The 60,948-nt window shown below is 37.8% G+C and overlaps 3 protein-coding genes across 5 annotated transcripts; all 3 read left to right on the top strand.

The window, feature by feature from the left end:
* Window positions 1-6,354: 6,354 nt before the first annotated feature.
* LOC145774493 (uncharacterized) lies at window positions 6,355-8,941 on the top strand. The gene is made up of 3 exons (XM_082585751.1): window positions 6,355-6,480; window positions 6,896-6,980; window positions 7,374-8,941. The coding sequence occupies exons 1-3, from the start codon at window positions 6,407-6,409 to the stop codon at window positions 8,658-8,660; spliced, it is 1,446 nt and encodes a 481-aa protein (XP_082441877.1). The 5' UTR covers window positions 6,355-6,406; the 3' UTR covers window positions 8,661-8,941.
* A 7,005-nt stretch (window positions 8,942-15,946) lies between these two features.
* Window positions 15,947-18,376, top strand: LOC145774819 (uncharacterized). 2 transcript variants are annotated; one of them, XM_082586135.1, is made up of 4 exons: window positions 15,947-16,083; window positions 16,312-16,364; window positions 16,780-16,864; window positions 17,256-18,376. In XM_082586135.1, the coding sequence occupies exons 3-4, from the start codon at window positions 16,853-16,855 to the stop codon at window positions 18,102-18,104; spliced, it is 861 nt and encodes a 286-aa protein (XP_082442261.1). In that variant the 5' UTR covers window positions 15,947-16,083; window positions 16,312-16,364; window positions 16,780-16,852; the 3' UTR covers window positions 18,105-18,376. The 2 variants fall into 2 exon arrangements, with proteins under 2 accessions (XP_082442261.1, XP_082442260.1); XM_082586134.1 differs by lacking the exon at window positions 15,947-16,083 and having other exon boundaries at window positions 16,230-16,364.
* A 15,291-nt stretch (window positions 18,377-33,667) lies between these two features.
* LOC145774008 (b(0,+)-type amino acid transporter 1-like) lies at window positions 33,668-57,998 on the top strand. 2 transcript variants are annotated; one of them, XM_082585136.1, is made up of 13 exons: window positions 33,668-33,766; window positions 41,971-42,033; window positions 45,484-45,631; window positions 46,176-46,325; window positions 46,722-46,817; window positions 49,040-49,165; window positions 50,211-50,352; window positions 50,922-51,045; window positions 51,480-51,583; window positions 52,220-52,316; window positions 53,439-53,588; window positions 55,351-55,519; window positions 56,292-57,998. In XM_082585136.1, exons 1-13 carry the CDS (start codon window positions 33,704-33,706, stop codon window positions 56,363-56,365), a joined length of 1,506 nt encoding a protein of 501 aa, XP_082441262.1. In that variant the 5' UTR covers window positions 33,668-33,703; the 3' UTR covers window positions 56,366-57,998. The 2 variants fall into 2 exon arrangements, with proteins under 2 accessions (XP_082441262.1, XP_082441263.1); XM_082585137.1 differs by lacking the exon at window positions 33,668-33,766 and adding an exon at window positions 39,163-39,359.
* Window positions 57,999-60,948: the final 2,950 nt, after the last annotated feature.

Raw genomic sequence — 60,948 nt, 5'->3', positions numbered from 1 at the left:
TTTGTATAGGTAAGATGTATATGGCAAACACACCAAGAATTAGTAGGCCTATATATGTTGTATCGAGGAGTTTAAACATTTGGATTAAGTGGACAGGAAGGCAAGGAAGCCAATCTCCGTGTCCACCTTCTGGAATATCATTAAGTGTCTTCCCAAAACACAGCCACATGATCTTGACCGGTGTCGAACCGGCGTCCTTTCGACTGTCGTATCAGGTCTCACCACAACTCAGCTATGCAGCCGACACACACTACCATTGCTAGGTCTTGGCGTTTATTTATTGGCAGTATGTGATGTTGGCTGCATAGTCAAGTGGTGAGGCCTTTCATAGCGCTCAAGACACAATAGTTCGATACCTCTCTGAAGCATGCGGCTCTGTTGTGACAAGACATTAATGGCATGCAAAAAGTTAAGATTGCTGATCTTTAATCTGCTTTTAGTCTGTAGTTGCACAGAAATTAACCAATTCAAAACAAAGGAATGCGATTATTTGATGTTAATGTGTTATTATTTATTCACTATAGGCCTTCTAAGCTATTAATCTGAACCTTAGATGGTGTGCAAACTGCTTGTTAAAATGCAAGATGCATTTTTCAATGTTTAGTTTTGTGCTTTTATATCTTTATATATGCAATGAAATATTTCATAGTTTTTAGATAAAATATCAAAAAATCGATTGTTAAAAAGATGATAAGTTTTGAAACTCACAGCAAGCGGCAGAGTAGATGCCGGTGGATGTCCAGGACTACTACAGTCGGTCTCCTCTTCATATTGCATTTTTGTTTCAGGTGAAAATAACTCTTTTTCTTTTGGGCTTTCAGAACTTGGACTTGAACAAATTACAATAACATCGTCAGGAGAAACATAATATGGATCCGGTGCATCTGCAAGCTTTTGCCACAATGATGACCGAGAAAAATTGCGCCCGAAAAACGTATCTTCTGTTTCTTCTGGAGTATTGGATTTTGAAGAAAATGGAGTAAGAGTTGAAATTTCACTTTCATAAAGAGCAGAAGAATGTCTTTGAGTTGTTTTAGTATTAAAGAAATTGTTTACATCTACAACATTGTAGGGCATTGTAGAAGAATTATCCTTGTCCTGGTGGTAAGTGGAATGGAATGTAGAGTTTGTGCTTGATGAATCGTCTTCTTCCCCTTTATGAGAGGTGCTAATTTCAACTTCTTCCATAAACTTTTCAGTGATGAAATCAGCGTCGTATATTTTTCTACGTTTTTGAGGTGTTTCGTCTGTAAAGGATTCCACCATAAAATTTGATGTGTTTAGATTGAAGTCTGATATTTGAAAACGTCGTCTGCGACTTCGCAAAGGATTCATAGAATGTGAATGTTCCTGATACGAATCAGATGTTTCAACTGTTGGTTCTTCCAAAGAAGATTCTCTTTCACTACTTTCTTCCTGCTTTGGTAAAAGACGGTGATCAGGAGAAAGGGAAGATGTTGCTGCTTGCTCAGAAGAGGTCTGTCTCTTTGGTGAACGATTTGATTGACTATCTCCTGAAGTGGAGTTGTCATCTTTGGAGGAACACTTCTGGTAAGGATCGGATTTCTGAAATTTGTTTTGCTGCAACAAGACATTTCTTTCGAGATCTTGCCTCGGACAAACTTCTTGTAATATTTCTTTAACTTGGCTATTGCAACCGGCATTAGAGCTTCCTGGAGCAGTTTGCTCTATAAACGGATAAATATCTTGGTCTGAGGAAGAACCTAAACTTTTGAAACCATATCCACAACTCTCCTCAAACGGTATTTCACCAAGGGCTTGTTTTGTTAAATCTAAATTCAAATTACAGTCCTCAATCACGCGTACAAAGTCCAGTAATGGAGAACAATTCTGATCCACATGTACATCTGAAGTAAATTCGTCTTGCTCTGATGTCAAATGCAAAGATGAAACTCCAAGATTCAAACCCAAGGCTTTTTTTAATGCCTCGCGAAAGATTCTTTTATGGCGTGTGTTGTCTACTCGACGTGAAGGCGCAGGGCTATGTTTTGAGTTAGAAACAAAAGAAGGCGAAACAATTGCTGCTTTTGTTTCACCAACTATTGGAAAACGACTGTTGTTAGTTTGAGAAGGATTAGAAGGAATGAGATGACTAGAAGTATCTTTGTTTTCTTCTCTTTGATAATCATTTTTAACTGTACCAAATGGTCTTCTTTTTACAAAAAAATCATTAATTCGTTTCCGAAAGATCCAAATAATAATCAGGAGAAAAACAGCAGAAAAAACTCCACCAAGTATTGGAAATACAAGTATTTGTGCTGAAGGCATGGTATCTTCATCCTGCAATTCAACTAAATGACTCATAATTTTTTACATGCAGAACAATTCTAATACTGGATGAAGATAATAAATCAAGATAATTCGAGTTTAACACAAATGAAACCAATCTAAAAAAGTACTTGAATATTATTTCACACAGACCTACTTTACTATTTTGCCTAACAGAAAATATCCACATGCTGTTATATAATAATAACTACATGGCTATAATCGCGCCATGTTAAAAACAATGCTTGGTGCCGATGCTGACACAACTGAAAGTAACACCGAGTGCGATTGGTTTATACAGTGCATGCATTGTTAATATAATATCGCAAAGATTTTTCTGCAACAGCGCAATCGTGTTTGGTCAGCTTAAAATTTGCTATCCATTGAGATGCCTTTCAATTTCGTGATATGTTCGATGTTGCCAAAATAAGAGTTAAACTGACTGGTAAAGCGGTGGTCGAATAAATTTGTGGCAGAATACGGTGCGATACTGATGAGCCCAGCCCTATGGGCGAAACACGTGTCTATCGCTGTCAATTCTTGCTACAAATCGGCTGCCGAGAAACATATTGTTATCCTTTTGTTGACATTTTCTATTGACAAAAATGTAAAAAAAAATGATTTCTGGCTGCTGCGAAAAAAATGTACGATAAATCAAAACACAATGTACAGTAAAACTGTTGAAAAGATTACAACGACCCACACTTCAATTTTTATTTTTTATTTGTGCATTGCACTGTACAATATGTACACGGGCAATCTTATCCGATGCAAATAAATGTTTCCAAATTATACCTTAGCATTTTGTTCGTCTGATTCCAATCCTTGCCCACTCTGGATACTTCCGACGGTGTGGTCGAGGTCAGTGGTGGTTCTGAAATTTTAAATCTTGTTATAAGACAATCCCAGAAAATTTATGAGATTAAGTGAAATATTTTTAAATGTTAGTATTTTTCAATATTAAGCAATTATGCTAAAAATACTATTTGGAGTGAAAATGACTAGCGGGCCTGACAAATATCTCAGGCGGGCCGCAAGGCGGCCAGCGGGCCCCAAGTTGGACATCCCTGATTTAGACCAACATACTATAAAATTTGGAATTATTTCGTTATTCATTTTTTTAAAACCAGTCATTCTTTTTGACATATTTAAGTCAGGGTATCACTAATACAGTACATTTACCGAGAATAAGTTAACGTTACCATGGGTTTATACTCAACAACTGATTTCCTTATATGGCAAGTGCACAATTAGCTAATAAGCTTGCTGGGTGACCTGCAAGTTCACCACAGTAAATTGATAACCACAAAAAGAGTCGTAAAACTTAAAATAAAGTTTACATGAAAAAAGGTGATTAACGCTTACGTGGAATTGAGGGTGTTCCAACTTTCAATGCACAAAAACCACACAAAGAAACAAAGATACCCATGGCACTTGAAGAGATGTAAAAACATGGCAGCACTGATAAAAACAATCCATAAAATCTAAAAATCTGTAAATACTTAACATATAGCAATTCTTTTAAACCTTTCACCAATGGACGTGTTTGCTGTTTGGACTAGTATAGGTAAAGTATAGGTTTTATAGTATAGGTATAGTATAGGATATAAGTATAAGTATAGTATAGGTTTTTCTGTTTGAACTGTGGGTACACAGTAAAACAGTGACAAGAGAGCTGTTTTCTTTCCCTTAAAAACAAAAACAACAATTCGTGTAAAACGGAAAACAGTTCTGTTAAAAAAGAATGCCTGCAAATCACTGAAACTGGTCGCGCAGTTCACTATCACGCTCTTCAAATAATTCCTACGGCAAAAGTGACTGGTTCACAAAAGGCAGAGTCTGCGAGTTTTGACTACCGTCTTGTTTCACTTATCTTTCTGCCGACATTTGAAAGACTGAGTTATATTTACCAGCTAATTTAAAAACCTAAATTTAATGCAATAAAAATTTTTGAGGATTTGAATAAACGTAGGCTATTCCTAGATAGGGATAACTTGTCTCCCCGAGGATCAATTTACAGCTTGCCTGATACCCCTTTGCGTTAGTCGACACTTTTCTCCTTAATCTGAGAAAGAGATATTCATAATTAAACACGACATTAATCACACCAAGAAACAACATACAGGACCCTACTTGTCATATATTGTAACCACAATACGTTTTGTAAATAGGCTACAGTAGAAAGCTTTTTTTTTATCACTATTCTGATGAACTGGAATAACTTTGTCCGCACAAAAAGAAACTATAAACTGTCTGCAACCTGCAAGGTAACCAAGACTCTGTCAAATACTGTATAACATTTAGATTTGAGGAAAATACTCGTCTTTGTAATCAGGATATCTGTGAAAGCCAGAAGCATAATCGTAGCTGCATTGAAGCAGTGAATTGAGCAGCAAGAAAATACAACTGTGGAAGTCGAGCAGTTGTCAAGCAATTATTGAACCCAGCTCAGTGGCCGAGGGGTTTCGTCTTTGACTCTTGTACCAATAGATCGAGGATCGATCCCAGGTCAAGTTATACCAAAGACTTTGTTAACGGTACCGATCGCGTTAATTTTTGCATGACGCAGTGAGGATAATTCGAGTAATAATGTGGTGACATGTTAAATCTGATTGTAATCAGTATCCTTGCACATGTCAGTACGCTCAGTAACAATTCGACGAAACGAAGCTCCCAGAAGGGGATCTGGGGGGCCTCCACCAGAAGTTTTTTTAAACTAAAATTGTTCATTTTAAGAGTTCTTTCAGACATATCCATAACAAAACTCTGTCAAATGATGTTGCAACAAAAGGTAAAATGTTTATTCAAAATATTTCGGGGGAGGGGGGGGGGTAATTGCCCCCTGATTACGCTTCTGCTTGTAACAACGTTGTTTGCTTAAATTGGTAAACATGAGTCGGAATAACAATGCTATCAGATGATAAATGTTACACAAAATTTTAATAGCTGCAGTTAGTTTGAAGCCTTGGTTGAGACCACAGAATTATCCAAATTACCAATTAAGTTCAGTTTGTCGTTCGTGGTTAACCAATTGAGGTGATCCTATCATCACAAAACTATTGTGACAATATCATCACAAAACACTTAAATATTGATCTGGACTGTAGGGAAATACGCTTGAGATGTATTGTTTAAAGCCAAAATATTTTGAAATTTCGAAGTTCGTTTCGTTTCGTTTCGACGAAAAATTCCTGGTGCTAGATTAATTTTTAAATTTCGTCTAGACTCTGAGGCAATCTAAACAGCCAATGTTTTGTACAAGTGACCATAAAAAGTTCAAAAGCACAGATCGGGTTTTAACTTCAATGGAAGCATAAAACAAATGTGACCTGACATTTTAACATCCGGTAACGTTGATTTATTGAAAACAGCTTGCGTTTATTTGTATTTGGTTTGCATGCCATTTAAAGCTTTCTGCATTGTTAAAGGCGTTTGCAGCGCAGGACTGATTATGATTTCACAAATTTGTTGATTGTGTGTTCCTCAAGCAAGGTAAAGGATTTCAGCATATAAGGTGGTAGGTTGAACGATGGAATTTGAAGTTAAGAGCGAAGGTGACAAAAGGAGTAATCCACGTAGCCTTTGAGAACATTCGAGTGTAGATTTCATAGTTGAAATGTAGCGGAAGCCTTTAGTTACTGACAGATGTTGCTTTTCAAAAGTTGATATTTTGTCAGGTTGTAGTTTTTTTAAACCGATGAATGTCTGAAAGATTTTGAGTTTAATTGCGCTAGACTAAAGCTTAACCGCCCAAAGAAAAAAGCATGGTGCACCGTTTTGCATTTCGTTCAAAGTAAACTCACCAAATTATCTCGGATCCCACAATCAATTGAACTTGAGATGTACTGAATAGAAACGTATTAACCATTACGGCTTTTGGTAGGTTTATGACTGGTGCACTGGCAATAGTTAGCAGTAGCTAAGGAAAGAACTGGTGAAATTGCCTTGAGTAGCAGCTACCTTGACGTTTCTCATTCATTTTTTTCATCACCTGCTAACGATAAAAGTGTTCAGATCGCCTTAAATCATGAAGGGTTTGTACAAGACTTAACACTTTCAATGTTTAGTATTAGCTCCAGGTTTGCTTTTAACGTTTTTAATAGTCAACCAATAAGTGATGGTTTTCTTCGATATACAGCTTTTGTGCGTGCTTTTTTGGGCATATCTGCTGTCCGAGATCTATGATGCTTTGTGAGTATTTTACAACACTTCCATGCATGCACGTGTTTAGTAAGGTTGCGTTGTGCACCAAGCTAGCTGTTCATGTCCTTTGTTTCCTAACATTTCAACAACGCAGCGCAGATTTTCTAAGCACCACTGTATTTAATCAACGGACCTAGTATTACTCCATGCTACGCACCGTGTTACTTACTTGCACTCGCAAAGAGGATGTCATGTGTGATGCAGTGTCTCCTTGAAGTATAACATGGTATAGTGTGACGACAATCAAATAGCGTGTTACCTTTGATTTGCGGCTATCATCCTGACATGTTTTGGGTCCAGTTAACTGTACTTTCACTTAGTTTGCACCAGACTGGTTGCAAAAGGACACAAATTCGCGTACATCGCTTTGTTGTACATATGACATCCTCCTACTTTGTTACAGGCCTTCTTCTCCTTCATCGAACTTTACGACACTTGGCAGTCAGGGACCACTTTTTTCTTTCAACCCCGATTTCATGACACAAACGGTGAGTTTTTTCTGTGCTTGCTTTGCAACGCTGGTGACTGATCGCATTCATCAATTGGAAAGTTAAAGGCTTATCTGAGATTTTGCAGGTTACTTTACGCACTACATTTTAATTGGTAGCCTGAGGCATTTCATGTGTGATTTTCGCTGTGAGATCCTGCTTTAAACTAAGTTTGTAGAGGTGTTGGTGGGTCAGGTCTTCCACATGGCCTCAGTGCATTATAATACTTTTGTAATAACGTACTCTTTCTAACTTTATTGAGCACAGTTACTTAACTGCTGGATTTCCCAACTGCGTCCGTTAGTGGTTGCGTTTATACTCGGTAAACGGCTTCCACTCCCCCTTAAGCTTCCTAGTTTGGGTGGCACCTCTCTTAAATATTTTGTTTTTCAGATGGACGCCGGTTGGAGTTGGTACCCGGAGATTGTCTTCTTCTCCGTTGTAACAACCATTGGATGTGCTCTCCACTTCCTCTTGCCTATCGATTACTGCTACAGGAATGCACACTTCCAGGTTTTCCTTCAGATGTCCTTGCTTCCGTGCCATAGGGTGGCTTTTGCATTCTCATTCAATCTTTTAGACCAAGGCAACACCCCAAGTGTTATTGCTGCCAGCAATGTTGGGGGTAATACTCTCAATGGGTCAGGCGTTGGTTCTTCGCAAAATGTTTTACCACTTACTGCCGGCTCTGCTTCTTCACGCAACCAACCACCCGCCTCTGCAGAAAGACCTGCCCTTGGTTCTTTGGAAAGCCTCTCATCGGTTCATTCCAGCTCTGCTGTTTCACGCAACCAACAATGCGCCGCTCCAGAAAGACCTGCCCTTGGTTCTTCGGAAAACCCCTCATCGGTTCATTCCAGCTCTGCTGTTTCACGCAGCCAACAACTTGCCGCTGCAGAAAGACCTGCCCTTGGTTCTTCGGAAAACCCCTCATCGGTTCATTCCAGCTCTGCTGTTTCACGCAACCAACAATGCGCCGCTGCAGAAAGACCTGCCCTTGGTTCTTCGGAAAACCTCTCATCGGTTCATTCCAGCTCTGTTTCACGCAACCAACAACGCGCCGCTCCAGAAAGACCTGCATTTGGTTCTTCGGAAAACCCCTCATCGGTTCATTCCAGCTCTGCTGTTTCACGCAACCAACAACCTGGCGCTCCAGAAAGACCTGCCCTTGGTTCTTCGGAAAACCCCTCATCGGTTCATTCCAGCTCTGTTTCACGCAACCAACAACCTGGCGCTCCAGAAAGACCTGCCCTTGGTTCTTCGGAAAACCCCTCATCGGTTCATTCCAGCTCTGCTGTTTCACGCAACCAACAACCCGCCGCTCCAGAAAGACCTGCCCTTGGTTCTTCGGAAGACCTCTCATCAGCTCATTCCAGCTCTTGTGCTCCTCGTCAACAACAGCGCGGCAATCGAGAGGAATCCGGAATGGAATGTTCCAGTGATCCCTCACCAGCTTTCACCAGTTCTGATAGCGATCGGGTAAACTCGGAGGCACCAAGCGCTTCTCGTGTCCGTGACCCTTGCTATAGTACCGCAACCTCTTCAGCTCGGTCAGGGCCAGGCCAGGTCAGGCTTTCCAGTAGTGTCCAATCCTGCACATGCCCCTGTTGCCAAACACGAAGACGGGATTTGTGTGACCTGATCGCCACATGGCTGCGAGAGTTGACGATTCGTCTCTAACGCCACATCTTGGCTCAACAGTGTTCCTGCTGCCAATGTTTGCACATTGCTGCTTTTATCCTTGCCATTTTTATTCTGCAGCTCGTACCCACCAGCAGTCTAACCAAACGTAGTTAACTTGGTGTGAAGACCTTGTTTGCTATCAGCAGTTTTACTGGAAATGAAGCTGATACCTCGCGCCTTCGATGTCTGTACACGTAATTATAAATTGTTCGAATTTTATCTCGTATCGTGAAACTTTGCAGTTTGTCGTTTTTATCCAATAAAATTAACTTATGACATTCTGGTGCTTGCATCGGTCTTCTGCATGAGAATTAAGAGCGACGTCTTGTCCATGTGCACTCAAGTTCGTACATTTAACCCATATCTTCCTAGCGTCAGTTTAAACTGACGCTAGAAAAAATAACTTCACTCATACATAAAACATCATATAGGTCAAAATACCGTTTCCAGCGGCCCAAGAGAAAACTATCTACACAAATAACGCTTTGAAATGATTTTGACATTGCATAATATAATTTAATTAATAAAAATACCTAAAAAATCCTTTTTATTATTTTAAATATTTTAAACTATATAGTGGGCGCATTTGACAATCAAAAATTTCCAAAATTGGTTCTTCAGCAGTCAAAATAAGTTGCAGTTGCAGAAAAAGTTTGTTTGACTGACTCCTGACATCCGATCTGCTTAAGTTAGTTTAAACTGACGCTAAAACCCTCCGTTAAAGACTGTTGAAGAAGTCAACAAGCTAGAAAGAGGAGCATCAGACATTGCTGTTCAAACGTCATCCAATGCTGCTTCGCCTGCTTCCTGACCGACATATGGTCCATATGATCATGGAACTTGTCAGGAATCGAAGCTTCACCCTCACCACCGGCAACCCACGGCGAAGCAGACTGAGACGCCTGAAAAACGGCGTCCCACAGGGATCGGTCCTGGCTCCACTTCTTTTCAACATCTACACCCACGACCTGCCAACCACGGTCTCCGCAAAATACGCTTATGCGGACGATCTGGCAATTCTCCACTCCACAAAGTCGTGGGAAAATCTAGAAGACACCTTGAGCCAGGACATGCAAACCATCTCAGCTTATCTCCAGAACTGGCGACTGAAACTCAGCGAAACCAAAACTGTGGCGGCAGCTTTCCACCTACACAATCGGGAAGCTGATCGTGAGCTACATGTCCACAACAACGGAAAACCTCTGTCCTTCTGCCCCGAGCCAAGGTATCTTGGGGTGACATTAGACAGATCGCTCACATACCGCCACCATTTGGTGTCACTGCGCAAGAAACTGACATCCCGCGCTGCATTACTGAAGCGCCTGGCAGGCTCTAGCTGGGGGGCGAGGGCTGACACTTTGCGAATAGCAGCCTTAGCCCTTGTCTACTCTTCAGCAGAGTACTGTGCACCTGTCTGGTGCCGCAGTGCTCACTGCCACAACATCGACACTGCCATAAACAGCGCCCTGCGCACAGTGACCGGATGCCTGCGTCCCACACCATTGGACAATCTCCCCATTCTCGCTGGCATCCAACCTGCTGAGCTTCGTCGCGAAGAAGCCACTCTGTCCCTCGGTCGACGGGCACTGGAGCCTAATCATCTTCTCCACCACAAGATCTCTGCCTTCCCAAACGGGCATCCCCGCCGACTGAAATCAAGACACCCATTCGTGCCAGCCGCTCGGCTTCTGATCAACGAAGCTGACGAACAAGACATCTCTGCGGCTACTTGGGCGGACCATAAATGGCATTCTGAATGGAGGTCAAGCACCACCAGACTCCATTCATTCATCCCCGACGCCGACACACGCCCCATCGGCCTGACACTACAGAGACAGGCATGGGTGCGCCTCAACCGTCTCCGTACGGGCGTCGGGCTTTTCCGCTCAACCATGCACCAATGGGGAATGGCTTCTTCCTCCTCCTGTGAATGTGGTGCCGAGGAACAGACCGCAGACCACATCATCAATGACTGTACCATCTTCAAGCCACCTAACGGAGTGGAAGGTCTGCGCGTCATGGATGATGAAACTAAAGACTGGCTGCTCTCTAGCAGCCTTCCAGTGTAGTCCGGGAACATCGTGAATCTGGGGTGGTAAAAGGATAGACCCTCGGCCCCAGAAGCTCAGACGACGACGACGACGTCATCCAATATTACAGCAGTTCGGTGGAAAGACAACAAAGTTGTGAATGTTCTTTCAACGTTTGTAGGAAAAGAATCCCTGAATACAGCAAAACGCTACAGTCAGAAAGAGAAAAAGAGTATAGCTATTCCCCAGCCAAATGTTGTTGGGGTTTACAATCGATACATGGGTGGAGTTGATCGGATGGATCAAAACATATCATGCTACATGATCAATTTACGAAGCAAGAAATGGTGGTGGCCTCTGTTCCGTTTTTGTGTAGATATCGCAGTTAACAATGCGTTTCACTTATACCGGCTTCCCAAGTTGGACAGTGGAGAGAGTCGGATGGATGCACTTGGCTTTAGAAGAGCAATTGTGGAAGCGTATTATCACCTTCATAGGAAGGAACTTCCACCTACCCTATGTCCTGGAGCACAAGCAACTCCTCGAAAGCATGTGAAACAAAGCTCTGGTGACCATTTGGATAGTCGTCGTCGTCGTGTGAGCGTCTGGGGCCGAGGGTCTATCTTTTTACCACCCCAGATGCACGATGTTCCCGGACTACACTAGAAGGCTACTAGAGAGCAGCCAGTCTTTGGTTTCATCATCCATGACACGCAGACCTTCCACTCCGTTAGGTGGCTTGAAGATGGAGCAGTCATTGACGATGTGGTCTGCGGTCTGTTCCTCGGGATAGTGAAGAGGAAACAGCGTCGCTGTGCAAAACGAGGATGCACTGGAACATCTTTATTTTACTGTGAAATTTGCAATGTTGCTCTTCATCCGCAATGCTTCAAAGCCTACCATTTTGAATGGTCATTGAACATGAACTGGTGCTTGGATAGCTTAGATTTTTGGCAAATTAACACTGACTTCGAGTGCAATGTGTTTGATTTTTGACTTCATGTTCTTTCTAATACATTTGCATTTTGATGAATAACGCGTCACGCAGAAAAAAGAAATCTGTAAAATTTTGCAACTATATCTTCCTAGTGTCAGTTTAAACTGACACACATAAAACTGGCCTTATATTTCCGGTTAAACACAAAAGTGTGCAAAAATTCGGCCGAATCTGTTCAACTTACCCTGGCCTAAAACTAAAGTGCAAACAAGATATCGAAAAAAAAAAGATTTCAGGATGATATGGGTTAAGTCAATCTTTCCCTCTATTTGAGTAGGGCGGTACAGTATCTTCAATAGGTTCGAGGTGCGGCTGCTCTTCTCGGGGTATTACGTGTTAATTGCTTTAAAACGAAGCAAGCTCGAACTAGCTACTTGAGTGGAAAAGGTTTTGCTTATTTAACCCAACTAAGATTTTAACACTTTTGCTTCTCGCATTCTAAGTTCTAAATGCTTTTGGCAACACTTGTCAGCGACTCTGCTTTGCGCGGTAGGCACTTTAACATTACCCACTCGTCGAAAAGCGTACTCGCGATTCAGCTGATTTCAGTCATGTGACTCGACACGTGATATTCTGATCGAAAAATTTTGATACAAAGAAATTTAACTGAATGCTTCGCTACAATCTGAGTTGCCTAATGGTTAGGGCAGAGGAGTACTAAATTCGATTTTGTGGGTTCGATTCCCACCCTCTGCTAATACTATTTTTTCTTCTGCTACTGAACTGAGTGCAAGAAGGATCTTAATGACTGCAATCAATGGAGTTTATAAGGAAAATTGTGACTAAAACACAAAGCAATTTCACATTGAAAAGCAGGCACTCTTCGACGAGTGGGTGATGAAGTGCCTACCGCTTTGCGCAAGTGTTGCTGCGCCATCCCACGGGTTGTTGCTAGGGTGGCTCGTTTTTGAACTTTTTTTTTTAATTCTCTCGGGGTAGTGGGGAAATGGTGCCAATGAGTGAGAAAACAATCATGACAAAATTTGAGATTTGTAACAAATTGTCTTCAACCTCCTCATGGGGCCCAAAAATCGAAAAATGGGGTCAAAAACCCAATTTTTTTCAAAAATATTTTTAGTTTGGGTAGATACAATATTGTTTAGATATATCTAAATAACCTAAAAAAAATTGAAGTCATTTGAATTATTCCTTCAGCTTCCTCACAGCTTCTGCAAATTTTCATTTTGCTGAAAAATTTTGCATTTTTGTTTGTGGTTACATAACTACAAACTTCGTCAGTGATATAAATTCTACCAAATTAACCCAAATTCATTAAAAAATGACGCAACAGCTCAGGGCAGGTCTATAAAGAGAAATACAATGACGTTTTATAGCTGGCAAAATGTCTAACGCAATTATGTATCATGTAACCACCCACAAAAATGCAAAATTTTCAGCAAAATGGAAATTTTCAGAAGCTGTGAGGAAGCTGAAGGAATAGTTCAAATGACTCCAATTTTTTTTCTTAGGCTAATTAGATATATCTAAACAATATTGTATCTACCCAAACTAAAAATATTAAAAAAAAATGCGTTTTTGACCCCATTTTACGATTTTTGGGCCCCATGAGGAGGCTGAAGACAATTTTTTACAAGTCTCAAATTTTGTCATGATTGTTTTCTCACTCATTGGCACCATTTCCCCACCACCCCGAGAGAATTAAAAAAAAGTTCAAAAACGAGCCACCCTATAATGTTGCTGTACCAGGAAAAAATGTTACGTTTGTGTAAATTCCTTGAAGATGTTCATTTGCAGGTCGTGCACAACTCCTTGGTTCACGTCCCGGTGCGGTTGTTGTGATGCAGAATATAAGTCTCTTTGTACTCATACTTTTACAGCTTAAAAAACGTTGGTAGCTCTGCATGAAAGATGATAATAATTCTTTCACACTAGTTGGGTGCAAAATAACGTCAATAAAAAGTTTCCATAAGTGTTGATTTTCCGCCGACTATCGCAGTTCTTTAGGATGAAAATCGAAACGTCATGAAACAACGAAATCGTTTCATTTCATCTGATGTGTTCATTTGGAGTTGAAGCGATCCCTTTAGAGGACTATTGGAGCAGCTAGGAGAGAGATGCCAAGTCGGCTCTTCAAGATGTGGTATATAATTAATTAATAAAACCATATACCATTAATTTGCAGTAACCTAGAACAGTGATATTCTATTGAAAAACATTGAACTAGACAGCGAAAGATCTGGTGTTTGATTCCTTGTGCAAGATAAATTTCATACTCTGCGATATCCCAACAGTTTGAAAAATTACCGATTGGCTTAGAATTCATATTAGGATCGGGCCTCGCACATGGGTGGCTGCTTTTTGGTGGTGTTTGCTGTATGCATAGAATGGGAGCCCAGCCAGTAAATGGCTTAGAATGGAATTGAAGATTAAATGTTGTTTATCAAACATATTTTAGTTTTTAATTTTGTACACTTGTCATCCCACAAAAACAAGCAAACATGTCGAGTTTGGAATTCTTTGGTGCATCTGCCAACAATGATTGTTATTATTAATTGTTTAATTCGTTGCTGGTCCGAAAAACATCAGCAAAAGTATTTTAGTGGCAGCATAGGCTACTTTTGCATTATCCATCATACCCACAATGTGAACACATTATTACCTCTACTTGAGCTCATCGCTTTACACAAAAACAAACTCGTTTCCGTTTTTGGAGTAATCGAAAAACTTGACCTGGAACTAGAATCCAGGCTTATTGAAGTCAGCATCAGTGTGAGATGCTGATCCGGTAGTTAGTGGTATTGTCCTCTACATGTGAGACTTTGCGTCACAGCATATAATCTCGCGCTTCATTCACTCCAAGTTTGTTGGAAATTATGTTTGTTACATTATGGTTTATTTATTGTCGTTGTACAGCTCCGAAAGTCTTTTAGTGACAGGGCTCATGTTTAATTTTGTATCATATTTACGATGTTATCAAATTATTACAAGATTTATTCTCACTGCGTTATACAAAAAAGAACACAATTGTTCCCGTTTCTAAAGTTCTTGGAAAGACCCGATCTGAAATCGATCAAAGCCTTACCAGCATTAAAGCCGAAGGCGAAACGTTTCGGCCACTGAACTGGTCTCCAAGCTTTTAGTGAACATTGTTTGTTGTGTTGGGGCTGCTTTAGGTTATTTTACATCGTTTCTTTTTTGCAATAATTTAAGTGGAGGTGAGTTTTTAAAAGACTTTATGCTGCATTTCAATGATTGGCAGCTGATTTTGCATTCCAACTTTATTTTGTAGAAAAGTAAGGTGTTTTTGCATTGTTTCAATGTCTGCAAACGTTAAATTGATTTCAAAAGAGCAATTTTTTTAAGCTGAGTTGGTACACACAAGTTTCTCAAGGCAAAGTCGCATTGTTAAATAGATTTGGAAGGTAGAAGAAATCTTGGTGTAAAAAGTTCTTGTAAAAAGAACTGATGACGTTTGGGGCTTTCAAACACGCATAACGTTTCGTTTGAAAGGAGGAATATGAAATTTATTTCGTAAACTTGATAAACGTAGGGATCAGTTTAAAATATTTTACTTCGAACTAGCTTTTTAAAGATTAGTAGAAGGAAGTCGCCTGTTGAGTTGTAGGCTACCAGTGTAGTTTTAATTGTTTCATCTCATGGCGAGTTTTTGAACCGAAATATCTTTCTACGGTCTCTACAGTACACCAACACTTCAATTAAGCATTATCCACAAAAGAGTTCATCTACACTTCCACCTGTGTGTTAGGAACACCAATGGAATGCAAAAGCAAGAAATAATTTAAGAATATTTCCCAGTATTCGCATTAAGCAGCCGAGCAAAAGTAGGTGCAAACTGTTTCAATGACGCACAGAAGTCACGTGATAATGGAAGTATTAAGTACCTCGTTATCTTTTGGCCAGTTTTTAAATATATTTCTTGGTAAACTGTGTTAAAACTATTGGGTATAGCAGTCCATGGACAGTTTAAAATCAAGAGATTAACAGTTATTACCAGTTAAATCGCGATATGCAACAGAAGAATTTCAAAGGTTTCAAAAAAAGAATTTCAACGGTCCTGGCTTCACAGCCACTACCTATCATTTTCTTTTTCTGTTTGAATTAACATGTAGTCTAAAAGGTCGTCGTTAATATTATAGTGTTCACATTTTTCTCAAATTTATTGATGCTTTTGTATCTGCTTTACGGGGATCCCCGATTGACTATACGTTTGTACGGTTTAAAGTAATCGCCTCTTTTTTTTAATGATTAACAGTTAGCCTGCTTTTTTGCAATTTAGACAACTTCGTGTGTTTTGATGGCCTCGTTGATAAACAATGATTGCGGTTCGGGCACCACTATAATGGGATTTCAATTGTTTTATTGAGAAGCATAGATATATCTACTTGAAAAAATTGGCAATAATTAGAAGCAGGTAGGGGAGAAACTAGTGAAATTGCCTTCAGTAGCAGCTACCTTGACGTTATTCATTCATGTTTTTCATCACCTGCTAACGATAAAAGTGTTCAGATCGTCTTAAATCATGAAGGGTTTGTACCCGATTTAACACTTTCAATGTTTAGTATTAGCTCCAGGTTTGCTTTTAATGTTTTAAATAGTCAACCAATAAGTGATGGTTTCCTTTATTCGCTTTATTATGCAGCTTTTGAGCGTGTTCTCTTGGGCATACCTGCTGTTCGCGATCTATGATGCCTTGTGAGTATTTTACAACACTTGCGTGCATGCACGTGTTTAGTAAGGTTACGTTGTGCACCAAGCTAGCTGTTCACATCCTTCGTTTCCTAACATTTCAACAACGCAGCGCAGATTTTCTCAGCACCACTGCACCTAATCAACGGACTTAGTATTACTCCATGCAACGCACCGTGTTACTTACTTGCACTCGCAAAGAGGATGTCATGTGTGATGCAGTGTCTCCTTGAAGTATAACATTGTATATTGTGACGGCAATCAAATAGCGTGTTACCTTTGATTTGCAGCTATCATCCTGACATGTTTTGGGTCCAGTTATCTGTACTTTCACTTAGTTCGCATCAGACTGGTTGCAAAAGGACACAAATTTGCGTACATCGCTTTGTTGTACTTATCGCATCCTCATACTTTGTTACAGGCCTTCTTCTCCTTCATCGAACTTTACGACACTTGTCAGTCAGGGACCACTTTTTTCTTCCAACCCCGATTTCATGACACAAACGGTGAGTTTTTTCTGTGCTTGCTTTGCAAGGCTGGTGACTGATCGCATCCATCAATTGGGAAGTTAAAGGCTTTTCTGAGATTTTGCAGGTTATTTTACGAACTACAATTTAGTCGGTAAAACGTTTAATGTTTGATTTTCGCTGTGAGATCCTGCTGAAAACTAAGTTTGTAAAGGTGTTGGTGGGTCAGGTCTTCCACATGGCTTCAGTGCATTATGATACTTTTGTAATGACGTACTCTTTCAAACTTTATTGAGCACAGTTACTTGACTGCAGGGTTTCCAAACTGCGTCCGTCAGTGGTTGCGTTTATACTCGGTTAACAGCTTCCACTACCCCTTAAGTTTCCTAGTTTGGATGGCACCTTTTACATAGCCTACTTTGTTTTTCAGATGGATGCCGGTTGGTACCCGGAGATTGTCTTCTCCGTCGTAACAACCATTGGATGTGCTCTCCACTTCCTCTTGCCTATCGATTACTGCTACAAGAATGCACACTTCCGGATTTTCCTGCAGATGTCCTTCCTTCCATGCCAAAGGGTCGCATTTGCATTCTCATTCAATCTTTTAGACCAAGGCAACACCCCAAGTGTTATTGCTGCCAGCAATGTCAGAGGTAATACTGTCAATGGGTCAGGCGTTGGTTCTTCGCAAAATGTTCCACCACTTAGTGCCAGCTCTGCTGTTTCACGCAACCAACAACCCGCCGCTCCAGAAAGACCTGCCCTTGGTTCTTCGGAAAACCCCTCATCGGTTCATTCCAGCTCTGCTGTTTCACGCAACCAACAACGCGCCGCTCCAGAAAGACCTGCCCTTGGTTCTTTGGAAAACCCCGCATCGGTTCATTCCAGCTCTGCTGTTTCACGCAACCAACAACCCGCCGCTTCAGAAAGACCTGCCCTTGGTTCTTCGGAAGACCTCACATCAGCTCATACCAGCTCTGGTGCCCCTCGCCAACAACAGCGCGGCAATCGAGAGGAATCCGGGATTGGATCTTCCAGTGATCCCTCGCCAGCTTTCACCAGTTCTGGTGACGATCGGGTATACTCGGAGGCATCAAGCGCTGCTCGTGTCCGTGACCCTTGCCATAGTACCGCAACCTCTTCAGCTCGGTCATGGCCAGGCCAGGTCAGGCCTTCCAGTAGCGTCCAATCCTGCACATGCTCCTGTTGCCAAACACGAAGACGGGATTTGTGTGTCCTGATCGCCACATGGCTGCGAGAGTTGACGATTCGTCTCTAATGCCACATCCTGGCTCAACAATGTTCCTGTCCATGTTTGCACATTGCTGCTTTTATCCTTGCCATTTTTATTCTGCAGCTCGTGCCCACCAGGAGTCGAACTAAACGTAGTTAACTTGTGGTCTAATGACCTTGTTTGCTATCAACAGTTTCACTGGGAATGAAGCTGATACCTCGCGCCTTCGATGTCTGTACACGTAATTATGAATTGTTCGAATTTTATCTCGAAATCGTGAAACTTTGCAATTTGTCGTTTTTATCCAATAAAATGAAATTCTGGCGCTTGCATCGGTCTTCTGCATGAGAATTAAGAGCGACGTCTTATGTATACGTACTTAAGATCGCACATTCAAGTCCAGCTTTCACTCTATTTGCGCTACTGTATCTACAATAGGTTCGAGGTGCGGCTGCTCTTCTCGGGGTGTTAGATGGTCATTGATTATAAACGTAGCAAGCTCGAACTAGCTACTTGAGTGGGAAAGGTTTTTACTTTAACCCAACTAAGATTTTAACATTTGCTTCTCGCATCCTATGTTCTAAATGCTTTTGGCAACACCTGTCAACTACCATGCTTTGCGCAAGTGTTTAGAAACGGTTTAACTTGTCGCAGATGCACCATTCATACTATCAGTTTACGGTCGTTACATTTTGCTCGCCGATATGTTAACATAAGCATTAGTTTACACCTAACTGCTATCAAAAGTTAACCCAATTTTTCAAAAATACTATTCAATGCCATTAGCACATTTTACTACTACTACTTTAAAAGGCTTTTTAAATTACTTTTACTGTAAATACACATTTCACTATTGCAGTTTTTGAAAGTTAACGGCTTTAGTAACTTGTGCGAGACAGCAGACATTTTAACAAATGACGGATAAAAACCTTTGGCAACAGCAACGTACTAGCGTGGGCCATCTTTGACACTCCAACAGAGAAAGGTCTAATCGAAACCAATGACTTATTGAATTCAATGACATCTTACTATTTTTATATACTGCACATTTTTTTTTTGTTGCTGTAAAAAGGTAGAGGTGATCCCATACTTAATTCAAGTATCGGGTATAAGAAGATAAGGTTCTCATTGTAGCCTTCGGCATTAAGGAGACTAGGGTGGCCAGTTCCTTTCTCTCGGCCGCCTTTCCTGTAGCGATTATGCTCACCCAATTTATTACACCCTATAGGTAAAGGTAAGCGGTGTTTTCAACAACCAGCTGAAGCCGGGAGTCGAACCAAATTTGCATAATTGGAAAGCCAACGTCTTATCTGTTGCGCCATCCCACAGTTAGTTTGCTGTACGTGTCAGGAAAAAATGTGACGTTTGTGTAAATCCCTGGAAGATGTTCATTTGCAGGTCGTGCACAACTCCTTGGTTCACGTCCCAGTGCGGTTGTTGCGATGTAGAATATAAGTCTCTTTGTACTCATACTTTAACCGCTTAATAAACGTTGATAGCTCTGCATGAGAGAGAGAAATAGCTTTATTTGCCAATCAGATTCTATAATAGTACGATATACAATAAGCTTACATCACAATAACAAACAGTTCATGAACATAGAGGAACGCATAAGTACGCTCAGTGTTAACAAATTCAATCTGATTAACCAGGAGCAGCGAAAGACCATTTGGTCGTCTAGTCAACTGCTCCCAACTGGTCATTAATGAAGACACAAATGGATTGAAGAAAGCACTCGAATTGGCTAATGGCATTAAACAATAAACGTCAATAAGTCAGTGTTTGATATAATCAACTTAAACAGTGTAATTGTTTGTCACAATTGTCACATTTTGTCACAATTGTCACAAACTAAAGCATAATAAATTCTTTCATACTAGTTAGGTGCAAAATAACGTCAATAAAAAGTTTTTATATAAGTGATGATTTTTAGCAACTATCGCAGTTCTTTAGGATGAAAATCGAAACGTCATGAAACATGAAACAACGAAATCGTTTCATTTCATCTGATGTGTCTATTTGGAGTTGAAACGATCCTATTAGAGGACTATTGGAGCAGCTAGGAAAGAGATGCTAAGTCGGCGCTGTAAGGTGTTGTAAATAATTAATAAAATCATCTACCATCAATTTGCAGTAATGAAAAACATTGAACTAGAAAGCCAAAGATCCGGTGTTTGATTCCTTGGGCAAGATAAATTTACGTTTTCATACTCTGCGGTATCGTAACAGCTTGGAAATTACCGATTGGCTTAGAATTCACATTAGGATCGGGCCTCGCACATAGGTGGCTGCTTTTTGGTGGTGTTCGTTTGCTGTACGCATAGAATGGGAACCCAGCCAGTAAATGGCATGGAATTGAATTAAAGGTTAAATGTTGTTTATCCACCACACCTTGAGTTTTAATTTTGTAAACTTGTCATCTCACAAAAACAAACAAACATGTCGTGTTTGGAATTCATTAGTGCATCTGTCAACAATGATTGTTATTACTAATTGTTTAATTCGTTGCTGATGCGAGAAACATCAGCAAAAGTATTTTAATGACAGCATACTTTTGCATTATGCATCCTACCCACAATGTGAACACATTATTACCTCTACTTGAGCTCACCGCTTTACACAAAAAACAAACTCGTTTTCATTTTTGAAGTAATCGAAAAACTTGACCTGGAACTAGAATCCAGACTTACTGTATTGAAGTCAGCATCAGTGTGAGATGCTGATCCGGTAGTTAGTGGTATTGTCCTCTACATGTGAGACTTTGCGTCACCAGTTTAAAGCAGGGGCTTTTAACCAGGGGTGCACGCACCACTAAGGGGTGCGAGACATGTGCTTAGGCGGTGCGGGGATGCTGAATTGTCAAGGTTGTTATAATATGACGTAAGAAGCAAAGTTGTTTTACCAGGTTCCAACAAAAATTTCGAACTGTAGTCGACTACTAATTTTCAGCCAATCCTAGGAGGGGGTGCGAGAACTGGTTGGTAATTTCAAGGTGGTTCCGACAAGGCAAAAGGTTAAGAATCGCTGGAAAGTATAATCTCGCGCTTCATTCACTCCAAGTTTGTTGGAAATTATGTTTGTTAATAATGTTATGGTTTTATTCATTGTCGCTCTGCTACCAAAGTCTTTTAGCGACAGGGCTCAGTTTTAATTTTATATCAGGTTTAGGATGACATCATTACAAGACTTATTCTCACTGCGTTATATAAAAAAGAACACAATTGTTCCCGTTTCTAAAGTTCTTGGAATGACCCAATCTGGAATCGATCAAAGCCTTACCAGCTTAAAGCCGAAGGCGAAACGTTTCGGCCACTGAACTGGTCTCCTAGCTTTTTGTGAACTTTGTTTGTCATGTTGGGGCTGCTTTAGGTTATTTTACATCGTTTCTTTTTTGCAATAATTTAAGTGGATGTGAGTTTTTACAAGACTTACAGCTGCATTTCAATGATTGGCAGCAGATTTTGCATTCCAACTTTATTTTGCAGAAAGCAAGGTGGAATGCAGAAATTCAATGTCTGCGCACGTTAAATTGATTTTAAAAGAGCTATTTTTTTTAGCTGAGTTGGACCACACAATCTCAAGGCAACGTCGCATTGTTAAATAGATTTGGAAGGTAGAAGAAATCTTGGTGCACAAAGTTCTTGTAAAAAGAACTGATGGCGTTTGGAGCTTCCAAACACGCCAAACGTTTTGTTTGAAAGGAGGAATATGAAATTTATTTCGTAAACTTGATAAATGCAGGGGTCAGTTTAAAATATTTTACTTCAAATTAGCTTTTTGAATATTAGTAGAAGGAAGTCGCCTGTTGAGTTGTAGGCTACCAGTGTAGTTTTAATTTGTTTCATCTCATAGCGAGTTTTTAAACCGAAATATCTTTCTAAGGTCTCTACAGGTACACCAACGCTTGAATTAAGCATTATTACTCACAAAAGAGTTCTTTATCTGCACTTCTACCGGTGTGTTAGGAACACCAATGGAATGCAGAAGCAAAAAATAGCTGAACTTGAAATTTAAAAATATTTCCCAGTATTCGCGTTGAGCAGTCGAGCAAAAGTAGGTGCAAACTGTTTCAAAGGCGCACAGAAATCACGTGATAATGGAAGTAGTTTCGTTTGGCGTTTTCAAACTTGAATCTCGTTGTCTTAGCCAGTTTTTAAATATATTTCCGCATTGGTAAACTTTGTTAAAACTACCGGGTAGTGCAGCCCATGGAGTGTCCGACGTTTTCTTCGTAAACAGTTCTTCGTAAAGCAATTCTTCGTAAGCAATTTTTCGTAAAACAATTCTTCGTAAAGTTAATTCTTTGTAAAACAATTCTTCCCAAAGCATTTATTCGTGCATGCAATGGAGATTTGATGTATACGAAGAAATGCTTTACGAAAAATTCTTTTACGGATTTCATTTCACCAACAACTGTTTACGAACAATTGCTTTACGAAGAATTGCTTTACGAAGAATTCGCCTATAACCAGCCCATGCACAGTCTAAAATCAAATGATTAACAGTCAGCTTGTATTTGTTTGTAATTTAGACAAATTAGTGTGATTTGATGGTCCCGTCGATAAAGAATGATAGCGGTTCGGGCACCACTATTTTGAGATTTCAATTTTTTATTTACAGACATAGAAATATCTACTTGAAAAAAATGCATTTTATTTGTTTTATTTCTGAAAGTGCTTTGACAAGTCATAATTTTTCCACCGGCCATTGGATATTCCTCGTGGCTGCAATTATTCTCATCGCCATCATGTCTTGGATCCTCTGCCGATGTCCTGGACGAGACTATCTCGATCGGCTTTGCGTTTCTGAGCCTCCATCGGAAGCACAGGATGAAAGAGTACCACTAGTGGTCCAAGCGGAGCGCGATCTTCTATTGAATCGCCCGCTCCCGATTCCCAAAGCGGTTTTTGAGTCTTCTGATGAACAAGATGACGGTCACGTGTCGTCATGTTCCGCTGCCTTCGACCTTGTGGACGCGATCAACGAAGCGTGCAACAAACTGAAGACCACGTCGCGATGTCGCGTTCCTTCTGCTTTTGGCCCGGATGACTAAATGGTGCATCTAGATCACGTGATCCGTTTAGATTGTGTGTTAACAAATCATGATTGTTGCAAGGCTTTGTTGGTTTTATTGTCTTATGAAATGGTGATTAAATTGTTTTATCTCTAAAGTGATTTTACCTCTTATTACAATTGAAAGGAAGAGCTCGTCAACACCGACAGGCGACTCTTTTATTGGAAAAAACAAACTATTGGGATTAACAGAACGTTTTAGCATTGTTGGGTTTTATCATGCAGTCCAAAACTTTGTAGAAAACTTATTACAATCACTGCCAACTACGTGTCTTAATGTAATCTTTGACCATGTCACAAATTGTTTGTTTTTTGATGTCTATATTATGGTGTGAAGTGTGAGAATTTCTCTGTCGTTTAACTTAACGCAACAAACATGACAGTTTACTGACGAAACTTCTTTCTTCACTTAGCTGATGAAACATACCCATGAACTACACGAGAAAATTACAGCCTATATTTTTCACCGTTTTATTTTATGGTAGTATGTTATAATTATGATTTATCAATAAAAAGAACAGTCTTTAGTAGTGGCTGCGTGTATGCAATAGAAAGTAAAGTCAGAAACATTTGAATTATCTTCTTTGCTTTATTGACGTTTCCCGGAACGAAATGACAACGAATCGGAACGAATGACGTGTACAATGACGTAAATCAATAATCTTTAATAAAACATAAATTTATGGATATTTGAGAAAACCCGCTAAAAATATTGTTTGGAGATTTGAAGCAAATCTAGGACATTTGATCAACAGTCATATGAGTAGTAAAACTAATCTGGAAAACTCTTCACCAGCGAGTGTTGCCCTTGCTGTGTCATTTCAATGCCCTTGTTCTGTCAACGAAATAGAGTTAGAGATGCCATAAACAAAACCGCTGCGACTACAAAATAATGCTTCTCGTCTGAACACCGGCAAAATGTGGATAACTGAAAACATTTGGAAAATCTTACATTGTAAAATATTAACAACTTATTTTCGTTTTTACATCAAATATGGTTACTATTATCTAAAACATCTACAGCCTGTTTCTCTCTAAAAGAGGGATCATCAGAAGGTCCTTATTCAAACAAAATTTATTCGAATTGATTTTATTTGAATAAGTACCTTCTGATGATTCCCCTTTTAGGATGAAACAGGCTGTAGAGGTTTTAGAGAATGGTAACTATATTTGATGCAATTCGCTCTGCCTGGCTTTATGCTTGACATTGAGCACTTTTTGTAGTATTAATAGTGTTTATTGTTTATGTTCATTTCTTAATATTTATTGCGTCAATGATTAAAATAAAAAGGAATCAAGTATCATTTTGTAACGAAACAAAACGTTAGATTTCGTCAATCTCAAGAAAAAACCCAGGTAGCAAAATTCTAGCAAAATTCAACGTCTGCGGACGTTGAATCAATGTAAAAATGACAGATTTTGCTGTCCGGAAAATGTTGTTAGTGGAGGATGTGTGCTTGAATCTTGGAGGTTTAATGTTCGCTTTTGCCACGTGATTATAATATCCTGTTCTTGGAGCTACGACACAATTAGATCGCGTTTGTAGATCTTTGGCCGGACCCGGAAAGAAATTAAAGTTTCATCCTTGAGAGCTTCAGTAACTTTAACTACAAGTGAAAATATTTGTTCTGCCGCTTCTGCAGTTTCACCGACGCTTTATTTTGTTCTCACTTCATTAGAATGTAAATTTTTTTTTAAAGTGTAACATTCTTTACAGATAAAAATTGAAACTAAAAATAGGTTTTCTTTAGCGTTTCAAAATCATTTATGTTTTGCGATGATTCGATTTATGACTTGCGGAAGTTCATGGCTAGTATCACGATAACTCTGTCGTTTTAATAGCCTTTTAATCACATTCGTATAAATTTTACAACATCCCCTCCCAATCTTATCTTTCAGGGGCTCAAATGCTTTGAAAAGGTGCAAAGAACAAATTAGATGCCAGGAATACAGTTCGAACAGACAAGGTCAATAATAATTCTTGTCCTTTAATAAATTGAACAAAATATTTACTCGTCTGATCATATCAGAAACTCGGGTAGCATCTTCGCCTGGCTGAGAACTTTTCTCTGTTTAAAACTAGAGAGTGGAACCCAAGTATTTTGGTGCATTCGTCCTGTTTTATTTATTTCTGATTACATGAAGTGGTTGTTTCGTTGTTGTTACGCATGACGCCATTTTAGTACAAGTCCCAAGCAGTTTTTATTTGAACCATCCATGAGGACGTTGTTTCATTGGCGGGTTGTGAAACATCATCCTTGAAGCTTGGTTACTGGGCATTCCAATATGAGACGATATGTGGACTGATTTGGGGCGTTCAATTTTGGGCAGTTGCCATTCCCCATCGATAAAGGTTGTTATTTGTTTTTGGTATCGCTTGTCACATATACTCCATCGATAAAGGTTGACATATACAGTTGAAGGCATTACTGAAAGAGCTGAAGAACCACGTTTAGAGCCATTCAGATTACACCATCTCTGTTGGATCACTACACTGGACAATTTTTTACATCATTTTAATTAAAATTGCCTTAACTAGTTTGAGTCAGTTTGCCTGACTTTCATTGGTCACCGGAAATCAATGACTCTAATCAATGGATAACTATTAGTGCGCGAGGAAACAAGATTATTTCCACGCATTGATTAAGAAAATTCCTCGGACAGACAAATCTTTTTTGAGAACTTAATCAGTTCCGCACAACTGTAGAGGCTTTGAACCACTAACATAAGCCTGGTCACCGAGATTGACAGAGTGAACTTGCATCCTGTTGAAGCGTTGTAGCCTGCAAATATTTCATCCACTAGGTGTCGCTGACTGGAGAGCAGTTCGTGAAATGCGTTGCTAGAGCGTACCTCCAAAGAGCCTAACTAGTGCCGCTAGATCTTGAATTATTTTCCTTGGTAAGCTCAGGTCCTTTACCAACTGCGCTATCGGGGCAGACATGAAGCTGCCCGGTAAACAACCCATTGTTGGTGTATCCAGTCCTAAACGTTGTGAGTGAAACTCACCATTTGAGAGACGCACTGATGAATCTTAGCTCTGAAGCACTGATGAATGTTAGCTCTGATGCACTGATAATGTTAGCTCTCATGCACTGATGATTTTTTTTGGGTATTTGCCTGGAACGATATTGAGAACAATTTCAAGAACATTTCACAAATTGGCCAGACCACACAACGTTTTGCTCTTCAAGCTATTATCATCAACAAAAGAGCTGTAAAATGTCGCCTCAGTCCAACCAAATTTCATCCAAGGCAATGTGCCCAAGGAAGGTAGATGAAGTTGAATAGAAATGTGACAAGCAAGTTTGAAGATAATTATCTGGTGATCAAAGACGCCTGCAGACTCAGAACTCTGAAGAAATGCAAGATACTCTTTTTGTTGGTTGAATTAAACAATGGATGGCACTCACTTGTATGTTTTTGTTCATAATTTTTGAAACTAACAGATGAAGAATTTAGTTATTGCAGAAGGAAAAGTACGGGGCTGAGGAAGGTGCTGTAATATAAAGACAAAGTGGCACTTGGTGTTTGATAAGATGTGTGTAGTTAGTTCGATTGATGATATGGACAAACATGAAAATGTTATTTTGTATTCTGAGTAGAGTATTAAATAGTAAGTTTTATTAATTGCTTGGTTTGTTAGTAAAAGGCATTCTGTGAACATTTCAAATCGTTAATAGTTAAAGTTACGTAAAAGTGAGAGACTGTGCTGTCCTATGTCAAATTCCCAAGCTAAAGTTTCTAAATAAAAGGATTCTTTGAAATAACTTTTTTTAAACTGTTTAAAACAATGAAATTTCGAGTAAAAGATATTTAATCCAAGCATAGGCGTAGCCAGGAGGGGGCGAAAGGGGCCATGGCCCCCCCCAAATTTTCCAAGTTTGGATTCTAAACTTGAGCCCATTGTTGAAAATGTAATAAAATTTGTAGAAATTTGTAACGTTTTCCAAGACATCTGGCTATTAACACCTCCAAGGACTTGTTTTAGACACACAGAAATAGACCAATAATTTTTGCAAATCGTAAATCGCGTAAAATTTACACGATTTACGTTTCTTTGAACTAATTTGTGAAAGCAATTTCAGAAAGGCTTACTCTGTTGGGTTTTTGTGTATAGTTATTGAGTTTTTGGTGTTCTCTAATTTTAGCCGCAGTTTTTGCCCGTTCGTGTGTAAGAGCTACCTTTAATAAGTCAATAGCTGTTTATCTGCTAATAAATTTCATACAAATATTACCCTAAAAATTTTCCGGGGGAGCGTGCCCCCGGACCCCCCTAGATTACGCGTGCCTTCGGCACGCTCTAACCCCCCACCACTTTCCCTTGCTCACCCCACCAGGATAAGCCACTGCACATCAAGTGGCGATGGTTAAATCAAACACTTTGTCGTTCTCTTCAGATCATCAAATATTTGGCCCCCCCAAATTTTTTTTCTGGCTACGCCACTGAATCCAAGCCAAGCTGATCTGTAAGACAAAACGAGTTAGAATATTTTTTTAACGTAAGAAATTTCGTGATGAAAATTCTTGCACTTATTAACGTATTTGACTGCACAGTGACTCTCAAGAACATTTAAAGATTTTACTTAATATTTGATTCCTTATTTTTTTGCTATCTATTGTAGTTTTCAGCCTATTCCCTATTTATTTTTCTATCACCCCAACGGTTGTAGCTCGAAAGAAATTACTTAACCTAAAAGAGGAAGCTATGCTATGAGAATCATGCACTATTAAAGTGTAATTGGCTAATTGTTCGAACATGTCACATTGTTACAAGGATATCGCTGTACAAGTAGCTTAAGCAGGTTAGCGAAATCTTTGGACTGTTTCAAAACTATTTTGTTCTGTAAGCTATATAGATAAAGTTGCAACTAGTTGTAGAAAAAAAAAAAATAAAAAAATGATTGTTTTAAATTTTATTTTTGGAAACACTTTTTCTTCAAATGATAATCCCAATTACTCTACCATCTATTGGGTTAGTCTTGTGCCAGCAGCTGTGCTTGTTATAGCTTTGATGTACGTTTTCCTGAAGTGTTGCTGCTGGATTCCAACATACATCATCACCAACTACAACATGCAAATCCTTTACCCCCACCATCCGGAAGATAGAATACCGTTGCTCACACAAGCTGTAATATCAGAAGGACATTTCCCTCCAAGCCAACCCATCCCTGTACCAAGAGCCGAACTTTCTGACGATGAAGATATTTTTCATTTTTCTCTATGACTTTGTCATTTTACCATTTTGCTGTTCTTGCATGTTTTTATTGCGCGTATAGTTAGCAAACAGTAAAATTAATCCGTTAATGTTTCATTTCTTTAATAAAAACATGTGAACCACTTGTCCAACAACAGAATCGAACCAATGTTTTCGATTCACAACCCTTGTTTAAAACACAACATAAAAGTCATAAGCAAACTAAAACAATCAAAGGTAAGCACTAGAACTAATCAGGTTATGTTTGACAAACTTTATTGCAAACCAGGAGGTTAAAAAAATATCAAAAAAATCCAAGGTTATGTAGTTAATCGAGAATCGTTTGCCCGAAGTTGATCAGTAACCATCAATCGATGATTTTAATCGGTGGTTTACGGTTGGTGTATGAAGAAACAAGATTATTGTGCGAATTAATTTGCTTGTTTGATCAATTTGCTTAGCCAGTAAATGATACATCATTGATGCACCAAACCCTAAACCTTGGGAGTGAAACCGTTGATGAAACTCGCCATTGGAGTGATGCAACATTAGTCAGACGAGATTTAAAAGCGAGAGAAGTTATTTGTTTTCGAAAACTGAAAATCTAAAAAAAAAATTTTTAAATAATTTTACCAATTAGAATTCTTAGAAATGGTGAAGTTTGAATAAATAAATCACACCCTCATGGACCGGTAAGCATACAAATATGGTTTGGTGGCACCTAGCAGTTATTTTTATGCAAGGACACGTTAGCGGGCTTGTGAGCGTATATTCAATATCAAACAGGCCTTTGAGGCAAAACGGCTTGAAATTAAACTGAATGGTTGCAGATCCTGTATTGATGTGATTTTAAAACGTTAATTATGAGACTTCATTTTAATTGTAAACATAATTATCATCGTTTTAAGTGTTTTAAGAAATTCTATTTTTTAAACATAATAAATTTCACAATGAAAATTGTTGTGCTTACAATATTTGACTGCAAAGTGACTCTCTTAACACTTTGCTCCTCAAGGGGAGGCCAGATTTGGCCCCCCCCTCATATTTCCTTTGATTATTTGAAGCACAGTAACGCCATGCACTTGGTTTTTCTTGACTTTTCCTAAAATTGCCAGGCGGATCTGATGATATTAAATTTGATGCTAAAAGTTGTGTAGTTTTCTTGTAAATTCAAGATTTTGGTGAATTTTTGCTATTTCTAGCTCACTTCCAGCAAAGCGTGAAATGGATTACATTGCGATAACAAGCCATAAGCTCATAATTGCTTCGTGCATCGATATGCGCGAGCAGAGAGAAACATCCTCTTGTTTTCCTTTGTTTGGTTTGACCTCAATAATACAAAGCGCGTTATTTCTTATGCCACAAAAGAAAAGCCAGTGATCACAAAGCAGTTAATTAGAAACAATAATAGCAAACGTTTTTTGCGTTATCAGCTCTACAAAGAAGAATAGCAATCCACGATCAAAATAGTAGGCTATGTAGGCCACCAACTATTCAAAACAGTTGTTTCAAGCAGATAATATTCATTGACGAATAAAAAACGTTACAATAAGAAATCTTCTCTTGGGTAAATGCACGAAAACCTGGTTTCGAAATAAACGTTCTATGGAAATGCTCTCATTGACAAAACTTGCAATTGAGGAAATGTATCACCGCAAATGCTTTTGGGAGAGGCCGAAGAAATGGCGTTTTTGCAAACACCAAACAGTAATTGTGAGATACACTCAAAATTATGAGATAGGCTCCATTTAGGCTACACGTAGCAGCTAACTCGATGGCTACATGTCCCTTCCCTGCTTTATGTTGCCTACTTGTTGTTATGTCCTGCATTTTTGTTTCACAGCGCACTGTGTGTTGTTCCAAAGAGCGCAAAATAAAGATGATAATGCCTCATCTACATTACTAAATATTTTGTAATGTAGAAGAGGCATAAAGCTAGGCGTCACATCAGACAAACAACAAATCAGCTTTTTTCATCATTGATTCAACATCTGAATACGTTGCGCCAATGTATAAGAGGTCGGCTATTGTGAAGACCCGCCATTTATAAACGATCCGATTATACCAAAAGTGGGACAAACTAGTGGATCAAAGAATGAATAAACAATGCTGCTGAGAAAACTAAATCTAGGTGACGAACAATACCGATGTCTTCATTTATCTTGGAAAAATGCTGCCTAAACTTATCAACAAAAATACAGTAGATAACGGCAAGGACCCGAAAGCAGAATTTTCTCGACTTTGTCATGAATGTGGTCAGACATCTACAGTAATAATTCCACACATACAATAACGGGCACTCAACGGCTGTAAGATACATAATAATCAACCTGGTTCTGGGCCGTTTGTGTAACAGCTTAGGGGAAGACACTACTAAAAATGATGCACCACACAAATTATTTTCAATGAAAACTGAGTCTAAAAACCGATGTGGATTGTGCTGCACAATGACTTCAAGTTTCGGACAGAAAAGGCACAAAAATATCACGATGAAAATAAAGACCTTGTGGGAAATTTTCGAGAATCATAACACGATGCAAATACCATAAACGCGTAGTTTGCATGCTGCTCTAAGCTGGCCGGCAACCACAAAGGTAGACAATACAGGCAGTTTATAATTCGAACAACGCAATAAACATTATAAATACGTAAACCGACAATTTTCTTTTACAAACGTTTTACGTCTAATGGTAAATTTTCCCCCAACAATTTTTTGTGAAGAGCTTGCAAACCACGGTTTTGTAAAATAATTCATCATTATTATTTTTTACTTCTCAAATATTGTAAAACGTCATCAGCAAAATTACAAAAAAAAATTTTATTACTTCAATGTAGTAGGCCTAAGAATTTTTTATAGATTGTAGCCACGTTGTTTCAACAAAGAAGCCATTTTTTGGCAATACAAAGTTATAGAAAATAATTTGCAATCCTGCAAATGTTTGGAAAGAATCTAGGAAGTCTTCTCACAATCTGGCACAAAATGATTATGTTTATTGTATCTCTGCAATATTTTTTACGACAAACTTTGAAGCTTCGTCATAATCATTTTTATCTTTGAAGTCAAAAGTTAATTTTTTTTTGGCCAGAAACATAATCGCTGCCTTGCTGATGTTGTCGCCTTTACGCGTATTTTTTGTGTTTCAAACAATGACGACCCAGTCAGCAATCCAGTCCTTTTACATTGATTCAACATTTGTAAACGTTAAATTTATGTAGCTTTGCTGACTGTGGGTATTTCACATTTCCTTTGTTTACGCATGTTGATCAATTCGCTGTTGCATTGTTTCGACGCTGGCGGACTAAAAATGTATTTTCAAATTGATTGACACAATCTTCAATAAAAAGTTTAGCTTCGAACTTAGCTTTGTTGATGTAAATGCTGTATTGTTTGTGGATGTAATTTATGAGTCATGTTTATAAACACTCGTAAGCGAAATGACTTATGATGTGGCCTGCATGATATTTGTGATGCGACTTGACACAAATCCACAATTTCAAAAGCACCTAATTTGAACTTAGAAATTTCAGATAATTTCAACAACATGTTCAATTGTCTTCTCTCTACTAAAAATATTCATACTACGAACTCAATTGTAGACCTAAAATACACAAACGAAGATGTAAACAGCTATTCAAGCAGGCTAAGCTGTTACTTATGAGAAGTTTGGTTCCCTAAAACTAGAAGCTGGCCATGAGTTTGGGAATGCATTAGTTTAGGACAAAAATGTAAGACAACAAACGCAGTTTTGTTTTTTTTCAAATTCGTGTAACAATATTACTCTGATTGTAACTATTTTAGAATCAGTGAGTAGCTTACAATAAGATTTGCTTGCAAGTCGTAAGTAAATCTTTATCAATGCAATGATTCGGCACACCGCACACACACTTCGTGCGTTCGATCGAGCTCTTTGTTATTTAGAACTTTGCATGAAATCGGATTAGCACGGTAATTAAATAGCGGCAAGATAAATCAAAATTGTCGTTTTTGGGTACCTTTGCAAAAATTGAAATATCAAGTTTAACATTTAAAATTTTAAAATAATGACTTTTCAAACTTATAGACAAATGATTTTTTTTCACACCAGTGCAACTTCTGTTGAAATAGCACCAGCGGATAACACGTAACAGCTGATTGAATTTTATCCAAAAACGGCCCCCCCTTGAGCAGTTAACTTCCAAAAAAACGTTGAAAAGCAAAGGGTTAAGAACATTTGCAATTAGCCTAACGTAAATCCTGCAGGTTTTGTCATCAAGTAAAATTGACTGTTTTTACTATCTTCAAATTATTTTGTTCTGTATGCTGTATACAAAAATTCAATAAAAACATGAACGCTCCTTCTTCGCATGATGATCCCAATTATTCATCCATTGGGTTGCATCTAATGCATCTATAGCATCCATCTATAGCAGCTGCGTTCTTTTTATTGTTGTATATATCTTCCTGAAGCATTGCTGCTCGATCCCAACAAGAGATTACATCAACAGAAACTACAACGTACTAGTTCCTTATCCTCGCTATGTGAAAGATAGAATACCGTTGCTCTCCCAAGATAGAAGACCTGTACCAAGCGCGGAACCTTCAGACAATGAAAACATTTATGATTTTTCTGCTTAATTTTGTTATATATTCTAAATTGCTGATTTTGTATGTTTTTACAGCGTGCAGTTAGCAAGCAGTAACATTGATCTGTTAAATCTTTTTTTTTTCATAGAAAAATTGAAACCGTTCGTCCAATAACATCATGATATCTTTGTTCTGCTGCACCCTTATACAATACATGGCGAACAGATATTTGCTTTACATGCATGTTTTGACAACAATACATTTGCAGACGTAAACAAAATTGCTCTTAACTAGGTCATTGCTTATTTTGGATATGGACAGCTTTGTCTGATGCAAATAAATATTATTATTATTATTCCAAAAAGACGAATTAGAAAATTTTTGTATCAAGGTTGTATTTTGTGCAATTAATACATTTGTGAAATGCAGGACAGTTCTTTAGAAACAAACTTTTGAACTGTAAGCTGAATATGGAAACTGGTTACAGTTAGTTATTTTTAAAAGTCATTACATATGAATTACAGTAGCCTACTGTATAAAATCTTACTAAAGAATCATTATTTATGCAACAAATGAAACAATGAAATTATTATGAGTATACAATGAGTATGACAAAAGCACATTCTTGTCTCTGTTTGACATAATAATAGGGACTGGTTCTTACCGGTTTGGATCGAGCTTGAGCTCACCACGAAGTTCCAGCCAACTCGCTCAGGTCGCACGCGCCCAGACAACACCTCCCATTGTTTGTTGAAACCGCGAATTAGTTTGAAATCAACACTGGTCTAGATTGCACCAGGTCGTTGCACTATGAGTTGCAATCGTCAAGATGTGACAGGCAATCGTGGATATGATGAAGAAAGAAAGCAAGAAGTGAGTTTCTATAATTTTGCACAAAATTTTATTAAAGTGGAAAAAATTACGCTACAGTTTTTCTTTTAGGCCGCAGGGTTCAATTTTTCTTTGCCAGATTTATTGCTTTTATGGAATATGCACCATATTAGTTGTTTAAACGTTTGCACTATGAGTTTGTTTATACAGGAATAAACAAAACAAGGTGTCTTATATTCTAAATCGGCCTGATAGCCTTTGATCGTTAAGCAATGACCAACGAACATCAAAGACAATTAATGATTCGTTTGTACAAGACGATTTCGGAGAAATCAAGCTGTTTCAATTTTTAACCTTTAGGTAGAAAGCTGTTTTAAATATTCTTGTGTAGATTTGGCCAGTTTTTTCTTGTGCAGCCAATTTACCAATCGATGATAATAATGGCATTGTAGTAATTTACTGGAACAATTGTCCTCAACAAAGGCTAAGTTTTTTTAGCCACTGTTTTTTGAGTCAACGTTGCATCGTATTCACTGTGGAAGACACATTACCGACCTGATTTATCACCCTAATGCTTTATGAAAAAAAATCGGCTTCGTTTTTAAAGTGTTTGGTATAACCCTATCTGGATTCGAATCAGGGCCTGACGCAAGTTTCTTTCACGATGCCTTTGCTTTGTGGGTTCTTCTTGTTTTGTTGTAGCGAACCCGTAGCATCGGGCCAAAGCAGGTCGTTCACTCGTTTGTATCTACATTTGTGAAACTGATGGAACATTATCCTTGAATTGAAAAATGCCTCTTTCGAATCTAAAGCTTATTATTCTTGGCAGTTTCGTTTACCTGCATGTGGCTTTGAACCACAGACGCAGAATCGATTACAGATGTTGTAAAGTTTCACTTGCCGTAAAGTGCAATCGGTCAAAATAAATTCTATCTTCTAGATGTCGCTAAAAGAGGAGCTGCTGCATTGCTCAGCTGCACAGGGCAAGAGTTGAAACACCATTGATTTTAAAATTTGCTTGTTTGCAGATCGGGGTGCTTATCAACTTATCTGGTTACGCAATTAGTAACGTTTTAGGATTTATACGTTTTCAAAACAGTTTGGTTACTAGTAAGGTGTGGGCAAAAAAGCAGTTAGGCTATGCATTTATTTATGATCAACTTTTCTTTAATCTAAAGTGGAATTGTTGTTTTAGATTTTTTGCATTGTCTTGGCTGCGAATTTTTCAATTTTCTTTTTGAAACTCTAATTTCCATTAAAGAATTTTATTGCTGAATTTAGTTCCATGGCCACCTTGAGATGCGGCCTGATTTGTTACATTTTGCAGATTTTGATCACGGCTACTGCTAGTGCTTGACTGACATTTTTTGAGATGTTTTTACTTTTTGCGGTTTCCTAATGACAAAAAACTTTTTTGTTGCTTTGGGGAAGCAGTAGCGAATGAGAAAAAGTAAGTTGAAAAACGCAAAATCAGACTGTTATTGAAAATTAACAGTCTGACTAAAATCTACAAAATCAAATTTTCTTTGTTTTTCAACATGTGAGAATGTTAAAACCTATTGTGTCATCTAGGAAAAAGAATAAAGAAAGCGTAAAAGTCTAATTTTTAGAAAAATTTATTTAAACGTTCGCCCAAAGTTAGAAAAACCAGAAAATTTCTGCAAAATGTGACAAATCAGGCCGTATCTTTAGGTGGCCATGTTAGTTCATTAAATTTTCTTGGTGAAATATATCAAAAGTTAAAAAAAAAATATTATTGAAGATTATTAAAAAAAACTATGCGATCGTCATGAGACAAAATGAGACAAACTATTATTGCCACAATCTGACATCCGGTACTTAAAAGATCCCTTCTTTGTACCGTTTCCCAAGCATATTCAAGTTGTTGCTATGAATTTCCAATGAGTTTGCGTGTTTGAAATTAAAACAAACAAAGCATTGAAATCGTAAGGATTGAAATCGTAAGGATTGCTCAATAAAGAAATAAGTTTTAAAAAAATGTTTTGAAAACAATTCTCGCACAGTGGCCAATGGGCAGTGCACTTGCAAGCAACAAGAGATATGTGATCAAAACTTAATTGCATATTAAAAGGTAGAAAAATACAGGCAACTATGCTAATTCTAATCACTGGCCTCAAAGCAATAAACCACGACATAACATAATAAAGTTAAAATAGATACGATTCTGACAGATAACGAGAAGTGAAGAAGATTTAGATGACATAGAAAACCTGCAAAACCGCAATTTGGTGCACACAGGGATGTCTTGGGTGTAGATCATTTTTTGAGATCAAGTGTATAATAATTTCCTTGAAAAACGTATCTTTTTGGCATGTGACCTGTTTAAAAAATTCAACTACATGTGTAGGTGTGATTTAAAAAAGATGCTTCTTAGTATAGACCTACCAGTATTCCTAGCCTGCGCAAAACTGGCCTGCTCATTACTCAGCCTAGATGAACGATGCCGGTATTCGAGTAGGAAACAGATGGCTACTTCGGATAGCTTTTCATTGAAACTGAAAACATGACAGTAAACGGGTTTTAGTGTTAACTTGCCGACTATTTGGGGCAGAGAAAATTATTTTATTTGATTGTAGGGTCAGATTAGGTCACAGGCTAATAGCCAATTTTATACAAACGACAAGGCTAACAAAGTACAGAGTTGTTTTAATCAAAACTAAATTTTAGCTGCAGAATAGCCCATATCTTCAAAAACGCAATGAAAGATAGAAATTTAAAAAAATAAACGAACTGTATCACAACCCTAGATCACAATCTAGTGAAAACTCAGATGGAAATTTGAGTAATGGCAAAAAGCAGATGCTGATTCTGATGAGATTCTTGCAGATGTCTATTTCAGGTCAAGCTATGGTAAGACATGTCAAGGCAACTTAATTTTTGGCTTACTGCTAATCGATGCACTCTGGTAGGGGGTTTTTACAAAAGACAAGCAGGGATTATGTGGTCAGCAATTTGTTGTGGAACAGCAAGTAATAATTTTCACTTTGACGGTCGGGAATAAAACATGAAACTGAAACTAGTTCGTCAGCACCACATAACCACTAAAGACTTTATTCCTTATTAGCGGGAGATGAAGTGAAAGTAACCCACTTTGCCGTGTTTTTTGAGACTACAGCCGATTTGGGAGGCTCAGTTCTGCAACACAAGTGTGTGGTGTGTGAAACAATGAATTCATATGCCTGTACTTATAATACGTGCAACGTAATGAATTAGATGGTGCATGCATTGCAGCATTAGATCAGTACGTACTGCTGCGCATTTTAGTTTCGGTTCCATTTCAGTTTTCAAATTTTTTTCTTCCTGTTGCTTTAGTTGTCGTACGATCGCTATCGCATTTTGTCTTCACTGAGCTCAATTTGTACCGATTGGGAGTGTTACCCTTACAAAGTCGTCATATATGGGCTAAGTGTCTGCTGAAGAATTTTCGCTGTCTTGCTAATTCGGTTCTCCACCAGTACAAATCACATAAGGTTGTTCAGCTATTATTAAATTTGTAAGTCTGTTATGAGTGTTATCTGGTGCAAAAACGCTCGATGAACATACAATCCATCAGCAGCTGTGCCTGGATATAGCAACGTGACTTACGGCGGACTCAAATGCGAAAAGGAAAAAAATAACTATTTTAATAAAAGAAAATGTATTATGCAATGCCATGGAATTTGTGGAATAAATAATTGTCGTATTTGATTGAAGTCATCTCTCGGATAAAAACATGAAGAAGGTGGTAAATTAAAATGGTTTTAAAAGTTCTTAGCCTATATGTTACCACGAACCAAGCAAACATGAAATTATTTAATATTTCTACAAAATTTTCGAAGAAAAAAATAATTTTCATTTTTCTGTCAATTTCAAATGTAGCCTTCTAGTGAAATCCAGTATCATTGAAAAATGACAAAAATTTGTTGAAAAATATTGAAAATCTGGCAACTCTGGTATTAATTAATGAAATCTCGTCGCATGCTACGTCGGAATTAATGAAGGTTATTGGACCACCGATTTAGTCTTTCATTAGTTTCTGTTGAGAGTGCTTGACTTTTAGATTGTTGTTGTACAAGATAATTTATTATTTATTTGAAGCATTTCATTGTTTAAAAATTTTGTAAAAGGAGAAGGACATGATTTAATAATTCCTATGTGCTGCACATTGCAAGAGTAGTTAACAGCCCATCTAGAGCATATTTAGTGTCAACTATGTCATCATACATGAAAAACATAGATGAAATGTTACAAGAGAACAGCCAAAACAGTTTGTGTTTATCTTTTGTGAGTGGCTGCCTGATTAACTTTTGCGGTTACTCCTGTGATTAGGAAAGTACTGATAAGAAGCCAGGCTTGCATGTTCAGGTTACAATGCAGCAAAATGCAGACAGTCATTGCTCTATATCTGACTATGAAAGCAGCCCTTGTTCGTTCGTTCATTTTATGGTGATCTTTTTTGGGGTAAAAGTTTAGTGCTATTGTTTTGTACCTTTCACCAAGTCTAACTGTTTTGAGGTTTATAGATTTAGACTGCAGTGTACCTAAGAAAAGGGGAAGGGGGGGGGGGGGGTTGAGGGCACTACCATAAAAAGTATGAGACGTCACACTAGTTGGATCAATATTACTAATAATAGTAATTATTTGACTTTATTGATCCAGTTATCATTATGTCACTACATCTAAAAGGGGATTCAACTTTTACTCCCCACCCTGTCTACGCTGCTGTTTGGCAGCAAGCAATATCATGTTTGCCGCAGCTGTTTATTTTGCTTTGCCATCTGAAGTAAACCAGTAACAATGTTCTTTTACCACTGTGATTGTGACTTTAAAAGAACAATTTGTATGAGCATTAGGCTAGTAATCTCTTATCAAGTAGATTCGTAGTGGATTCAGAGCCTGCTTAGAATGCACACATCGATGAATATGTCGCGTGGGAGGTAATACGATAGCTAGCTACGATAGCGACATGGGCCAACTCAGCAACTCCGCAGCTTAGACGCCGTATGTTTCATTGTTCTGAGTATTGGGCTAACCCGGAAAGCGAGTTCTATCCCTAAAAAACGTTGTTTTATGTTGGTTTTACATAAAAAAGTTTATAATTGTACGATTCAGTACTCAGATTAGTTACCACAAGTTAAGAGTTGAAAAGCGACTTTCCTTGCTCATTTGGTATGCGAAAGCATGCGTACACGAATATCACGTGGGAAATATTCGACGTTTGCGTTTAAACAACATAAGATTTCATCAAAGCGATCGCTCAGTGATCATGGAATTGCCGTTGGTGAGCCAATGACGTTTTCTGCATGGCACTATGACGTAACTGTCCAGATCAACAGTTTGATAATAAATGTAGTTATTTCGTCACTTTAAACACTTTTTGGCTTGGAAGTATTTCAAGAATTTTTAATCAAATAATGGATTTACGATATCACAGTAAGTGAAGCAAAAACAAGTTTTGTAGTGATTTGACCCGGACTTGGTAATGAAGACCACTTGATAAGCACTTGGAAAAAGTTGTGTTGTTAAATGCCAAAACATTAATCGGATCACTGGCGACTTCTAAGCTCATTCAATTACAAATTTACAAACTACAATGGGGAACTCAAGCAGAGAGTGGCATATCGTGGCAGGCAAGGTACAGCTTTTCTGGATATTAAGCTTCAAGTTAGCAACTTAGGCTTTATAGCAAAGTGCAGGGCTTGTTAGATAATCTCATTGTTTGAATTGCAATGCATTTGTTTACTTTCACTTGGGGTTCTTACATTAAGATCAAATGGTTTCTCTACTACTACTGCAAAGTGTACAGTGTTGCCACTACTTTTAACAAACCAAACTCGGCAAGAAGCTGCAGGACTAGTGCAGCAAACCCAGTGCAGTTGTACAGTGAGTGTACCGGAAAGTACAAATTCCGACGCTCTGTGACTGACGACTGTCTGGCAACACTTAACCAGTAGTTATAAAAATAATTTCTGACTTTAAAATTGGTTTAGAAATTATGTGTAGAAATGACCTTTTAACTTTGTGAATAATGTGATTCAACGTTTATGTCATGGTAGATAATTTTTCAATCGGTATGTCTAATAGCTGCACTTAGTTGCAAGCTGACTGAAGGGCTAAGAAGTGTAAAGGAATAACAGGTTCACAGCTGATGCGATCGAGTCAGTTGAAATGACGATGTAAAAAGTTGTTGCTATTTCATAGAAACAATATTTAGGAGACTTTTGCTGGTTGAATTTCCGACAAATAAATTTCTCCACTTTTTAGCTGTTTTCAAAAATTAAACAAAACACGCAAGTTTTACAACTTTTTTGTAGAATTTTTGTCTATGGCAAAATAAGGCACCGTATTTGCCCATGGAACATGAAGTTTTGTGATCGTTTTGTGTGTTTCCTGATGCAATGTAGCAACTATTTGCAAAGAAAAATAAATAGCGTAGCAGAGATTCGAACCAGCGTCCTATCAGTCGCTGGCACAATGCCGTTTGAGTTTATGTTGGTGGAGTTGTAAACCTTCGACAGATGTAAACAATCGGTCTTGTAATTTCTTTGAAACGAACTTAAATATTTTGTGGTGAACCAAAAGCTCAATGCATTGTTGTGCACAACAATATTTTGGGCTTTGGATTGCACATTAAATTAATACAATTTGGGTAGAGAGGTTGCTTTTTTAATGATAAATAAACAATGCTGGGCAACATAAAGACATCATTACAACAACAACAAAAAAAAAATTAAAAAAGCGAAGTTTATATAGTCCTTTTCAAGCCTTTTCATAGCCGAGTGGTGAGAACCCTGGAACGGCAATCGAAAGAGCGCCGGTTCGACACCGCTCAAGAGCATGTGTCTGTGGCAGGACACTTAAAGGCATGCCTGAAGGTGGACACGAAGATTGGCTTCCTTGCCTTCCCGTCCACTTAATCTAAATCTTCAAACACCGGGTTTGTTTGTCGTATCCAGGCTTACACCCGGTGGTTGAAGATTTAGAAAGTGAACGGGAAGGCAAGGAAGCCAATCTTCGTGTCCACCTTCGGGTGTAAGCCTGGATACGACAAAAAAAAGCCTTTAAAAGAAACAATTTTATATGTAAAATAAATAATAAGAGAAACTTGCAACATGACAACAACAAAAATATAGTGTATGGTCTAAACTGCTATCCTGGTCACATGTGAAATGATTACGCAGAACAACGGGTCAACTATTTGATAAGGAAAAATCAAGTTCAAAGGGAAAATGTCCTAATTAAATTGAGTTTCACTTTGTCATGGCGAAATATTTCTACACAATATGAAAAAAATTGCCCAAAAATCTTGTCAAAATCTCTGTGGTTGTTTTGTGAGATTTCTTTGAGTTTGAAATATCATCGAACATTTGTGATACGCTTGATTGAGTTTAGTTCACGGTTCATTGAATGGGTGACCACTGGTGGCGCAATAATATTTCCCTGATTGCGACAAGGCGAGAAAATGTGAAATATTTTTATTTTTCAGTTTTATGCGATCAAATCTGTCAAGCGTTGACTGAGACAAAATGATCTGACTTTGCGAGTAGTGGTATTTAAGGAAAATTGCGCAAAAAAAAGGACGCGTCAGTACTAACAAACTTCTATAAAAGGTAGATCAGTTTGGAGAAATCAAACAGATTTATTTTTTTCTAATGACTCAAGGAGCCATCTTTAGCGGTGGCTAAAAAGCAAAACTGATATTACAAAGTTAGAAAGGCAATTAAATGTCTGATGAGTTGTAGAATTTAAAGTTTAATATTTTATATCAAATGCAGTTGTTTGATTTTTCACAACTTTAAAAAGTCTTTCACAACTTTAAATTGTGTAATGTACTGTATTTGAAAATGTAACAAAATACTAGAAAATTTTGAAATTGTGAAATTCTTCACAATGTCCTCCTCTGACGCTTGCTGGTTTTGTTGGCTCTTTTCTTTTCACGAAGTTAAACTGTCTGGTAAAGGCGGTGGTCGAATACCCCTGTGGCATGAATTTCAGCAGTGGTGCGATACTGACGAGAAAAAAAAATGACGAGTCAGCCTTATGAGCGAGACGCAGTGTATATTACTGTCATTTCTTTCTAAAATCGGCTTCTGAGAAACAAAATACTAGAAAAAATTTAAAATACACTGTCCATATTATTAATTTGCTCTTAAACTTCTGTTATATATTTTACTATTGAAGCATAGATTTTTATAATCGTGTGAAGTAATTAATTTATTTCTTTGTTATTTACCGCTACGATGCAGCAATCAGAAAAATCGCTCCTATCTGAAGAAGAAAAGTCAAAAAGTCTTCATCTAAAAAGAGAGGTATGTTCCATGGCAAGTAAATATGATACAAGATATCTTTTATATTTCATAACCGTTGTGTACAGTTAAATTTTTTGACAAAAAATCAGTTTTCTGCAACAGTTAGTTTTTAGTACTTTTTAGTTGTTAATCACAAGCTGTTTTTAACCATTATTTATTCGGCAATAACCGAGAAATCTTTCTGAAGTTAATTTTTAAAACATGAAAACGTATTTTGTTATTTCTAACGCGACAGGGTATGCAACAAATGTCCTCTCCATCAAACACGAGACATCTTTTCAGAAGATTGTAGTTGATTATGTTATCCCGTCAGTAGTGATCAGTCAAAATCAGTAGTGATTTAATTGGAATGAGATTACTAGTTGTCGAATTTCAAATACGTGACATATTTGATGGTTTAACATAAAACTGATAGGAGAATTTGCGTTGAAACTAGAGACTGTCTTTTGTGGTTAGCACTCAGATGCCAAACGCCTGTTCTTTATTCCCTTTGAAGACGTCATTAACTTTGATCTGAGGTTTAGAGCTTACGAGTTGATTTACACACGTTGCGCCCACGTACGCTTTTTGCTGGTATTCTTAACAGCAAATCAACTGTTTTTTACATTGATTCAATTAGTAAATGAATCAATGTAAAAAATGGTTGATTTGCTGCATATGATAAAAAATTTAAGAAAAATGTGAACACTATAATATAAACGACGACCTTTTAGAGTACATGTTAATTGTATGAGTACATGCGTAAAAGTGAGACAAAGTCCAAGACAAAGTACAAAGACAAAGTCTCACTTTTACGCATGTACTCATACAATTAACATGTACTCTAAAAGGTCGTCGTTTATATTATAGTGTTAACATTTTTCTTAAATTTTTGATGCTTTTGTATCTGCTTTACGCGGATCCCCGATTGAATTTACGTTGATACGGGTTTAAAGTAATCGCCCCTTTTTTTTTAAAATATGATAAAAAAAGCATGTTTTTTTAACACTTATGTAACACTGAATCAATGTTAAAACGAAGGATTGCCAATAAAACATTTCTCTTACTGACAATCTAACCCAAGCAAACCGTAAGTTGGAAGCAGTTGACTGTCTCATAATCAATTGGTATAAGATGCTGTCTTGTTATTAATACAGCAACATTACTACTGCAAGCTTATTTTTATTTGTATTTATTTTTAATAATAATAATATTATAAATTAACCTGGTAAACTGTTGTTGTATGAGTAACAAGGCATCTTATACTAATTGAAAAAAGGATTATGTTTATTGGTTAACCCGGCCAATGATACGTTTTTTTACGAACAAAACCATGTCCCCACTCAGTCAAGCTCGTCAACGGGCAGGTGGACGCGGGTTCGATACCCTGTTAGTTATAAAAATAACTAATAAAATAATATTCAATTTCGGCTCTTCGAAACACTTAACATCGAGCGATCGAAGTAATCCATGTGCATTAGTGACCTTGTGAGGGGCAGCGCAGAATCTGTCTGTTTTGTAAACTTGCAAAACGTTTCGCAATTTTGCTTTCTCTGCTGGAGACTTGAACTTACAATATGCGTTAAGTTATACGTAATTGGTTTTGCCAACATAGATTTACGTTTACTTATTCAATAAAAATAAGGCCTTTCCTTATCCTTTTTTAGCTTTCTCGTATAAGTCCAATACGATATGTTATCTTTCATTTCATTATATGATGAGGCTGGCGGGTAAATTGGACAAGAGGTTTTGGGAAAACTTTTTGATCTGAGTCTAAGATGCTTTTAGGAGTTCTAAACCTTTGCAGGAGGTGGGAACGTAAATAAAATACAGAATATTTTTTGGATTAACGCGTTCCAATTCATTCGTTTTAGAGATAGGCCAATAGTTTTGGGGAAAAATTTCCTTTCCTCAATGAATTTACTAGCATGTCTTACAACAAAGCACAAAAATGTTGCAAGTATTTTGAAATGTTTTCATGTTTTTCTTGTTTTAAAACCTTGATCACAAAAAACGTTACGACTTGTACCTAGATAGCAAAAGTTGCTTTTTGAACATCGTTTTAACGTTTCCAGGCGTTGAAAAGACGTAAAATAGGAACCTTTGCCGAATGTATAGGACGAGCCAAATATTTGGTCGTCAACTGATCTTTCAACGAGTCAACTTAATGGATTTGCCAAAACATTTCAAAATTGTTCAACGGGAGACTTTGCTATTTAGTTTGCTTCAAACTTATTCAATATTTAACCAGTTTAGCGGCCAATTGGTTAATGCTCTACCCGCATGTCTCGTAATCCTCAGTTTAATTCCAAGGCTAGGTCACAAAAAAAATAAAATGCCGATTATATTTTCCTGCTTAAAGCAATCAATACGAATTGAGGTAAGATCGTGTCCACACGCTTAACATTGTTACAAACCAGCGTTGGTCAAAAACTGCATAACTTGAAATTACAGTAAAAACTTTCATATTTGAAATGATTTTATTGTTGGAACCATATTAGTGTTTCACTAGACAATACCCACGTTACTAACTACTTTACATCCTCTTTCAGCTGATGTGTTTTTATGAAACAATTACTTCATGAATTTGCTAATAAAATTTTTCGAAGTTCATTCTCGCATTTGTAAACGTTTGAATCGAGCTAGTAAATTATTTTTGTTGTTGTACAGCATTGCATTCAATGCTTTGTTGGTATCAATGTCAATAGATCAGGTTTACTAGCTGGAAACACTGTTTTGAAACCAAGTTCAACAGCAAATTAGATTCACTTGATTGATGAATAGACAACAAAATACCTCGTACTGACGAGAAAGGGGCGAGAAACTTCCAATTCGCAGACAACAGCAAACAGAAGTCGCTTAACGACAAAGTTGAAATATTTCAAATACAAAAATACTCCAAAAATGCTTTCCTAGTAAACAGCCACGTACATTGTGCAGAGGAGTTTATTGTAAATGCTTTATCAAATGCATACGATTGGATAGGTCGTCAGTACATTTGTGTAAAAGTGCTGTTAGTGAAAAATTAACTATGTAACAATGAACTATGGAAGCAAAATCTTTTTTGAACGAAAATGGAGAAAAAACGTGAAATATTTTGAAATATGTGTCAATAGTTGCTTGGTTGGTAAGTTCGGTTGGTTGTCTGCAGACAGCACGTTCGCGAAACCTCAGGCCACTAAAGATTTATGGGTTTACTTCGCGACTTTGCAATGTTTTTTTAATTTGGTTGATGGATTTTTCTTGTTCCTAATGGAGCATCTTTCTCGCGGTGAATAGCGTAGGTGAATAACAAGAAATAGGTGAATAGATTATTTTCTCGCGGTGAATAGGTGAATAACACGAAACAGCAAGTGAAAACAAATTTGAAACTCTTCTAACTTCAACCGATATTTCGAAATTTTCTAAAACGAAAATATTTTCAGACTCCCACTATGACATAACAATGAAGTGGCTCTGCAACTGTTTCAGGTGTCGCTCCTTGGAGGAGTCTGCATCATTGTTGGATCGATGATAGGGAGTGGGATCTTTATTTCTCCAGTGGGGGTACTGAAGAATGTTGAGTCTGTTGGAGCGAGTCTACTTATTTGGCTTGCTTGTGGAATCGTTGCAACTTGTGGTAATTCAAAGTAATATGTAGTTTCCAGCAAATATTCAGTTTTTTTTATTTTGATTTAACATTTGTAGATGTTGAATCAATGTAAGAATGGATTGATTTGTTCACTCGGTGGTCTTCTACTGTACATGTATACTATAAAAAGATTGAAAAACAGCTTGAAATCGATTTTCAAACTTCAAAAAGTTTAAATTTAATTTGTTAAATAACCGTTGCTCTGTAATCCTAGTAGAAAACACTGGCTGAATTATTGTAGGGCATTGTATTTATCTTTAAATAGAGGAAAAATAATGAAAAACTAGTTTCTAGTCAGTGTTTAGCTTTATATCAAAAACACATTTTCTTCAGAAAAGTGTCCACTCTCTATTTTCAACTACTCTTGAAGATAAACATGATGATTGGCTTCCTTGTCTTCCTGTCTACTTAATCTAAATCTTCAACTACCGGTAGTAAGCCTGGATAAGAAACAAAAACTACTTCTGTTGACCTTTTTGGGAACAAATCTTTAGTCACAAGCTCGAGCGTGTAAATGAAGATGTTATTTCAGGATCGTTGACGTACGCTGAACTGGGAACGATGATTCCAAAGTCTGGTGCCGAATATCCATACTTGAAAGAAGCCTTCGGTGCTGTACCAGCGTACATATTCGCCTGGACGTCTTCCATTGTGTTGAAGCCTGCATCGGTCGCGATAATAGGTAGGAAAACTTTTTGTCATGTGATGTCATTACTGAAAGGTCGAAATCTTGACAAGGTTTATACTGAGCCAAGTAGCCTAATTTGTGTGCGATTTTGTTTGGCGTTCTTACACAAACAAGGGCCAATTCTAATGATGCCATCTCAGAGCATTCCAAACTGCAATATGGGATTTAGAAAAAAATTAATATCGTAATCAATTCTGTTCATCCTTATACTGGCGTATAGGGTTATCTAGATTGAGGTTCTGCTGAAGCATATAATAGGAGGTCACTATGGGGGTTTAAATCCTGTATTCATAAAATTATCAAATTGAACTGTTGAAGAAGTACTCTTTTGTGCACAAATTTTTACTCCAAAAAGTATATGGGATTAAAAACCAAAAATATCATTTTCAGGAATTGTCTTTGGGGAATATCTCATTCGGCCATTCTTTCCCAACTGCATTGAGGTCCCATTCATGGCAATTAAGATGGCAAGCGCCATTTGCATTGGTGAGTGTACTTGGCGTTGATATATTTATTACCGTTTCTTTATACATTAAGAATAAATCATCAGTAGGCTACCTAGTCGTGTGGGCCTCGCTGTAATAGCATCTGGACTGGAAGCCAAACGCTAGGATTGCCATATTGGCGGCTTTACCAAATTTAAGAAACTTGACGTTTTTTAAATACATTTTCTTATTAAAATATTGCACGGTCGCAACACCTTAGGCTAAAGTAGTAATCATGTTTTTGACAAAATCAGCATAAAATCAATAATCAGACCAAGCATTCCTATGACATGTTGTATGAATGATTATTTCTGCCTTGTCGTTAAATTGTTTCAGATAAGTTTGTCTTTGACTGCCAGGTGCCAGCTTTTTAAAAATTTTACCAGTTATAGAAAGATGCTCCAGTTTTTGCTTGATACAGTGGCGTAGCCAGGAATTTTAAAAGGGGGGGGGTTGACGGCCGGCGGGCGAAGCCCGTCGGCGTGTTCGCCTGAAGCGACACCAAGCGGCGGGGGTCTGAGGGGCCTCCCCCAGAAAATTTTGAAAAATTACTTTGAATTTGGTGCATTCTGAGAGTATTTTCACCAAAAATATGGATATGAATATTCCTGTAAAATGGTGCTGTTCGGTAGCATAGCACAAGAATAAGACTATGTTTTCTTCGGCATTTTTCGGAAATGCAGTAAAGCTACAAATCTCTACTATGTTTTCTTGTTGCTAATTCCTGGCTGAGATATTTGAATGTTTGGTATTAGCAAAACTCGCGCTTTGCAGTTTCGTTTAAAATTAAGCAAACTTTGTTTTAGAGACATAAAGAGACTGAAAGCATCATTGTCAATGTCGTGACGTCACACATGTGCCGAGAGGGGGCTGCCCCTCCTTCGTTACGCCACTGGCTTGATAGAACGGATTTTTTTCAACTATTTACAATGCTGAAAAAATATATTAAAAAACGCCAAATCTATATCAGAATGCCAAAGTCAAAGTAGCCTGCTAAACGCATAAACAAATTTTTAAAATTTTACGTCAAAGCCTCCAGGCACAAGATGAGATCTAGCGTTTGGCTTCCATTCCAGATGCTATTATAGCGACGTTCACACTGGGCGAACCACCAATGAAGCTCAGAGTGGAAAAATAAATCCTCAAGACTACAAAGTTTCATCTCTGACATAGCCTCTATCCAACCGGAATGCATTTTCCATAAAAGTCCTGGGTGCGGCTCAACCGCCGGCGTACTTGCGTCGGACTATTCCGCTCCAACATGCACAAAATGAGAGATAGATCACAGATCAGTCTGCGATCTGTGAGTGTGGCAAGGAGGAACAAACCGCAGACCACACCATCTGTAACTGCATCATCTACCATCAGTACCACGCACCAAATGGTGTGCGTGGTCTGAATGATAAACCAATTCAGTGGCTGCCCAACACCTGCCAAACATCTCGACCTAGTCGCCGCCACTGCTCAAGGATGGTAGAAGGCAGAGGCCGTGGACCCTTGGAGTGGCAAAGAAGAAGGTTCGAACAAAAAAGAAGAATTAGGTCAAAATTAGTGTATTTGTTAATTGAAGCGCTAGATAACACTTTTCCTGTGGTAATGTCACGGAAATGAGAGGATGTATATACCCAATTAGTGGCATGATAGATACAGCCTGAATGATCTGTAACAAGACTTTCCAACCTTTTTGGACTCTAGCACCAATATAAACACGTCTGGGTAGTCTGGAACTTTTCCTATCGTTGAAATCCGACTTCTACAGTAGATGCTGCTGGTGTTAATTCATGATGGATATTTCGGCCATATTTCTATACACGTAGCACTTCTCCGGAACTTGGTTCCAACACTTCAAGTGAAGAAACGCCGATCTACAGTAGATGACGTCATTTCGTATGAACTTTAAAGTTTTCACAAAATCGAGAAGCGGTGAGACGAAGCGGTTGTGGTCGTTTGATGCTCGATTCGCGATTGCCTTTCCCATTAATCAAGTCAAGTTTAAGTCAAACGCGGTCGGCGTCGCGCCGCGTTGAACGTGAACCACAAATTAAAACAAATCTGATCGTCTGATGAGATCGTCTAGACCGCAACCAGGCACAAAATTTAGATTTCGAAACGTTTGCTGAACATGAGTTTATAGTGTCTATATTTTGGGCTGTTTAGTTTTTGATGAGACCACTCAACTGTCTTATTGCGGTTTTGTCAAATTGCCTTGAATTTATTTTCCAGCGTTTGTAACCTTCCTGAACTGCTACAGCGTGAGAATAGCGGCGAAGACTCAAATCGTGTTCACTTGCGCGAAGCTTTCCGCCCTTGTCGTCATAATACTGTGCGGGTGTTATGCAATTGCCATCAGTGAGTTACAGAACCTTTATATTTTAACTGAAATAAAAAGCTAAAGATGGTCCATGCCATCCGCACTAAGGAGAGTAATGTGGCCAGTTCCTTTTCCTTGGCCGCCTTTCCTGCAGCAATTATTCCACCCAGTAGGTAGATGGGAGCAGTGTGTTTCAACAACCAGCTGAAGCCGGGAGTCGAATCAGGTTTGTATAATTGGAAAGCCAACCTCTTATCCGTTGCGCCATCCCACCTCATTGAAATAGCAGCAATAATTTTCACGATCAAGAGTTGTCGGTTTAAATCCAAGTGAAGAAGGTTAAATTTTATTTGATTGTGAGAATCTTTATGTTCTGATTGAAAAAGCCACGTTGAAAAATTATATTTGGCAGTTTTTCATACTTGGCTTTGAATTACTGATCCAGGCCTACTCTTCAAAGTTGTCAAGTTTCCGCGTGTTGACTATGAATTATTCTGATGCTAACACCGAAAGTCAATCTATTGCTTATTATAGTTTTAATGTTCTCCTGAATAGAGAGTTGTCCTTAAAGTGTTTTGCCCAAGTGCTCAAGCCGAGGGTCGAAACAGCGTTGCTCGACTTTTCATATTTCGTTTGCTGAACCGAATGACGAACATTCCACTTTAGACGCTCATTTATTTAATCAGCACTAAATCGTTTTACGCAGTTTTAGCTATAAACCGAGTTGAACTTGGGAGTAAGCGATTGCTGGACAATAATTTACACTTTGTAAACCCAAATTTCTTAGTTGGGGTAAATTTAATTTCTCAAGGGGTTAAATTTACAAGAAAAGGTTAGACTACATTAATCTACAACTTAGCACTTTTTTTAATATAAATCACGAGCTTTTTTTCTAGAATTTTTTTGAAGTGTAATAGACTTATATAATAGATATATAGCCTAGTGTTATAGAATTTGTGCACAGACTTTGTAGTCAATGCATAGATTTTAGAAGACCAAAGAACTTTGTCTTGTGCATAATCGATATTTTACAAACACTTATTGCCAGTATCCAATTGTCATGTTTGCATTTGTATCTTTCAGATGAGACCGACAACTTGGAAGATGCTTTCAGCAGCAATTTAAAGTTGGAAACCCTAGGAACTGCTTTCTACCAGGGATTCTGGGCGTACGACGGCTGGAACCAACTCAATTACATCACAGAGGAACTAAAGAACCCTTCCGTGTAATTTGATAAAACGTTTTTGCTGATAGAAAAAGTTCCAAATTTTACGTTGTTTCAATGACACCAGACGTTGAAACAAATTACAACCTTTGCTGTCTAAGATTATAGAAATTTATCAAATACAATATGACGTCATACAAGCGTATCCGATGACGTAAACATTTGTTTTGGCATATTTTATATTACATTTTTGTGTGACATGTAGAATTTGTTGTACGACATAGGCTACATGGTAGCATTGATTTACTGTATGAAGTTTTTAGCCTAATTTCATCAGCTAATGAATGCGACGTATTATGGTCAAACTGAAAAGCACTTGTAGACATTTGTTTGTTTATGTATCATGTTGGGTGAATTTTAAAACAATTTCTGAATATTAAATGTGCTTAGAACCAAACGTTACTTCTTGCCATTCGATTTTAACTTTGGTTTTTATAAATTCTTGACAATTTTGAATCAATGTCTTTTGCACCAAAGAGTTAAATGTCCATAGAATTGTCTTTTAAACTCAAACAAATCTGTGTTTAGTTCATGTATTTTTACTATTGTTGCATTATGTTGTCACACAGCAACCTCCCCCGCGCCATCATTATTGGGATCCCACTGGTCACAATGGTCTATTTGTTCACAAACATCGCTTACCTGGCCGGCCTTTCGGTGCGAGAGATGTTGTTCTCACGAGCGGTTGCCGTGGTAAGTTTGCGTGGGCAGCATTATGACCTCACGCAGTCAAAGTAAAATACCCGAAAATTGACGTCATATGAGATTAAGTTACCAAAGACAGAAAATGTGAACTATGTGGGACACTTTTTGCTCATTTTTATTCTTTTCAAACTTCATGCAATGGCACAACAGACATTTCTCATTTTAACAAATTGTAAAGACTAGATTTTCTTTATTGTAAAGCTGTCATGAAAACTCTACATTTTTGTGAAAATATATTTAATGAACATTTTAGCAAACATTGCGCCCAACATTTGTTCGTTGCGACATTTTCTTTGTGGTTTGCAATTTATATTTAGGCCGTACATGAATTTACTTCCACTAAATGCCACTTTTTATGCAATAGTTTTTTCAACAGAACTTTGAAGTTTTGATTCCAATTACAAAACGGTTTTCATTTTTAGACATTTGGAAGCAAATTTCTTGGAGTCTTTGCTCTATTGATTCCAATAGGTGTCGCAATATCAACCTTTGGAAGCATCAACGGATTCAGCATCACCGGACCCAGGTGGGAACACCTTGAGGAATGTTTATCTTGGGATTGTGAAAATTTGTTTTGAAGATTGTTATAGCACATTTACTTGTACAGGTTTTGACCCACTGACGCAGGTCCAGATTTCGAATTGTAATCGATTGTTTTGGCACAATGAGTAGACGCAAGAAATCGAAACATCGAAACGAAAGTAATATTTCTCCGGCCTTCAATTGTTCTAGCTTGGCAGCTTGAAATATTTTCTTGTTGTTGAAATGTTCTTTCCTCCCAAGGCTTACATTAATCTATCCACTTGGTGTAGTGAGCAGAAAAGTCATTGAATTGCGACGCTGAACAGCCCTCAGCAAGAGCTGAACCATCGTTGCCGAACCATGATGCTTCTTTGTTGCTGAACATATAATGCTTATCTAAGAGTTAAAAAAGAGAACACAATAATAACAATTGCGGAATATGATAATAAATGGCATAATGTAAAACGGATATGATTTTACTTCAATAATAACGTTACCAGCTAAAATAATTGCTCACTAGTAACATTTGAACAAAAGATTGGCAAAAACAAAAACAGTACAAAAAACAGAAAACGAGCCGCGATATTAGCTTCGTCATTCCTACTCAAACAAAGAATAACCATAAAGGTAAAATATTCAGAATAATCTATACTGCTGCAAGAGAAGGTCATATGCCGGAGGTGCTGGCGATGGTTAACTACAAAAGATATACCCCTGTTCCTGCTATATTATTTCAGGTTTGTAACTTGCTTGTTATTATTTGTAACTAAACATTCGCAAGTAGGTTAACGTCAGGATAGCTGTGTACGTTTCCGAGTAGTAGATTGCCTTCTACAACGTTTATCAACAAGATCCAACTTACTTCTAGATGGGCAGAAGGATTCAAAGTGATAGGGCTGCTTTGTTATTACGGTCGCTTTAAATTAAAATGATTTGCAATATATAAAACAATTCAGAAAGCTCATGCAACTGTAAAACCGTTAATGGTTTCATCATGGTTAGATGAAAAATTATGAGTTAAACAGAATTTTTATGAATAGATTTATTTTTGTACGTTTTCATATTTAAAGCTCACCATGTTGAATAGCGATTACAAATACAAGTGACGTCACTTTGATTGGGTATTATTTGGTCATGTCGCACGTTGGCATTGGTGCTTTTTTACAAAGTTGGAAATGATTTTCTCAGAACATGCACTTCCTATCTATATGTTACATGTAGTTGTATCTGGCATGGTTCACATTCGCGGGCGATTGTGGTTTGCCTGCGTGATGTTGGTTAAATCTTTTCACTGATGAGCTATTGACCTTACGAAACAATAGAGTACTCACAATCCAACTCAAGCAAGTCATAATGCGTGTATTGTGATGTGTTTTCGGTGTTTGGAGACGAGACGCGTTGGGTCCATGGGACCATAAACCGGTTGCGCGTGTGTTGTTGTCTTTTTCAGTCTTATAGGAAGACTTGGTTTATTATTCATTTGAGGACGTTGATGCTTGGTTCGTGCAAAGCAATTGAAGCAGAATTGAGTAGGCTACATATGAATAGGTGCTGTTAATACTAAACAAACTGCTCAAAATATATATTTTATTATGCATTTGATGAACAGATGTAAGCTATATGCAGTTTGTGAGTGAAAATTTTTAAACAAGCTGATAATGATGAAATCTTTGTTGTTTATCCTTCAACGAATTCTTAAAATTTACCAAATATGCAATTAGGTCTCAACAAAGCAATCATCTAACAAGAATGTTGGGCCTTGCTTGGGGCTGAAAACCAAAATCTGTTTATCCAAACTAATTGACTTTTTGCTTACTGACTATATGCCTTATATTCTTATTGATTTTATTTTATTTCAGAACCTCATTGCCCTTATTGTTCTTATTCCAAATGACTTTGACACTCTAGTGAATTATTTTTCCTTCAGCATGTGGATTTTTCACGGCGGTTCTGCTGCTGCCCTCCTAGTTCTTAGGAGAACTCAACCTGACAGGCCAAGACCGTACAAAGTAAGTGTTCGGTCATAATAGCAAGTTTGGTATTTCTCGTATAGATACAGCTTCATTTAACTCCGTTAGTTTGTTCTGATTTAATGTTTTTACCTCCATCAACCACCACAAGTTATTGGCGTAACAGTTAGGATTGTCAGTTATAATTGTCAGTTACGATTGTCAATATTTGAACATCTGCAGACGTTGAATCAATCTCAAAAGAACGAATATTGCGAGAATAACTTTCTTAAAAAGGGATAACTGGACAATTTCTATTTCGGCATTTGATTGTGCCGTAGAAACACAAATCAGTTTTTCCCAACTTTGTTATAGCTGAATACCACTCAACTTCGAAGAGTGACCCTGAGAGCACGTTATGCAAAGCTAATTTTAAATGTATGAATTTTTAGAGCTCAAATTTTAGTTTTTTTTTTACAATCGATGCATTCATCGACCCTTTTAGTGATTCGTAGGCATTCTCGTGAGAATTACTAACTTGAAGTATTACAAACAATATGAGTGCAAAAGTCACCTTTTTCGTGTGGATTAGCAGAAATAAATGAAACAAGAAGACTTTGTTTTCGTTTTTTATATTGGTAGAAGATTTAGAAAGTGTGCAGTTACGTCATCAAAAAGAACAAAAACTTTTTGTTTGTTGGAATACGCATTGAATTCTTCTTTGTTGAACTGTATTTCGTTATAGACAAGAACAATGAGCATTGTCAATCAATAGACGCTGATCCGGTTTGGTTGGTTATTGAAGTCAATAACAAAGCGCAAACGTGTGGCAATTAAATTGTGCTTGTGTCTTTTTTGTCCAATGACGTTTTATTAAAACGCTGTGGACTGGGGAATTCTTTTATAGCACACTTTCATCAGAAAAAAACTTATTCTGAAGAAATGGAAATTTCATTATTTTTTTTTTACTTTCAACTTCATTTCAACAAACATTGATATACAGTAGCCTACTGTACAATATGCTAACGACAGGTGTCAACATAGTTTGAGGGTTTTGAATAATTTTCTGCAAATTTTATCTGAAAAAAGAACAGAATCTCTTCAAAAGTGGGTGCACTGGAATAGTGGCTAGACCTAATGTAAAAATAATAATTTAAAACTTTTTACTTTGGGCCGTTGTGACATCATACACCACCATTGAACAGTTGGTAAAGTGACTCAGGGAGACATTTGGTCAAGTGTCGTCTCAAAATCGAAAAAAACATGCACTTGGTCAAATTTACAAAGTAACAAAAAACATTTTCCGGTCACAAAACACGACCTAAACATAAAATAAACTTTGTTAAAATTTTCTGAAGAGCGAGAGCCTTGATTGATCTCTTATTAAACTACAGTGTTCGCTTTCTTCAAACCTTAATTTTTTTTATTTGGAAAGTTGTTTTGTTGAAGCTCTAGTCTAGCGCATATCCATTTTTATGTAGATCCACTGCAACAATCAGGTACACTGAGCAATGCGGCCAATACGCTGATTACCTTTGACTTTGAAACGAAAATAAAAATATCATAATCCTTGTTTTAGAAACAAGAAAAATACCTAACTCAAAAGGTCATAAATGTGTCCGAAATACAAAAAACATCAGGTCATCGAAATCAATATAAAAGTATTAACGTAAAGTAATCGATTACCTTCAATAGATTCAGGCCCCTAGAGAGATTACTGGCCCCCAAATTTATCCTGATCTCGGATTTAAAAATACCCTTGGGCTCCTCTGTCGACCGTAATACTTGATATTAGCCTACAGTATAACGGTTTTGTGTTTAGGTTCCAATTTTGATTCCAGCATTTGTAGTGTTGGTGGCGTTGTACCTCGTCATCTATCCAATCATATCCCAACCTGCCTGGGCGTATCTCTACGCTAGTCTGTTCATCTTAAGTGGATTGTTGTTCTACATTCCATTGGTTCATTTCAAATTTACTCCTCGGTTTATGAGTAAGTAGAAATTATCGTTGATAAGTTTTTTCATGGAAACGTCGCAGTTCGACCAACCGTTGTGTATTTTATGTAAGTGCTCCCCTCTGATCACATGTGGTGTATTTGTTTGGAAAAATGCGACCGCAATGGGTCAGTAGAGATAAACTTGACAAAAAAGAGTTACAACCTCTCCCTGATGTAGTTTATTTGTGACGTTTCCTGTTACGTCACACAAGTCATGACTTATGTTTATGTCTGTTTGTGTATAGCAATATTTGTGGATACACATTGTAACTCATTTATCGTTAAATTAAACATTCGAAAAGATCGCTACCGCTTAGTGGTAGTTGTAGCCCACACTATAATTAATTATTATCAATTACAACTTTTAAGCAAAATTATCAATTTTAATTCATTGTGGTTGCCACAAAACTACAACCCACCCGGGATTCTTATATCCAGAGGCACGTTGTGAATATACATAAAAAATGTTTCTCGTTTTCCAATTGCTCATCCTTAATGTTTGTCGGCTGCGTAGCCGAGTGGTGAGAACGTCTGCGCGACATTCGATAGGACGTGGGCTCAACACCGCTCCAGATCACGCGGCTGTGTCTCGGCAAAGACACTTAATGGCAAGCCAAAATAAGGGGAGCAGCTGACTCGAAGACTATATGTCACTTCACTGCTTCCTGTCGTCTGTTGTATCGCATCTGTGATCGCAGTGTACTGTATGTTATCGCAATGGGCGCAAACAAAAGCATAATTATTATTATTATTGTTCATCATCCAGGGCCGTTTACCATTTTCCTCCAAAAGTTGTTGCAAGTTGCTCCTCCTCTTCAGTATTACCCTGACAACACTTGAAGGAGGATATTGATACAGTCTGTGGACGCACAATCAAAGAATGCACTGATCGCCCTGACTACGATCTTGGAATGTTTTGTAACGTCGAACTTCAAAATGGCTGATGTGTTGACAACAGCACAGAATTGGCACAGACGAGCTTTTTCAGTCATGATAAGCAAGCTTCCCTTTACCTTCCACAAAAGAATAGCTTGCTTTAGAAAGTGATCAATCAACGATTTACATTGATTTGCAAATTTTACTTGTTTAAAAAAATGTTCTTTATTCTTTGTTCAGCCTCAAATCTCACTTTGGTTGGCGGTTGCAAACTTACATGTTTTGTACCACCAGTGAGCTTACAACAATGAACAACTCACATTCTAGCCTTCTTAAACCAGTTTAGGATTACTGTGTCATATTTTCCGTCCCTCTTTCCTGTAATAATCGAAATTGATTGTTCTATCAATAATTGTGTCTGTGACGTGTTATGCGATCTATTGTTTTCAAACACTTCCTACTTGTGATGTTTTTGTTTATATCATTTAAATTGTGTGTATAACTTTTATTGCATCTTACCTTTGTTAGTTCAATTTGATCTTTTTAACAGGCAATAAAGTGTTGACCCTATTTATTCAAATTTCACAATGCTGTCACCTCCTCTCTGGAGCGGATTTAGCAAATAACATTAAGGGGGAGAGGGGAGGCGACTTCAATAAAACACAATAATGTGTATGTGAACAGTAATTTGACGTTGCAAATACACTGCGAATGAACTTACTTTTCTGTGTGTGTGTTTTTGGGAGAGGGGACGGGTGATTGATTGCTATCCCTCCCTGAATCCTCCACTGCTTTCGATTAATGAAACCAAATGCTTTGTTGTATATTTTGATTCGTCCCAGCTCCATTTTTGTACAAATTTTCCTGTTTTATGGGACGACACGGCTAGACAATTTGTTTTTATTTTGATATGGTCTAGTTGTGTGGAGTTGCCAGAACCTTCAGCTTGATCTGTTGGAACTATGTAGTTTATTGCTACTGCCCATTACCTAAAAAGGTTTGTGCCCAATTTACAAAATTGCTTCTTTTTACGTTGATGCAACATCTTTAAACTCTGAATCAATGTAAAAAGGTCTATTCAGCTAACTGTGCTGGTTGCATCCATTTATATTCGAGCCACAGAAGTGATGTGGTTGTTTAGGAAAAGTCAGTATTTGTCTCTCTGTGAATGTTGCAAAAAAGCAGCCATCGTCTATAAGAACAGTAAATGCTTTAAGACCAGTCAGTTTTACAAAACAACTTGGCTGTGTTGCTGGCAAGAATCCTTCACCATTACTAATGTGTATTGTTATTTAACTAAGTGCCTGGAGAACAGCCTCGCTGAATTTCGTATTGTTATTGTTAATATTTATCACTTAATATAATCTGAAGATCTCAGATAATTATCGTTGACATTCTGTTTCAGCTTTGTCGGTTTTGTTGAGGAGCTTGTGGACAGAGGCACGAATGTTACTATAGTGTGACGTTAAATAACGTTATAAGAATAGAATTATGATTAAAAAATTAAAAATACCGCATCTGTTTCAAATGTTAGGTTGAGTGGATTTATTCAACTAACAAAAAAAAAACTTTTTTATGTTCAAAATACATTTTTCTTGGGTAATTGTGAGTGTGGTTGTAGCAATGCTATTAGCTTCCGTGCGTTTTTCTCATCTTTTCTTTTGAAAAACAATGTTACTGTATAAGTGTTAAGAGAGGTTATATCTCTCCAATGCTGGTGTAACAGCTTTCACAGCCAATTGCATAGCCAAGTGGTGAGAACCTTGGCACGACGTTCAAATGGGCGCTGGTTCGACACTGCTCAAGAGCAGGCGGCTATTAGTCCAGTCGTTGAAGGGTTTTACCTTGACTTAATTGGTGTAAAGCTGAAATTTTGCACATTGGTTCTGTTCATTATGTACAATGACCAAAAAAAAATCCCCGTCAAAATTTTTTGGTGAAAAAAAGTTATCCGCTATTTTCGAAATTCCGCCATTTTTTTCAAAATGGCGGATATACAATTACTGAATTATTCAATTTTTATGAAATTATAGTTAGTGTTGGTGCTCATTTAAAAGTAAATTTTATACTGCAATTATTTCACACTGGCAAAGTTTTGGTCCACCGTGATTGCCGGAGGAAGTTTACGGATACACGGAAAAAGAGTTCAGAAAAAATGCCTGCAAAGAAATTACCGTCTGTGACAAGGAAATTCAAGCTTCTGGAGCCTCCAGTAGGCTATACTGCGTCAAAAAGGTGCTGATAGGATTAATGCTGCTAGTACTAATAGAGGGGACAATACTGTTGCGACAGCTGGTCGAAAAGTACACATAGACTGTCGTAAACGTTATACCAACCCAATCGATATACACTGCAGCTTAAGACGAACAGAGAGGAAAGTGTGTCCTGCCTCACGGGGAAACAAAGTGTTCGAATTTTTGATGGCAATTTCCACAGTAAGACTCATTGTTTGTTTTGTGGGACTGGAGTTCTCACGGACAGACCTGGCTTTAGTTTTGTTAAAACAGATGTTTTTGCAAGGACTATATTAGAGTGTTGTGAGAGACGTTCTGACAATTGGTCATGCGCCATGAAAGGTCGTATTGAATATTACGGTAGCGATTTGCATGCTGCAGACTGTTTATACCATCATTCTTGTAGTGTTAATTTTATATGTGGATTTAACGTACCCTTGCAATGCGGCAGAGTACCTGAGGCAAAACGTCTAAAATCTGGGCGACCTAAGGATGAGGAACAGGACCAGGCATTTCTAAAGATGTGTTCCCATCTTGAACGGAATGATGAAGAACAGTTAACGATATCAGACCTCAGATCTAAAATGAAGGAGTTTTTAGCAAATGATGATTGCCTTCCTTAAGGATCAAAATATCTGAAGACCCAATTATAGAAACAGTGTGGTGAATCTATTTATATAGCTGAAGGTCAGGGCCTTCATTGCATTGTCACTATGAGAGAGAAGACATCCGAAATCCTCCGATCTCATTACCTAAAAACAAGACATGAGGATGATGAAAAGTCACAAAAGAGAGAAATAGTTAAAACTGCGGCAAGGCTCATCAATAATGGTGTTCCAACTGTTAATGATCACTATCCAAGCACAGACGCACTCCTAGATAATAATAATAATCGTGTTTCATTTGCGCCCAAGGCGATACATAACATACAATGACACTGCGATCACAGATGTGATAGCCTACAACAGACGACAGGAGGCAGCGAAGTGACATATAGGCTTAGTCTTCGAGTCAGCTTCTCTCCTTATTTACTCTTCTCTCCTTCTCTCCTCTCCTTATTTCTCTCCGCCTACCACCTACTGAGTCATCGACAAAATTTCACTGTCTAAGGGTTTACTACCAAATAATGGTCTGGCTAGGACAGGAGGTGATATGGAAACTTACGGGTGGGGTTGGAAACTGGAAGGCAGTCAGTTTGTGACAACAGAGTCGGACATGGATGCTGACCCAGATTCCCTCTTATAGAACCTACAGCAACTGTACAACTGGCTGTAGCACTGCCAGGTGGAGCTGTAGGCAGAATAATCTACCCTGTACCGCATCATGTGGACAGTGCAACTTGATGCCTGTAACAATACGTACAATCAGTCATTACTGGATGAAGATGATGACCAGGACTAATTGATGGAGGTTTTTACGTAATTTAACGTGGAAAGTAACCGCTCACACATCATTGGCCAGTTGTTCAATTTTAAGTTATCTGTTATTTTTTCTTGCCTTCAACCGCACTACAGTATATAACCTTGTGAAGTTTTATTTTGAATGTTATTCGCTCTGAGGATGCGCGTTCTCATGGTGCGCGAAACGTCAGTAAAGCAATAAACCATCCTGTTTGTTGTAGCTTTTACTTTCAATTTCATCAGATGAACGTTGCAACTAGTACTAGAAGCGATAATTGTCCTAATGAACACCCAAACTTTTCAGTATTCAACTGAATGTAAATAACTTAATAAGTGGTCTGCCATTCCTGTACAGCCAATGTTTCACGTTATTGGTTTTGTTTCATATAAGTCTTTCCATTAAACTAATGAGTTAATTTCATTTTCAATTGTTTTAATGAATTCTTTACCACCTTAAGCTTAGGGATAGACGCCAGAATTAAAGCTCTAGCATGAATATTAAGTGAATTATTGTCATTACACTGTTTTGTCGGCCATCTTGAAAATGACAACTTTCCGGTGCTCTGATTCTCCTAGATTTTTAATATATTATTCTTGATGATAGCCTAAATAGGCCTACTAGAAAAAACCTTTTGGAAAACCTTTTGTAGAAAATTTTTTTGTTTTTAAATTTTTGTTTGAAAAGTTTGTTTATCCGCCAGTTTGAGAAAAAAATTGGCGGATTTTCAAAAAAAGCGGATAACTTTTTTTCACCAAAAGATTTTCACGGGGATTTTTTTTTGGTCAATGTACATAATCAACAGAAGCAATGTGCAAAGTTTCAGCTTTACACCAATTAAGTCAAGGTTCGACCCTTTTTTTCGCTTCAACGACTGGACTATATGTCTTTGGCACGACACTTATATTGTAGGTA

Source organism: Aplidium turbinatum, chromosome 7, assembly GCF_918807975.1.
Source record: "Aplidium turbinatum chromosome 7, kaAplTurb1.1, whole genome shotgun sequence".
Taxonomy (NCBI): domain Eukaryota; kingdom Metazoa; phylum Chordata; class Ascidiacea; order Aplousobranchia; family Polyclinidae; genus Aplidium; species Aplidium turbinatum.
The sequence above is the reverse complement of the archived record's forward strand: the minus strand, read 5'-3'. Positions and strand labels throughout refer to the sequence as shown.

Excerpts from the sequence above, each read along its gene's own strand:
- LOC145774493 (XM_082585751.1), top strand. The coding sequence starts at position 6,407 with ATGGTTTTCTTCGATATACAGCTTTTGTGCGTGCTTTTTTGGGCATAT. Across the intron at positions 6,481-6,895 it reads TCCGAGATCTATGATGCTTT|GCCTTCTTCTCCTTCATCGA; the intron begins GTGAGTATTTTA and ends ACTTTGTTACAG. Across the intron at positions 6,981-7,373 it reads CCGATTTCATGACACAAACG|ATGGACGCCGGTTGGAGTTG; the intron begins GTGAGTTTTTTC and ends TTTGTTTTTCAG.
- LOC145774819 (XM_082586134.1), top strand. The coding sequence starts at position 16,282 with ATGGTTTCCTTTATTCGCTTTATTATGCAGCTTTTGAGCGTGTTCTCT. Across the intron at positions 16,365-16,779 it reads TTCGCGATCTATGATGCCTT|GCCTTCTTCTCCTTCATCGA; the intron begins GTGAGTATTTTA and ends ACTTTGTTACAG. Across the intron at positions 16,865-17,255 it reads CCGATTTCATGACACAAACG|ATGGATGCCGGTTGGTACCC; the intron begins GTGAGTTTTTTC and ends TTTGTTTTTCAG.
- LOC145774008 (XM_082585136.1), top strand. The coding sequence starts at position 33,704 with ATGAGTTGCAATCGTCAAGATGTGACAGGCAATCGTGGATATGATGAA. Across the intron at positions 46,818-49,039 it reads GGCAAGCGCCATTTGCATTG|CGTTTGTAACCTTCCTGAAC; the intron begins GTGAGTGTACTT and ends TTTATTTTCCAG. Across the intron at positions 50,353-50,921 it reads GAACTAAAGAACCCTTCCGT|CAACCTCCCCCGCGCCATCA; the intron begins GTAATTTGATAA and ends GTTGTCACACAG.